This window comes from Rhipicephalus sanguineus, chromosome 2 (genome assembly GCF_013339695.2).
Source record: "Rhipicephalus sanguineus isolate Rsan-2018 chromosome 2, BIME_Rsan_1.4, whole genome shotgun sequence".
NCBI classification, from domain to species: domain Eukaryota; kingdom Metazoa; phylum Arthropoda; class Arachnida; order Ixodida; family Ixodidae; genus Rhipicephalus; species Rhipicephalus sanguineus.
Window position 1 is genome coordinate 151,894,876 of NC_051177.1, and position 62,668 is coordinate 151,957,543.

Below are 62,668 nucleotides of genomic sequence, written 5' to 3' on the forward strand. Positions count from 1 at the left end.
TTCTCTCCGTGCAGCATCGATGGTTTGTTCGCAGCCTCTTTGAGGGGGCTAATGTTGGAAGTGCTGCCAGCAAGCGCCTAATCTCCTGGCATTTTTTTCTAGTATCGCGCGCACGTTGATTGTATCCAAGAAGTATATAAGCCGCTTTAAGTGGCACCAGAAAAAAATTGTCCGCATATTTTCTCTTATGCCAACGTTGATGGCTCCAGCATACAGCCTCTCTGCATTAGATGGAACTCTTGTGCTTCGCAGCACATAGTGTACCGCGACAGGACCATTCTACTATGAAAATATTGTCGTAGCGGTGAAGTTCGCACGATATTTCGTACATTTCTTGGTATTCTCAATTTGCTTCAATTATTCTGTGCGATCACTTTTGAACAAATCAGGCAAAATAAAGAGCAAGAGCTCGTGAGCAGCGTGATGCTTCATTTTGCGGTCGATAATCCCGCGTACGCTAGGTCGGCGTGGAGCTTAGAATGGGCAGGATATGAATTATGAAGGGGTCTGTGAGGCTACTCAACATCAGTGTAACTTTAGCACATGTACGCACATACGATCAATCTTGTAAACACGCGTAAGGTTAATGCTGATGCGACAATTCAATTTAGTGGAAGCCCGGAAGGTGGAGTAAATTTCATGAAAGGAAAAACTACATTGGGACATCAGGGCGCTCTTCTGCTGTGTTGGCCCGCCTTGACGTCAGACCCCTGTCGGAATAGTCAGTGCTAGAATGCCGACCGGAACCGTCTTCACACTTAAAACAAATTAAGGCCTTACTGAACTTTTTGTGTGCCAGTGGCCTATTGAATAGGCTGTAGTACTGCCGCGCTACACCTTCCTTTTTTATATTTTTTATCGCGTGTCTGCTCTTCTAACCGCTTCCCTTTCCATCTTTCTTTCCCTTTCCACCTCCCCTTAGTGTAGGATAGCAAACCGTATGCCACAATTCTGGTTGACCTCCCTGCCTTTCTCTCGTTTTATGATCTCTCTCTCTCTCTCGTGGTCGTCTACATAACTTGTAATATACCAAAATTGGCATTAGAGGGGATCACAGTATGACCAACACGATTCACGGGTCATGGCATGACTAACGCAAAACACCACTCGTTTACGTCATGAAATTCTTTCCTTCAGTCACATGTGTCACATACCCGCATACCACAGTTCATGTTATGCGGGTATGTGCCACAGGTGATTCACACTCTCGATCAACACATTAACGGCGAACATACATATTGAAACGCAAGGCAAGTAAGGGAGCTGAAGGCAGAACACTCCTGGAATACGCACGACTGCCATCCAAAATGGCGCAGTGTACTCTTCACTTCATAGGAGTCTGGGCGATGGCCTCATGCTGACCGAGGATGACATCATATTGATTGAGAGGCACTTTGTGACACGCGAAGAAGCCGCCGCTAAGAGCCCTGACGGCATGCGGCTATATTACAGCAATGCGGACGTCAACCACTATAACGCACGTTGCCTCGACGCTGCGGACAACCTGTTTGTCATCCCGCTTGCGATAACTGTCTGTACGAACGAGCAGGCAAACAGGGATGCTCTGACCAAAGTGACCGACATGAACGCAAGCGACATGGTTAGCCTGCCGGGTTCAGTTTACCTGAGCATCGGCAAGCCGTCCATGATCACGGCCAACATCGACGCAAGCGACGGCCTTGTTAATGAAAACATGGGCACCTTGTGGTACATCAATCGTGATGACGGCAACCTCTTGCGACTGCGGCTTGAATTTCCAACGTCCGGGGCTGCCATTGTCGTCCCAGCCAGGACGAAGTACAGCGCTACCTCACACCCTCAATAGATTTGAAATGAGTGCCAGTGGGACTGCGAACCACCACTACCCCGACGTACGTCAGAAAAGGATCTCGTGTAAGAGGGCACAGTTTGCCCTTGCGCAAGCAAACTCCATAACTATATATAAGACATAAGGGGCCACATACGCCCTGGTAATCGACGGATCGATAAGCGCCATCCACTGAAGTTGGTCTACGTTGCACTGTCGAGGGCTACCAGCCTCGATGGCCTATACCTCACCAACGCAAAAGGTAACTTCAGGTGCCGACATGTCACCGGCTCTATGGACAAACAGTCTTATCTACGACATGACCCGGCTAGCAAACCGGCCTTTAGACATTGTCTTGGACAGGGCTACCACCTTCGTTCGATGCCCCAACCACAAAAATCACCTCACATTCGCCGCTCTCCACGTGTAGTCTGTGCACGCGCACGTGTACAACCTCGTAAAAGACGCACTGGTCACATAAACTGGGATGTTAGCACTTTCAGAAACCTGGAGTGATGAGCCCACTATGTCATCTACAGCAAGCGGCTTCACTGCAGGTGCGGCGGCGTGTGTACAGATAACAACACGGCGATGCACAACTTCAACGTAGGCCGCATCCCACTTCGCCGGCTGCCAGAAACCGAACACACACAGACCAGCAGCAGAATTGGAGAGGTCTGCATTGCGCACAACAGTCACAATAACAGACATTGCACTCGCCGCCATCTACGTGAGAACTGTCAAGTACCCCCGCCACACATGCACACGGGTTCGTGAAACGTGCGTGCGTTCTCCATTATTGCGGACAAGTATAAGCACAACATATCGCCTCCTGCGTCTGGTGTAGGTAATACCTATGTTGCTGTTGACACCGTTACTCGACTGTAAACAACTGGTTATATAACATATTTGCGACTCTTTAACATGTGTGTGCATATACTATTTGCGCCTACATATAACGTCATTTTGTAACGTGTCGCTTATTGTAAAAAATTGAAAAAATTGCGCCACAGTCACCTTCCCGCCGCATGCTTCGCATTGCATCGATTCCCACGGTACGTGGGATCTGCTGTACCTTTTTCCATTTCTCTCATTTTGGTACTATACCTGTTGTCGGTACGCAACTTATTACAAATCACACAGAGCATCTGAACTCACAAGATGCATCAACACCTTTTAAAGACGATAGTCCTTCTTGGGGAACTTAAACGCAGAAATTTTGGTCTGTCTGTTTGTCTGTCGGTCACCCGATTCAGCCACCCGGCCAAAATTGAACCACTTGCTTACCGCCCACCCAGCTTGAACTGGTACGGCTGTTCATACTTGTGAACATTGTCGATCAGAAAGTAAATATGACGCATATCTGAGGCGCAGAGCATCTGAACTCACAAGATGCATCAACACCTTTTAAAGACGATAGTCCTTCTTGGGGAACTTAAACGCAGAAATTTTGGTCTGTCTGTTTGTCTGTCGGTCACCCGATTCAGCCACCCGGCCAAAATTGAACCACTTGCTTACCGCCCACCCAGCTTGAACTGGTACGGCTGTTCATACTTGTGAACATTGTCGATCAGAAAGTAAATATGACGCATATCTGAGGCGCAACATCACTAGGTAAGAACTAGATGGTGTGTTCCTCTAATAGAAAATACATAGATACGTAATTCTAAAGACCCTAGTTTCTTAAGCTGCGCTGAGAATGCGGCTGCGCTGAAAATGCGACGCGCCGACGAAAGCCCTCTGCCACGGAGGAAGGAAACAACTTTCCTCCTCTATGCCCTCTGCGCAAGCTCGTTTCCCGACGTATTGCCAGATAGCGCCCATATCTCACGCAGCGTAGAATTACTGCATATGCTACCTTTATATAGCAGAGTTGCGCATCGGTCTTCCAAACGCCGCTAGCAACCGTGCGTTGCGGAGAAGCTGACGCTGGGGCCAAGTTTCGTATTTCTCGATGGCGCCGCTACAGCGAACTGGATTGACACTAGTCATTCACATTAAAGTTAATCACCGGTCTTCGACACGCCAAACATGTCGACCGGTGACCCGGTAGGCATGTCGCCCGCAAAAACGGAGTGAGTCTTCGCGACATAGTCATGGTTGCTAGCCAGACCTATGCGCAACTCTGCTACCCAAAGGTAGCATATACAGTAACTCTAACGCAGCGCTCTTCTATCGTCTTTCGACGACATTTGCAGCGAAGCACGCAGATACGCGGCCAATATTTGCCATGATGACCTGCTTCAGTTTTTTTTTTTTTAATTTGAAACAAGCGTACTTTATTTTCAAAATGCAGTATATACACGATTTAATGGTAAGTACTTGAAGCAAGACCTCATTGTGCTGTATTCAAACACGATGACCAGCCCATCATTTCGAGGAAGTTCTTCGTGTAACACCGTGACTTCCTCTGAAAACAATGAGAAAAACGTTACTTAAGTACATGTATATGTCACGGCGATTTTCGTAGTGAGTTAACAGGCAAGTTGATCAGTTGGCAAATTGATACAGCTTTATTTGTTATAAATACTCCTTGGCAATCGACGGAGGCACATGCTATGATATATCTAGTGACAGGGTTGACTGCATTGTACTATTAGGAACATATATAACATAAAAGGGTTCGAGCTCAGATGTGTTCGCATGGATCCGTGGTGACAGAAACACGACCACTGCCCTCGTCAGCGGTCGTGTTTCGTTGTTACGCTGTACTCGTGGGTTTACCAAAACCTGCCATCAGATTTAATAAGGTTTTGGGGTGCATCACAAAGAAGCGCCACCTTTAGGTCAGATAAAACCTCCCAATAACGTCAAGCCCTTCTCCAGAAAACCTTTACGCACTTCCAAGCTTCGTAATGGCTGTTGTCTGACAGATCGCGTAAAGATAAAGACACGCCCATGGTTCGGTCACAACGAACATGTCGATACACGTTAATGGGGTTTGTATTGACATGTGCTATATAGTTTGAGACGAAGGGCGAAACATTCTATTGATGCTCTTAGAAAAACATACAATTTACGGCACATTGGAACTGCGGAAGATGATATGACAAATACTGATATACCAAGGCTTAACAGCGCTACAAGACGTGGTTGAGCCTTGGTATATCAGTATTACTTTAAGGGCGTGCCTGAGTTGGCCTTCGATTACTTCTTATAGAGAAGAAAGAAAGTACTTAAACTGTTCTCACTGCCCGCGTGTCTGAATACCTGGTGGCGCTGCCTTTAGTGGGTATGTCGAGTTAAGCACGTTTTTTATATGTACTTTATTATCAGTCACAATGCGACGTTTCACTTGGTACCGGGCGTTAGCATTCTGTAGTTCTCCTCTCTTGTAGCAAACACTTCGTAAACGTTTAATTCTTGTAGCACAAACGGAACATTTTTTTAACACACAAATAAGCAAACGTATAAAATTTTGTACTTACATCTTTAATATGAGAATGCTTCGAAGGACGGGTCGTCCAGTGATATTAGTGTTTCTCTCGATCTGAAAATAAAAAAAAAACGTTTTGTTAACCATAGAACAATTCAGGTTAAAAATTTGTATTTGTGTCATTTCCCCATTATGCGATGTACTTCGGCTACTTTCAGAAGTAATAGGCAATCTGATTTCGACGTCTAGACCAAAATAACAATTTGTGCCGAAATTGGGAGAAAAAAAAACAATAAGAGTGCAGATGTGAAGATGGCCCTATTACGAATGCAAAGCTCCAGGAGGTCTGCAAATATTTCTTATAATACACGTAACTGTAAGTGTTTAGCGTGAAATTCACGCACGAAATGTGAAACAGATCAACAAAAACAAGCTGTAACTGCTATATCGTGGTGCTAAAAGCACAGCAGGCGGAGAAAATATGGTTGTCACATAGATTGCTGCAGGTAGACTTCATCGACATGCACACGAATGTGCGTTCCAGAGTATTCAGTTTCTTTTATGCCACTGTCACGACAATCTAGCACCAGTAAATAAGCCGAGGAATGTATTCTCTCTCTCTCTCTGCCACTGATAAAACGTTTTCCCAACTGGCAAATACTAAAAAGCACCCGGGAGAGATCAAGGATCTCGTCTGTTTTCCACCGTCTACCTGTGAATTGGTGATACTATAGTGAGAACCTGAATAGTAATTAGTTTTCACCTGAAACATGAAACTGAAACTCTAATATTATCAACAGCGCTTCCTCGTTAAGGTAGGCCCTTCTGCCGCAGCAAAATCTGAAATTCGACCATGCTTTCTGAAACCGGTTGGTGTCCATGGCTACCAAATAAATCGTTTTACCAAACAACTTTTTCAATGTTTGTATCTTTTTATGCGTAACGCCTTTGACCTCCAAGGTAGTGCGTGTGTGCGATTTCTCCTGTGCGTGATTAAACAATGAAAATTCACAGCGTACATGTAAAATTAAAGTGAGCTGCAAGTCGTCATAACTCTCATCGAACCTTTAGTATAAACGCGCCCGATCTCACGTCGGTGATGATGTACTGGGCAGAATTCACGGAAGATTCACGGAAGATCATTTACGTTATTGAGACTTGTTTCTAAACTTGCAGTGCCACCACTGCCAGATTCAAAGGTTTCTTCTGGTACCATCTTATAATTGTCTACAAACGAGCGGAAACGTTGCAAAAAATTGTTCAACTACGCACAAGAGCAATCTCCCAGCGGCACCACATCGCATGTCAAGATCCAGTGCCTATATATACGGGGTGGCCGGTGAACAATTGTGCAGTGCGAGCAGTCGGTTTTTTCAAGAAACTCGCGCAGCCGCTGGCTGCGTCGGCATTGTCTCTCGCGAGCGAGGACGCGTTCTCGTTCCTCACGAGCTAGTAGTTCAACGTTCATCGCAGAAAGAGCGTTTCCATAGTCAACGCGCACCGTTCGCTCTCTCTCGACCCACGGCGAGTGCTGAGGCGGTGACGCCTCTCTTGCTCTCAAGCAAATGGGCAGGACGCGACGATGGAAGCAAGCAAATGGGTAACGACAATGCACGCGGCGACAGCAGGCGACGATGCACCGCCGACAAACCCAGATCTTAAGGTGCTTCGCCCCTAAAGAGCTCAATTCTTTAGGGCACTTTTGATGTCATATATCATGGGGGCCTTATTGCTTTACAAAATTCATGAACTATGATTTCATTGCAGTCTTAGTTATAACAACGCAACCATAGTATTGTATGTTGCCCTCCATAGCAGAGTGAACTGCTAGTAACTTTTTGATTGAAACATTGCATTTTGTCACATATTAGAATAACCTTATTTTAACGTTAGGCGAACAAAATGTCTGCTCATTCCAATCAAGTAAACCGTAAGCCGCAGGAACTCCGTGTGGCTGAGTTGTTGTAACATACTTAAAGAAAAGCGACCGCCGAAACATGATGACGACAAGAAGACACATAAAACAGGCAGGCCCAAACTTCTACTAAATTTATTTTGAGAAACAGCAGTAAGTATATAACAAAAAGATATCACTATTGTGACGTCACGAAGCCACCAATGCATCAGAAAGGCCGTCTGTTCATATGTAAGTGCAGTGACTGACAGCTAATGCACGTGTATTCGACCCGCGCATTGTAGAAAAACCTCGCCAATCTCTCTAATATGTCCTCGGAAGGTCTAAGAAACTACGTCTGGTTAAGATTTCGATGGAAATTGCAACGCTTACGCGCTTACAGAGTCCTCCCAGAAGCCCACCCGCTTTGTTATTCACAGCCCAGTTTTGTTCTCGCAACCTTTCATTGTACCAACGTCAGTTTTGCTTATATATATACCCATGGTCGCAACACAGGGGGAATTCATGTATACGACATGGAAACCAGAGAGTCGAACGAGGCGCTTGCTCTAAAAAAAATCACAGCATATCCACGGAGTGAATGATGATGAGTGGGCGAAGCTGCGGAGGTTCATCGCTAAACCGTGAATCTTCCGTGAATTCTGCCCAGTACATCATCACCGACGTGAGATCGGGTGCGTTTATACTAAAGGTTCGATGAGAGTTATGACGACTTGCAGCTCACTTTAATTTTACATGTACGCTGTGAATTTTCATTGTTTAATCACGCACAGGAGAAATCGCACACACGCACTACCTTGGAGGTCAAAATCCAGTGCCTATATATACGGGGTGGTCAGTGAACGGTTGTGCAGCGCGAGCGGTCGGTTTTTTCAATCAAGACGCTGCCGCGACGCTGCCTCGCGAAGCTGTCTGCGTCGGCGCCGCTGCGCCGCGAGGCAAGATAGGGGGGGGGGGACCGTAAGAGAGGAGAAAGAGGGGGAAGCGTAGGAGAGGAGAGGGTGATACATATCACGTACTGTCGAAGCGCATTGTCTTTAGGGAGCCTTCATGTGTGCACGCCCCCTCCATTTTTAAGACTGGTTACACACTACTACGACGGGGACGAATGGGTGCCGCTATAAGGAGCTTCGCCCCTAAAACATGCGGTACAACACATATAATGTACCAGAAACGTCGAATCTTGTTATAACAAAGGTCGCGAGAACGTGGACTGGTAATAGCAACGCGGCTGGGCAGTTAGCATAACACTGTAATCGTTGAAATTACCGTCCAAACCTTTATCGAACCAAGGTACTTGTGCGTTCCAGGAACAGATTAGAAAGAGAGATCCTCAAAGTTTTAACGTAGCGCGGGCCGAAGGCACATGCCCTGGCTACCCGTCAGTTCCCATCGGAGATAAAGAGATTGCTTTTCTGGTGCGATAGAGGCCCCGTGACGTCACGGTAATTATATCCGTTTTTCTTTTCGTGCATAAATATTATATATCTTGCAATAATGTTTTGCTGAAAGTTTGGTCCTGTCTGTTGTGTGCGTCTACCTCTTTTCTGGTGTTTTCACAAAAGAGCTCTTTAAGCTTTCGGTAATTCCGACGTGAGATGCAAAAACTAGCTAAGGCTTTGCAGCACAGAAAGCGGGTATGTGTTAAGCAGCTCGTAGCATAGCATAGCCATGCACAGTATAACCTAGCAAGGGGTAGGAAAGAGAAGTGTTGGTGAGGAGGAGTGCTGTGAGGGTGAGGAGGAAGGAAAAGAGGATGGGTGAGGGTGAATCTGGCATAGCCTTGTCGAGTACAGTTTCGTATGTGCGAAGCAGCTCCTAGCATGCACAGCATGCATAGCAAGCGGATGGGAAAGGGGAGTCAGGGTGAGGACGAAGGAAACGGGGAGGGGATACGTTAAAAGATGGCATAGCCTTTTATAGCATACTTTACCAAGGGGACGGAAAAAGGAAGTGAGGGTGAAGAGGACTGATGTTATGATCAGGTGGAGAGAAAGGAAGAAGGAAACGAGGAAGTGAGAGGGTACAGCATATCGAAACAATCTACGATATAGCATAGCTGTGGTGGGGAAAGTGAAGTGACGGTGAGTAGGAGTGATGTGAAGGTTAGGAAGATGAAAACGGGGAGAGCGGGTAATTTAAAATGAAATAAAGAAAGATGGAAGAAACAAGAAGGAAAAAGATGTAGAAGCACATAAAAAGGTAAGAAACATGAAAGAAAGAAGAAGGAGAAGATGATGAAGGAAGAACTCAATCTGCCTTCTCCGGATGGTGGCACCAGCTTGCTAGCTCCGCTGTTTCCTTTGATTGAACAGGCGTGGAACTGACAATAATTATTTTTGCACTGCATTTCCATTCAGTAAATCTTCTTTGTTTCTGTTCTCGCTTAAACCCATGCCTAACAAGTGTGTACCGCGTACTCTGCATCGCATGTTCCTCGAAGGCGGTTTAAATTTGTAACACAGTATTCGCTTAAAGGAGAAGGAGTATATGGCATGACACATAATGCCAACCACTATTTAAGGACACAAATCCTAAAAGACAAGACAACCCATTCGTACAACATTTGCATTTCGGAAGCATAGCATGCTGACAGAAGCATTAGAATAATTCGCCACACTTTGTGAAATGAAAGAAATCAACAAAATAAAAAAGGAAATATGACGAAAAATATTTACTGTGGTGCACGTCGTCTTCTTAATACAACTACTGCGACCACTGCGGCTATTGCAACCACTGCCAGCGAGACTAGGACACCAGCGACAATGGAACCCGTGTTGGCTGTTGCTGCGAAAAAATAAGAAACAAAACTGTGGCTACAGTAATAAAACAATTAGTAGTGCTACAACGGAGTCTGTCCACGGCACAATCAAGAAAGACTGTTAAAGCATACAACGTTGTCATTGAGCGGTTGCCACAATAATTCTCCAAGTGTTTAATACTGCATCAAATATCCCCAGAATGCGCGAACTTCGGCTCCACTATTTCGTAGGCACAAACATATTTTAGTAAACAATTAGTAACGTGCTCTGTAAACTACAAGAGAAAAAAGAACAAAAGAAGGCGACATTTAAGGGCTCGTTTTTCTTTGCTATAGACACAACATTATTTAGAACTAACAGACACAAAGGCCAAGGAAAGTAGAGGGGATGTTATTTTAGTAACTATGGTGTAAATGGGAAGAAAGTAAAATGGATGAAAAGGTAACTTTCCGCTGGCAGGGACCGAACCTGCGACCTTGGAATAACGCGTACAATGCTCTACCACTGAGCTAGGGCGGCGGTCATCCGCCCGTTCACCTTATGAGGTATATATGTGCATTTTAGCCCAGGAGCATCAGTAAGCGCCGTAGTAGCCATGACGGTGAGAGTGGAGCGTTCTTCTTCTGCTTTATTAAGTAGGATCGTGTCAACGAGATCCATAGCATATGAGGAGGTAAGCGTGTGAGAGTTTGAATTCATTTTATGCCTGAAATTACCTGTGCTCGTCCGTAGGTGTTCTTTTGACGTACTTCGGATGAACGACTCGCATCGGTGCCCTTCGTAGCCATCGGGACAATCGCAGACTGGATAACGTTGCTTTGGCGCCAATCCACAGACACCACCATTGAGGCACAGGTTGTGTGGGCACACTGGGTGAAGAAGAAGCGCAATTTACAAAGGAGGAGAGCATATAACAAGCATATAACATGAAGTTTATGCTTGTGTCATGCTTGGAAAGAAAGGATGTAGTTATTGACGTTTTATATGTGCGGATAGTAATGCGAAAACAGTAAACTGCTACAACTATGAATATTTTCATTCGTTACTAAACAAAAAAATCAACCTCAGCAATTTCAGAAATAGCAAGCGCGGTAAGAGAGTGAATTTCCCCACGAACATGAAGGTAAAGCATAACATTAGTGGTGCATGTGACAATGGCAAATATTCCTTGTCTCAAAATGTCCTAAGCCCCAATAATTGCAGAGAATGCACGATGATGTTTAAAAGACCTGTGGACCTTGGAAGATGCTGTGGAAGTCGAGTTAGGCTATATGTATATCGTACTGATTAAGTTGTCACAATGTCATACAGCATGTAGATGGCTAAATTGGTTTCCGCCACCGCTTCTGATATGGTTTGTTCTATGTACACCTGTGTATTTCAACTTTTATAAACCTTAGATGTACCAGAATATCATTCCTTGGCGATTCCTGCCAATTCCTGACCATTACTGACAATATTACAGAGGCTATTGTTTTTAAGCCCAAAACTGGCTAGTGTGTAATTTGGGGCATACGACTACCATAATGACAATCGGTACGCATAGGCGTTAGGATAAATCCCCTAAGCAAGTCTATAATAACTACTATCGCAGGCAAGTTAATCAAAAACAGTAAGGTATGTGAGTGTGATTTCTTTTTTTCTCATCATTCAGGACTTTCGAATTAGAAATGCGCCTTTTTTAAAAGAATGTTGGAAAAGTCCACCGGTTTTTGGGCACAATGAAACTGCTCTGTTTACATACCGTCGCAAAGTACTTCGTCAGATCCTCCTGAGCAGTCTTCTTTTCCATCACAAAGCAACGTCCGTGGAAGACAATCAGAAGGAGACCGGGTCGTGCACAGGAACTCCTGTGGTCCACATTTCTTCTGCACGCCTAAAGAGGAAATATTGGAGCGTTGAAAATATATACTTCGAGTACAGTTAATAATAAAATTTGATGCACTCCAAAAGCATGACATAGAGCCACTTGCGTTCAGGTTACACTGGATTGAAGGCCACGCTGTGAACCCTCACAATATTGCTGCTGACCAACAGGCACACTGCCCTCCTAATACAGACCTCCCATCTATTCCCCTTCCACCTCAACCCCTAAATACACTCCGTGCCCGTAAAAATGTTCTCCGGCAGCATAGACGCGCTCTTATGCCACCGTGTGTCTGCTCTCTCCCCCTTCACCTTACTAGGGCGGAGGAAGTCGTGCTTAGGAGGCTTCGGGCAGGGGTGGCCCTTACACCAGCTGAACATGGAACTGGTCGGATTTACCAGTTGGTGCTACATGCCCGTACTGTTCTGTTGCAGTGATGTAAGCAGATGCATACCACCTTATATGGACATGACAAGGATTACAGTCGGAACGCTCCCGTCATCTCCTGCAAGTTGGTCTTCGCCACAGTGACACAAACAGTTATGACCGATGGATACATGACAACACATTCCACAAGACACTTCTTCACTTTATACACAACACCGGTCTAACGGCGCACATTTAACACAAATATACATAACAAATATTATGCCTTAAGGGCAAGTCTATGTCGCAATTAAAAAAAAAAGAATCTTAACTAAGGCTTTCATAGAATTATGAGAAATATTTCTCTTATCACGAGAAATGAACAAAAGTTATTCTATTGGTCTTTGGTATATAGTCATATAAAGTATTTATAGCAGCAAAAGCCAGAACTTCCATTTGTCGGGGGTATTTTTACCACATTCATAATTAATGTCTCCGTTTAGCGAAACGCATTTTCACCATTTCAAACAACATCTTTTTCTTGCATATATTTTTGGGTAGTGAAGAGGCTAACCAATAAAAAGGCACAAAAGCTCTCTCCCTGTATACAACAACCAGCGCCGCAGCGGCTGCCACCAAAAATTTACACTGTGCACTGACATAAAAAGTTGAAAGTGCGGTTTTCTTTGGGTACTGCGGAAAAAAACGATAATAATAATTGATGGGGTCTTACGTCCCCGAAACCACGATATGATTATGAGGGACGCCGTAGTGGGGGTTTCCGGACATTTTAGACAGCCTGAGGTTGTTTAACGTGAACCAAGATATAAGTACATTGACATCAAGCATTTCCACCTTCACTGAAAATGCAGCAGCCGCAGCCGGGATTTGGTCCTGCGACTTACGGGTCAGCAGTCGAGGGCATTAACCACTACACGACCACCGTGCGCGAAAGAAACAGATGAGCAAGAAACATCACACGAAAAGGTAACGCGATGCGCTGGTGCGAGTGTGATGATAAGCCTCTACATGACAAGATAAAGCCGCCTCGCACCTTCATTACTATTTCTTCACTTCCTTGCCACGGGTAGTACCGGTCTGACGCAACGGACCGGCTGCGTTCTCTGCGTGCCTGACGCGGTCAATTTCGATATCACCATTACGATTCAGTGAAGAATATCTCGAATTACCTGCAACTTTTGTGATGTGTAAAATAATGGGCATAAATTGTGACGCCCTTCAACTTTCCTATGTAAAAAATTACGGAAGCTTCGCACTAGTGGTGTCAAGCCTGAAGGAAGTGCGGAGCCGGGCGGCCTGCCTTCTTTCTCTCTATTTTTCTTTCGTTCTTCCTCTCTTTCTTTCTCCTTTTTTCATTCACTCTGTCTCTTCTATTTTGTCTGTTAATTTCTGGCTTTCGTTCTCTTATCTATTTCTTACTCATTCTCTCTCTTTTTATCTTTCTCTTTGTTCACTTTCTCTCGGTCTCTCTACTTCTCGCTTCCCCTTCCTTCTATCTCGTTCTCTCTTTCTTTCGCTTTCTGTCTTGCTCTCTCATTTTTCGAAGATTTTTTTTGTGTCTGTTTCTTTATATATTTATCTCTCTGTCTATTTTTTACTCCGAAGGAAGGGCAATTTTAAAGGCTCGTTTTTCCTTCCTCGACGCAACATTATTTAGAACTAACAGACAAGAAAGCCAAGGAAAGTATAGTGGATGTTATTTATAGCAATTAAGATGTAAATGTGAAGAAAGTAAAGTGGACGAAAAGATAGCTTGCCACTGGCCGTGACCGAACCTGCGACCTTCGAATAATGCGTACAATGTCTACCAACTGAGCTACAGCGGCGGTCATCCCCCCGTCCACTTTATGGGGTATATGTGTGCATTTTAAAAGTTTGGAGTGCTTGTCAGCGCCGCTTATAGCCATAACGGCGAGTATGGAACACTCTTTTTCTGCCAGCTGGCGTCACGATGCACGTGACTGCTCCAAGGGGCGCTAACACACCCAAGTTTAAAAATGCACATAAATACCCCCCATAACCAGACTGCCGCAGCAGCTCAGTTGGTAGAGAATCGGACGCGTTACTCGAAGGTCGCAGTTTCGGTCCCTGCCAGCGGCAAGCTATTTTTCGCCCACTTTACTTTCTTCAGACTTACATCTTAATCACTACAAATAACGTCCCCTATACTCAAATTTCACAGATACAAGGACGGTGGAGCTCGACCACCCATTTCTCTCACGAGATCACCGCATGGAGTGCCCGTTTTCTATGGATGAGCTAGAAGTTGCACTGGCATTGTGCAGGCGTTCTTCGGCGCCCGGACCTGACGGCATTACATATCGTGCTCTTTGTAACCTTGGAGACGAAGCTCGGGAGGCACTCCTGCACCTATACAACGACTCCTGGCAGACTGGTACAGTTCCCCAAGCATGGAAGTTAAGTCGCCTCATTCCGCTTCTCAAAGCTGGCAAGTCGCCGCTGGACATTTCCTCATACCGTCCTATCGCGCTTGCCAGTTGCGTGGGAAAAACAATGGAAAGAATGATTCTAACACGACTGGAATGGTACTTGGAGCACTATGAAATCTATCCAGATGCCATGGCCGGATTTAGGCGCGGCCGATTGGCAACAGACAACGTTGTTGATCTGGTGACATATGTTGAACATCATAAGGCCTGTAAGAGACTGTGTGCTGCTCTGTTTCTAGACGTCAAGGGGGCTTATGATAATGTCTCCCATGAAGCCATCCTGAGTGCATTAGAAACAGTAGGTCTTGGTGGCAAGATATATATGTGGGTGTGCAGCTACTTGCAGAGAAGGTTGTTTTACGCGACCACGCAGAATGGCCCGACAACTGAGTATTACAGTAGCCGAGGAGTCCCTGAAGGAGGAGTTCTAAGCCCTACGCTTTTCAATCTAACCCTCATTGGACTGGTGGAAAGCCTACCAAGCACCGTAAAGCTTTCTATCTACGCTGACGACATCTGAATTTGGACTTCAGGTGTGACACGGCTTCAGCTTCGCGCCCGCCTTCAGAAGGCAGCCACAATGACGTCCTGCTACCTTCGTAAACAAGGCCTGGAAGTGTCTTGCGGGAAATGTGCAGTGGTAGCATTCACGAGGAAGCCAATGTCTGCCTATGGTATATCAATTAACGGAGACCTTATATCATTCAGCAGAATATATCATTCTTGGGAGTCATAATTGACAGAAACCTGTCTTGGACTCCACACGTGAACTACTTGAAGAAGCGGCTGACTGCTATATGTCACATGTTCAGATTCCTTGCAGGAAAAAAATGGGGAGTGCCGATACCATCTATGCTACAACTGTACAGGGTTCTGTTTATTGGATTCCTACGGTACAGTTTGCCTGCAATATCGAACACCGGCAAGACTAACCTGCGCGCGATTCAGAGCATTCAAGCCCAAGCTCTTAAGATATGCCTTGAGTTACCCCGCAGCGCGTCAACGGCTGAAACCATTGCCATCGCGCAAGACTACTCAATCACGACACACATTATCACCGAGACAATGCGTACGTACCTCAGGCATTATGCCAGGACCCCTTCCCACCATCTGGCGAGCCTCGCTGCTGAAAGGCCCCACACGACATATAGTGCCACTGTCGGCAAACATCGCTCGTCATTTACTGCGGGGTACGCACCTGCGTCAAAACCAGTGCTCCCTCCGTGGTGCTTGAGCCGCCCACGAGTTCACCTAACGGTTCCGGGAGTGCGGAAGAAGTCAGACCTACCGACACATGCACTGAAACAATTGAGCCTGCTCCTACTCTACGAAAACTACGGTAACCACGTCCACATCTATACGGATGGCTCGACTACGTCGTCCAGTTCTGGTGGTGCGGTGGTTATACCATCACAAGGGATAACTCTGCGTCTTAAAACTTCACATGCGACGACGTCTACGGCGGCAGAACTCGCGGCTCTGCGCAGCGCACTAGAATTTATTGATACTGAAAGACCAAGTAAATGGGCTGTGTTTTCTGATTCAAAACCGGCGTTACAATGCCTGCGGTCAGTTCTCCGACGAGGATGCCACGAACAGTTGACGTATGAAACCGTGAAACTTCACCACCACGTAATTCAAAAAGGCCACGATATTGACTTCCAGTGGTTACCTGGCCACTATGGAATCAGTGGAAATGATTCCGCCGATCACGCTGCTCGCGCATCACATCAGGAAGCAAACATTGTACCAATTCCGCTTTCAAGGACAGACGCTGCAAGGCAGATTCGACAACTGGCCCGCAGTCTCACACTTACGGAGTGGAACGCACCGAGCATCAGACATACCAGACTACATCAACTGAACCCTTCACTGCAACTCCAACCTCCATCCGGCCTTCATCGACGCGAAGCTTCGCTTCTCTATCGCCTTTGGTTGGGAGTTGCTTTTACGAAGGCATATACAACGTTAATCGGAATGACGGACAGCGCGGCGTGTGATGTTTGCGGCACCGGAGAAGACATCGAACACCTGCTGTGCCACTGCCCTCGTTTTTCCTCGGAGAGACAAGTACTGTCCAACGCACTGCGGCGACTGGATGATCGGCCAATTTCCGTGCAGGTGCTACTACAGCACCGTCCACATCGCTCGACGGCCCACAAAGCAGTGAGAGCGCTCTTGTGTTTTTTGAGAACAACGGGCTTATGCGAACGCCTCTGACTTGTGGTGCAATCCCGCACGCTGTAGTGAATGCACTGCATCTCTTCTCTCTCTCTCTCTTTTTCTCTTTCCTCCTCTCTATTTCTCGTCTTTCTATTCCCCTTCCCCGACCCCCCAGTGTAGGGTAGCCAGCCGGAAGTGTTTCTGGTTAACCTCCCTGCCTTCTCCTTTTTCTGTTTCCTTCGTTTGTCAGTTAGTTCGAATTATTATTTCTTACTCCGTCTTTCCATCTTTTTCTGCATTTCTTCCCTCTCTTTTCCTCTATTTCTTTCTATCTCTTTCTTTCTCGCTCCGTCTCTGTGTACTTGTTCTCTCGCCCATCAGAGTTATTGCATCCCACTCCGGACAAATGGGCGCACATGTTCTGGGAGCGAAGGAGATGAATAAGAGGAAAAAGAGAGAGCGCGTGCTGATTCATGATGGTGATAGTTTTCTGTGAGCTCTGCACGGACTTGGTCGACCTTGAGCAGCTCCACTGTCAAAAAATCTGCACTACTTAGATACCCTCTCTTCCTTTGTAAACTTCATGAAGCTTAACAGCTCGCTCAGCAGGAGAGGCTAGAATACTCTTGCCTGGTTTGTAAGCTAACCGTGAAACATAAATTTATTTCATCCCTAAGGTTTCGTGTAGTAATACGTACTACACCACTCTACAACGGATATACCGATACACAGGAATAGTATCTCCTAGCATCCACGTACTGCATTTTTCATCCAACCCGTTGGGGCAGTCGGGGATGCCGTCGCATACCAGAACACCCGGGATGCACGTAGTACCGTCGCGGCAGTAGAACTCTCCATGATTGCAGTCCAAGAGAGCCTCCGGCGTAGAGGGCGCTTCGGTTTTAGTAGGCACTGACGTAAACGTGACTGTCTCACTTGTACTCGCTGGTTGTTCTGAAACGAGAGTCAAGGTTTCTTAATAAAGCGTTTTGCTGCGAACGCTGAAGATTGAAGAAACACATGTGGGGCGTTGTGCATCTCCAATGAGAAGTCATGCGTTGCGGCTCAACTGAGGAAGGTCGAATCAAAATGCGTGGCTAAATGATTGTGCTTCAACATAAGCGTTCGTGTGAGGTTTGTATAGTGGTGCTTTCAGCAGGAGTTTGGAAGCTTAAGCATTTTTTAAGCGAAAGTCTGAATCTGATGCCTTAATTACTACTTTTTGGTATCGGTTTGTCATATAATTTTCGAGCCATTTAGGAATGCATTGTGGTGGAGGAAGGCAGGATAGGTTGAAAGGAGTAGACAATGCGGTACTTTACCAAAAGCTATTTGAAAATTGAACATTATGCAGCCTATATGTGTGCCGGAGTCTGATGCAGAAAATGATCTTGGGAAATTATATCATTTGAGTCACGCTCGGCCTTGAAGCCACGCTTACTACAATTGCGGAAATTACTTTCGGCCTAGCAATAATAATTGCTGGAATATAATATGCGTTCTAATGTCTTGCAGCATGAACTATTTATTAAAAGGAGCCTATAACTGCGAACCAAACCCTAAAGTATATTTTATGAACCGGAACTACGTTAACTGTTTTTCACTGTGGTTGTAGCTGTTTCGATACAAGTGACTGTTGAAATATAGTAACAATAAATTTTGTTGGAATAGGTACTCAAGCTTTTAACGCATCCTATGGAATACCAGAAATGCCACCTGAGGCAGCAGCAGAAGCTGACGTTAATTCGGAAAGTAATTTCATTACTCAATCGTAACAGATAAAAGAGGGATATTTGACAAAGTACTATAACTGACTGGTTCTAAAAGAGTATCATAGGCAGGCATATAGAGAATAGATTCAAGATATTTCTTGAAGCAGCGTACTTTTTCTGCTTCATAATTTCCACATTACTATTTCCAACAGAAAAATAAGGAATGGCACATGCATCTTTACCATTTCGTTTAACGAACTTCCACAGCTCCCTTTGGGTTCCGCTAAAGTTTATCACTCGTGTAGAGTAAAATGAATCCCTGGCTTTCTTTATTTCCAAGTATAGTCCTGTCCTTAGTTGATCTGCTTTATTAGGCAATTCAGCTCCCTTACTTCTAAGTTATCTGATAATTACACCGGTTGTGCAGTTTAATCGACATTCAGTCCGTTTGGTGAGCAATTTGTTTCGCCAGTGTATGCCTCTAAAGATTTTAGATTGAATACGTTTTCCCACGAGTGCTTCCTGCGCGTTCCTTAAGGGGCCCTGCAACACCTTTCTTAGTTATACGGAATAGTCTCATTATTGACGTATGACTCTTCACGAGTCATATGCCGCAAAAAAATTTCGAATCCGTCAAGTCTAAGTGGTGTTACGAAACTATATAGATCACGTTCCGCAGCTTTCTCCCTCAACTCAACGCCGCGAGCGCGCGGAAAGCTAGGCAGCGAGTCGAGGGAGGGAGCGCTGAGGAGCGAGACTCCGCCCAAGAGCGCCGGCGGAGTTTTTTTTCTTCATTTTTTTCTCTCTGACGTCTGGGCGCAACAACGTGGTCTGTGCCGCCACTTCCGGTCGGCTTGCGTCGTTCTCGTCGAGTGGAGCCGATCGCACTGTGTATCGTGCGTGCTTGAAAACTGCGCGTCGGTTTGGTAATGTTGGGTTTGCACCTCGAACGCCGTAGTGTTTTCATCGCTCTGCCAACCATGGAAGCAAACCTGCGCGCTCGTTTGGAACAAATGACAGCTGAGATCGGTTTCGGCCCATACTCCGATACACCGCCTCGTAAGACGGCACTGGCAGACGACCCCGAAGCGCCGCCATTACCGGACGCCAGCATTGTTATCGGAGACACGCTGCGCCCCTGCCTCGGTCGGTCGTGAGAACGTGCCGACGATGCAGTTCTCAGCTGACGAGGCAACACTCGAACGGCTGCCACTCTCAGCGGCAACCGGCAATGGTCAAAAGCACAGAAATATTCACGTTTTCGGCACTGCGCATGGCGAAGAAAACGGAACCACGCAACTACGAGCAGACGAGCTGTCGGTGAGACCGGAAGTGCTAACAATAATGTTTGTTCGGTGTTTTTAACGCGATAACAGAATATAAACATATATATTATCTACTTATTGAACTCAAAATTAACAACGAAAGTAATAATGAGGGTGTTATCGTGATTATAACATCAGCCAATGGTGGAACTGCCGACAATCGCGTCATATATTGCGGACTAATACATCATTTGTCGAGAGAAGAGGGAGCGATTTTCAGCTGACTTTGAGAATTTATTGTAAATTCCATGCCGTGCGTATCGCTATAATATTTGGCTCGCTTGTTCTCGGGAGCCTCGAATACCGATCGGCAGCGCTTTTTGAGCATGCTCTAAAAGTGTTGCAGGGCCCCTTTAAGAAGCGCTATAAGGAATAAAAGCTTGCAACTTGTCAAAAATTCTCCAATGTAGTCGACAAGGTCTTGAATTATCGCGTTATTGATTAAGTGTGTGAAAGAAGTGACACTTATCGAGGCTCGTATCTCACCGTAATTTTCGAACCATGCTTGGCATGCTATTTTATTTTCTTTAAATTAGTTTAACGCACACAATGTCAATGTATAACGTTTACGAGAAAATCCGAAATTCGAACTTCTTTCAGGAGCTGGTGCGCATTTAAACGAAAAGCATGCGTGTGCTTCTTAGCAGAAGCAATAACACCCTTCACCAAGAATACGCATAATTCGATATAAACAAGAAACTTGATGTCAAAATACGATTTCTTTCCTGTACATGCTCATGTGCATCTGTCCTATGAAGCACCCACTTCATGTTGTAAAATATACATTTATAAATACATGATGACCTGAAGAGTCTGACTGTGAACAACGCAAGTAAGTTTCATAAAACGCCAGCTACCTGTTGTAGTAGTGTCGGGTTCCAGCGCTGTCGATTCGCTTGGTAGTGATGTCGAAGCAATTGTGGACGGGCTAGTTCCTGGAATGATTTAATGATTGATTAAGAAGCCAAATAATCTAATTATAGGGCGAGATACACTTTCACAAGATAATTCTTTAGTACAAGTTAGTGTCGATAAAAGCACTTACCCCGTCCCTTCTTTTCTCTCTGGTTGATCAGTATTATAATACAATGAGTCTATTTTCAAGATAATGCAATGCCGTGATATAGCCCCTTTAGACATATAATATCCTACGTCTTTTAAATTCAACAGTCACTGCCTATAGCTTTAATTCCTCAATAAGAAAGGAAGCACGAACGACTTCTAAAAGAGGTATGCTCTAGCGTGGCAAAACTGTTTCATACTTTTATCACTTCTGTGACGCATGCACTTTCTGCCATTGCAATAGAACAATGTTTCCAAGTGCTGCAAGTGACCAATACGTATTTACCTTACGAAGCATTTCCGCACCACAACTTTACAGTGGAGCAATAGGGGAAATACCAGTATGTGACATACTAGCCACTAATTCATACGTAATAACTTCAAACACAGAACAGAGTTCCCAGAAAGACATATTGAATCAGGAAAAGTGTTCGGGCGAGACATCCTAAAGTGCAAGCACCCGGCATTGCGGCCGATAATGAGTCCATGATTGAATGGGCCTAATTCAGTGGCGTAGCCCGCGTCCTCCCCTCCACCCCCTCCACCCCCCCCCCTCCCCCACCGAAACTGTTTTCGGTCATGGGACACACAGAACAAAATGACACTCGACCACGCTTAACTACCCATGTGGGATCACGGGCGTGTGTCCCCCCACCCCCCGAAAAACATTTCTATCTAACTGGCCTTCGTTCATGGCTCTTGCGCAATGTGCGAAACACATTAACGGAAATGGGGCGAACAACAATTAGTAGAAGCAATACACAAACGACACGAATTCTTTCTTTTTATAATTCGAAAGCAAAACAGATTAAATTTTATAAGTTCTAACTCGCCACATATATAACTATCTTTAAAGATATGCGTTCTCACTTTTGAAGAGCATTGTGCCCTCTTCGAATAGTCGTGGCAGGCGCAATTCTCCAAACGAGAAATGATGAAATAATGTGCTCAAATAAACATGGTTCTATATGCGGCAAATCATGACTTACCAAAAATGTTAACCGGTAATCTTGTTTTTTATCATAATATGGTAACCTGAACTATTAACAGCGCAAATAAATTTAATAAAACGACAGCTACCTGTTGTACTGGTGTCCGCTTGCAGCGTTGTAGATTCGCTTGGTAGTGGTGTCGAAGTAATTGTCGGCGGGTTGGTTTCTGGAATGATTTAACAATTGATATAGGGAGCCAAGTAATCTAACAGTAGGGCGAGACAGATTTTCACACGGCCAATCTTTAGTAAAAGTTGGCGTCGCTAAAAGCCCTTACCACGTCTCCTTTTGTCTCTCTCGTTGATTATTATAATAATACAGGGAGTTTATTTTCAGGACAATGCATTCCAGCGCAATAACCTCTTTTGACTAACGATATATGATGTCTTTTCAGTTCAACATTTACTACCTGAATATACATGTGTTCCCGTCGTCACCGTTAATGTGCGCCGTAGATTGAACAACAAGAATGAATAGCGACATCTGTCGGGAAACCACACACGAAGGTAATCTGAACAACATAATTAAACAGAAGTGTGCAAGCTCAAAGCAAATAAGTTGCAAGCGATGAAAATGCACAACGACGCATGACTTCTATCTACGGTTGAGTATACCCTAGCCATATCCTGAGGGTTATGTGTGCAGTTTGTGTAAAACTGGATTCACACGACGGTGCTAATTCCACCGACCAATATTAGGAGGCTCAGTGTAGCCAAATCACATAGCACATGAGGACGTAGAAGATAAGCTGCTGGAGGTATTCTTTGTTGGAGTTACAACTGGTTGCGGGTCAGCTACGTCAAGAATGTTCACAGTTGGTCCATCTTGTGCATCCAGCCTAATGTGTGGTGCTTCCTTAATCATTCAGGCAAGAACATCATTCATATATATATATATATATATATATATATATATATATATATATATATATATATATTTAAATTCTAAGATATATTTTGCTGTAATGGTGCTTACCGCACGTATCAATTTACGATGAATGAACTGAATTTATACGCGTGACAAGTGAAGAGCATTTAAGCAAGCACTTAAACAAATAAGATCGTTTTACGACCTTACATAATCAGTCATAGTCATGCAACAAGAAAATGAGATGAATAACATGTGGTGTAAAAGATTTATGAAAACAACGAAACACAAAAAAGCTGCAAGTTCGAGTAATGTTTAACAAGTGTAAATATTAATCAAAATAGTTACGTTGGCAATACGACAAGATGATTGTGGATTTCTTAAAATTATCCTTAGTATAATGATAGTTCAATGCGTGCACCTGGCACCACGTGAATAAACAAATTGGAAAGGAGTTCGTTCATTGGTGGTTGAGAATACCTTCTGTCTTACTTGGTTCCGGCAGTTTTGTGACATCCGGGACATGGCCGCACTTTCCCTGGCTCACTTCAATGTCGTCTATTGCAAGGTCACTGGAGAAGTACCCCGTATCGCCAGTGATCAATATCTGCGTGGTAGAACAGCATATTATTTCATTTAGGATTAATTCATTCGGATATTTACTCACAACTATGACTGCCGATGAGGCAAAAAATAATTCTCTTCTGTGAATACGTATTTTATTTCTTTTACAATTCCTGGTGCCGTGATGTAACAATATATGGTAACTGCGACGTAGTGATAATTCTGGATGGTTCGCACAGCAACGCTTTGCTGGCAGCATGAAGCAAATGAAGCAGGCCTATTTCTGTAGCGCTTAAATTATATTGAGCACCATCAAGAATTGTATTTTTTGATAAATTACATCTGTTCTCTTTATGTATGGATAGATGTAAAACTTTTGCGCTGTCAATCTGCATATTCTGCTCAGATTATAAAAAAACATATAAAAAAGACATGCAAATTTTAAAAAAGACACGCTGAAAACGTTTTAAATGGCGCTATAAAACCCAGCCAGGCTCTATAAATGAATGCATATGCATTGGGTAACAAAACATTTCTGCTTATACTTTGCAATTCCAGAGCAAAAAAGTGGTAATGAACTAGAAATATTGCTTAGATAAAGTTAATTACCCACAAAACACGATATTCTCTCCGGAACGAGAATAAAATATTACCGAGGTCAGGACCACATGTACGACAAAAATTTAGAAGCATGAACACCCCGCGCTGCCTCTGCCATTATCTGCATGTTAAGCTTGCTTATATATGCAATCTATTCAAAAATTCAATTAATTGTATGATATGGAATTGAAGCCAAAGTGTCTGGAAAAGATGAAGTTGATTCAGTTATGACAATGTCACTTCATTGCATTTAATTCTTTAAATACTCCATGTGGGGCAATGAAAAAGGAAGAGCGTTATCTCAATTAAAAAGAAAAACATGGTTTTAGTTGAGGCGCAAGATACCCAGATACTTATTTCGTAAATGTTCTTCTGGGTCTCAACAACCACAAAAATAACAGTCACTAGTGGCAAGAGCAGATTGACACTCTTGTTTCTCCTCCAAGCATGTCATGTCGAGCACATATTTCCGGTTTTCCGAATATTCGGAAAAGGTTTTCTAGTAAACAGAAATCGCTGGTTCCGGTACAAGTGAAGAGTTAGACACATATGGTGTCGAAGCATAAGTTGACCTAAAATAAGAGACAATTGAGTGTCGCGATTATTAATTAGAATTAATTAATTTAGTTCACTGGAAGAGTGTAAACAGCTCGGATCGTTGCGGCACCTGGCGCAGCCTATCACAACCACGCGCTTCTTCCTGCGTGCCCTCTGGGATCCGCTTCGGCAGCATGCGAAACAAAGTTAACAACATGGGTATGAAAACGCTGACGTGCGAGTGCCACTAGCACACACCTAGGTCAATGATTGGAGTCTAACACTTTTTAATATATATATATATATATATATATATATATATATATATATATATATATATATATATATATATATATATATATATTTAAACGTACATACACGAAGCCGCTCTTCATTCGTAGGAGTAGGGGGAATGGAAGTAGGAATATGGACAAATGACAAGAAGAAGCGCATTCAGTTTGCAGCTTCATATGTGTGGGCAGCGATTAAGATGTCAAAAGCAATTGGGGAAGAAAGGTAGGTAAAATGAGCATGAACACTGCGGCTGCCCGTCAAGCCTGCATGTAATCACTGAGGCCAGTCGATATCAACGACTATAGCAATGCCCGCGTCCCTTTACAAGCCTTCGGTTCGTGAGGCCATGCTCCATGACCATTTTCTTTTTGCGTGTGTAAATGATCTATGCTCTAGTTTTTTCAGCCCAAACTGGAGAACAATGCGGTCGGAGTTAAAAAAATCGTCAGCAGTTAGAAATTGTGGGATAGAAATGAAACCAAAGAGATGAATACACAAAAGAGTTCACGTAAGCACGGGATGGAATGCCTTTAATACTGTAATGCGCCCTCACTCTTTGAACTTCACCGGAAAAGTCCAGCCATATTTTAGGGTAGCTATTAAAACTACCGATCCAGTTGCTACGAATATATATGATGCATAGCGACCTTTACTCTGAACATTTTGAGTAAATAGTACTTTAAACTGCGTAACATCTTCTCTTCAGCCCTAAGTGGTTACACGCATAACATATGTTCAAATATGGGTGACAGTTTGGTTGCGCAAACCTAAATTCGTGCACCATAAACTGAATAAAACTTCTATTGGTGTTGTCTTCCTACAATTTTGTTACAATTTTCCTACCGTTGAAACATGCAGTATGAAAATGAGGAGTCCATGGTATATTACCCTGCCCTGAACTGCTAGCTGTATTACGTATCCAATTTCTTGTAAGGTAACCAGAGAGCACAGAATTTTTCATGCACCATCTCTGCCTTTGCCATAACTGGACTCTCCGCCGGATACAAGGCCTCTGTAATGTTTATTTTCTTGCTCGGGATGTTTCTCGTAACTCGGAGCCGTTCTTTTATTCCCAGCTTCGCGCTGCTTTCAAATAGTGGCTGAAATTGTAGAAGTGATTTTCTTCTTCTTTTTTTTTTGTCTTTCAGTTTACCTTGAGCTTTGTTACATGTGAACTGTAGCTTTAATTGTCTTTTTATATTTGTGTTGCGTTAACGTATTTTACCGGCTGTCCTAAATTGTGTTGTCACATTTTTAAAAGGGTGCAAACTTAAGCTTGTTGGCTTGGCTTCATAGCAGGGAACAGCGCAGATACACGAGACAAGAGAGACTGACAGGACTTGGCGCTGGCTAAAAACATGAGCGTTTATTTCGTATGTGCGCAAATATATATGCTTCTTGGGAAACTGAAATAAACAAAATAGAGGGAAGGGGGAAGGTCAACGCATGCGTCCCAACTAGTCCATCACGGTGCTATGATCACGTGCGGAGATACTTAATTTCCTTGTCAGTTACTGCGATCGATGGTGTACTTACACATGATGGCCCAATGAAATAAATTGCGAGTGCTTCATATATTTCCCGGGCGCGGCTATCACGATATCTGCGCAAGATGCGCGTCTGATCAAAATTAGGACTGCAGCCACAGTCGGTACAGTGCATAGCCAAATTGCTTCCAGTACGCGCCTTGAGGTTGTTCTTGTGTTCTCGCAGACGGTCGCTAATGCAGCGGCCCGTCTGCTGGAGGTAAAGCCCTCCGCAGGACGTAGGTACCTCGTAGATCACTTCGGTCTTGCAAGGCAGAAACTGTGTTGCATGATGCTTCTTGCAAGTGGAAGGACTTTGGCGAGGGGCATTCACCTTCCTGCACAATAAACCCAGCTTCATCGGTGCCGAAAACACCACTCTAACGTTTGCACGTGCAGCTGCCTTCTTGATTTTGTGCGAAACACCGTGCAGGTATGGGATGACCGCCACTCTTGCCCTGTCCTCTTCAGCACGAGGTCGAACTGTCTCACGGTGCTCCTTCAGGGGGGCTTCTGCCAGCCTCGACAGGAATTTGTCAGAGAAGCCAGCCTTCTTCAACCTGCAGACTTGATTAGTGAAACTGGAAGCGATTACATGTGGACAAGACCTGACTAGCGCATTTTTCATAGCAGAGATGGCGATGGCCCGTTTGACCAACTTAGAATGGTGCGATAAAAATCGAAGGAGGTCTCTTTTTTGAACGGCGTGAATACTCCCAGCAGGTGTGCTCTGCACTAAAAACTATCTTGAGGTCTAGGAAGCGTATTTTACGTCTCCTTAAGGAGGACAGTCTTACGGTCCTCCTGAAGGAGCACCGTAAGACGGTTCGATCTCGTGCTGAAAAGGACAGGGCAAGGGTTGCGGTCATCCCATACCTGCACGGTGTTTCACATAAAATCAAGAAGGTAGCTGCACATGAAAACGTAAGCACCGGTAAAGCTGGGTTCATTGTGCAGGAAGGTGAATGCCCCTCGCCAAAGTCCTTCCACTTGCAAGAAGCATCGTGAAACACAGTTTGTGCCTTGCAAGACCGAAGTGTGCACTACGAGGTACATACGTCCTGCGGAGGGCTTTACGTTGGGCAGACGGGCCGCTGCATCAACGACCGTCTGCGAAAAACACAAGAACAACCTCAAGGCGCGTACTGGAAGCAATTTGGCTATTCACTGTGCCGACTGTGGCTGCAGTCCTAATTTTGATCAGACGCGCATCTTGCGCAAATATCGTGATAGCCGCGCCCGGAAAATATATGAATCACTCGCAATTCATTGCATTGGGTCATGAAAACAGTGGCTATGTATAAGTACACCATCGATCACACTAACCGACAAGGAAATTAGGCATCTCCGCACGTGATCATAGCACCGTCATGGACTAGTTGGGACGCGTGCGTTGACCTTCTCCCCTGCCGTTCTCTCTTTTGTTGATTTCTGTTTCCCAAGAAGCGTATATATTTGTGCACATACGAAATAAACGCTCATGTTGTTAGCCAGCGCCAAGTCCTGTCAGTCTCTCTTGTCTCGTGTATCTGTGCTGTTCCCTTTTTACATTTTCGCTCTCATTTGTTCGCATTTTCTGTAGTAGGCTGACATCATTTTATCTTTTATTATTTGCAATTTCTTTCCGTGTGCCAGCACAAAGACCTTACGGTTGTTCCTTGGTATGGCAAATAAACGATCAATTGATTGATTGATTGATTGATTGATTGATTGATTGATTAATTAATAAGTGGCCGGAATGGATTACGCCAAATTCATTTCACAAGCACGAACATGCATGAAGCACTAGCCATGCGTACGGCTTCGTTGTAGAATACTAAAGAACAAATTCAATCGTGCTTTATCGGGTAACAATATGATTGTAGCTATTGCATATTTGTGGCTCGTGTAGAACTATATCGCAATATACACATGCAGACCGAGCACCTGATTTAGAGATTCACTCAATCTTACCAGGTAATCTAAATTATTTTATCGATTAGACCACTATCGACTACTCACCGTAAACGCACTAGGAAGGTTGCGGCCTTCCACCGACAGCTGTGTCCACTCACTGGGACCTTTGGCGGACACAATCGTGGGCGACCCTATCTGCTTCCCCAATGGGTCTGCGAACTCGACGCTCAGTGTAGTATCAGCTGCAAGATTGCGAACATATTAATATTACGAAACGAGTGGCTATGTGTGATGCACTTTGCAGGCAATATATACATAGTGATTTGCAGATATCATTATTTTAAAAAGCATGAAAAGCGACATTGTTCGAAAAGGAGAACTACACAAAAAATAGGACAATAACAACGCGGTCGGCGTCAGCGCCTGTACATGTAGCAGTTATTTCTTTTAACACAAAAGTGTTTTATGCCGGGGTCCACCAAGACTTCAGTAACGTATTTCCGTCACGGAAATGACAGTAGAAAAAATATACACGATCAGATGGCAGAGAAAAGAAGTTCCGTCAACGGGCATCGAACCCACAACCGCTCGGTCCGCGACAACAGATGCCGGGCATGCTATCCACTGCGCCACGGTCACAGACTCTAGAGGCTTTACAAAGGCGCCTTATATATCTACCAGTCTCCCGGTCGGCGGGGCGGTGTTGCCCTCTGGGAGCGGTAAAGTAAAGTAATTCGTCATTACTGTGGCCTCCGCGATTAGCACCTGCAACGCGTTAAACGTCCCTCCCGTTATCAATAGAAGTTCAATTTTGTCAATGCCTTAACCCACCGCGGTGTGGCGACCTTAGCCAAGCGTCGTAAAAGCGTCGGCCTCGCTCCTAGCTCTGCGACGAGCGCCTGCCTCACCTGGCTGTAACAGCACGTTCCCCGCTCACGCGCTCGCCCCTGGAAAAATCGCGGCCGGGCTACCGGGGCAGCACGACGCGCTTTGCGTTTCCTTCTAGTCCGGCCGTGGTGTTCAATCACATTTTAACATGCCGCGGGATGGCGACCAAGTTCTGCGTCCAATATGCGACGCTCTTCTGGCTACCACACCTCGTTCTAAGATGACGCTTTCACTGTTAACTACTACAGCTGCCACACGGGTTTGTTTAATCATTTAGCAAGGACGTTATTCGTCAGGATGAAGATGTACCACCAATCATAAAAGTGAGCAGATCCACGTTAAACGGTGCCATTGCTGCCAGACATCAATATACATTGTGCAAACTCTCTTATATCAATGTGCAGTAAACATTCAGTTACTTCTGTAAGGGCACGCTTACTTTCGTGTTATTCCGATTCCTATGACGGAGGAATCAACCATGTATTTTTTTTCAAATCGTGAGCATCTCCTATAGCGCTCAGGGAAATGAAAGCAATGCTAGCAATTGTTTTTGACAGAATATGTGCATTTTCGTTAATCATATCTACTAGTCTTCAATTGAAGGTATAATATCCGAAGGCACACAGCGTAAATTAGAAATAAGAAAGTTGTTGGGTGTCACGAATATATGGTAGCCGAATTTTCCCGAAATTCAAAACTCAAGAGATTCGCGTTATCCTCAGTAAAATAGCAAGGTCTCAGTCACGGCAACATCCAAACCTAGCGCGCCGGCAACTTGCTAAAAGCGGTCGCTCGTTACATCATGTAGTCAGAAACGCCCCACGCATACGAACTGAAAAACTTCAATGAACACACGTTCTTGCACAATACATCTAGACAATATCATGTGATGTGCACAAGCGGACTGCTCCCCTTTACCTGTGGCGTCGCGTGTTACTCAGTTTCTCTGATGTATACATAAAGAAGGTGCCAGGAAAGAAGAGAATCATAGGCACTTTTTTCTTTTTGATACTTCATGAAAGAGAAGGAAATTTGTATGGAAGTTCCGTGAAGTAATTCCGCTGAAGTGCGTAAGTAGTGTTTATTGCATCCAACGCAGCTCTTATGCAGAGTTCTCAGGAGTTTCTTCAAGGTTTCACCGTGTTCTTACTTTGCTGGCCCGATGAAAAACAAAAAGCCTTATGATCGTCATAACTGTTTTCATTTGCACCAGTCATTGCATATACTTTTCCTTTTATGCGAGGTATACCTCGCATTAGCTTGAATTCACACAGTGCCTCAGTCTGAATTAAGAATACGCAACTTACCCTTTTGCTTTATGTAATAGTAGAGCTTGGCGCAGGCAGCGGGACCCATGGTTAATGTCTGGCTTTCGAGAATAGCAGTTCCGGTTTCAGAAAGGTCGGCATGGTCAAGAAGCAAGTAATACCCTGAAGAAGAACAAATCATACAAGGGAGTTTACTTTTGCTTGTGCACTATTTTGTACAGATGTGAAAGGTAATCGCTATGAATGCATTCTAGGAAAGGAAGAACGATGAATTGGGGTAAAGATTATTGAAAGTATAGAACTCACCATTTATCAGTGTAAATTGTGAATCTGTTTACTTTAGTGCTCATGCTTTCAAGCGCACTTGAAATCCACGAAGCGGTAACACATGTTCAACCAATTTCATCTAGCCACAAATGATATTGCTTAGAGACCACCGTGAACTCTCCTTCACACACTTATTACAGGCAAAGAATCAGGCGTGCATTGATATCTTATCGCATTAATGTTAATTTCGCTGTTTCATTCTCACTGGTTGTTGTTTGAAGGCAAAGAAAGATCCCTTGCATAGATATTAAGGGAGAGCGCATTGAGTAATAAAACAAAACGCAGGGTGTTTGCCCTGAAATAAATAGCTTATTTTAATTGTTTAAAATTTTCATCGATGTTGCACACTGAACATTATATTAGGTCTATCAGAGTCGGACGGCAATTTAGCAGAACATGTGCTCTGTCAGAAGCCCACATCCTACCCAGTAGGGGATCCAGACGGGGGGAGGGGAGGTAAAGGCGATGACCCCCCCCCCCTAAAGCCTGTGTCAGCCCCCTCTCTCTTCAGTGCTTGTGGTACATCTGCTTTGTCAGGTTGCTTCAGCTACTACTGCCCAAAAGGGGAAAGGAGAATCTTGTCCCCGCCCTCTACTTTACTCCTCATCTCTCGCCTCCCTCCCCCCGGTCGGATGAAAGAACCGCCCCCCTCCCCCAAAATATAAGCACCTGGATCCGCCCTTGATCCTACCTGCTCGTCAGCTGTGGAAGCTTCTGGTTTTATGACAGCTTCTTGTGTCGCTTGTGTGTCTGTCTTAGGAATTCTGATTCGTGTGCCCTGACCAGCTGTTGTCGCAGTGGTATTCACCAGTTTGCCTAAACATTGCTCGCGACAATGCGCTAAACTTTAGCATCCGGTGAAGTGGAGTTAACTGCGCTGCCTTTAGAAAATTTAGCGTTAGGCTCAATCGCACAATTTGGTTGTTAATTAAAGTTGTCACGTACCATTTTGGGAACTTTTTTCTACAAGATAATTTCAAAACACTCCACTATTGTAGGAGTTAGAGACCTCCTCTCTTAGTATCCCACCAGGTATCATAGGTCACTATCACAGAATAGTACCACCACTGCCTCGGCTGACATTTCCTAGTGCTGACCCTTTTCTATGTGCTAAAGCAGCAGGACCGCCCCACGTTGACGCCTCCCATACCGGCTATCACCACAAATCGATGATAACGGTACGATAGTACACCTGGCAGGAGTTGGCGTAGGCGTAGGAGGCGAACCAGATCGAGCGGATTAAACGCACTGATGTGGGCCAGGGCAACCCTTAGAAGTCTAACTACGGCGAAAGAATCGAAATAGGAGAAGAGGACTATAAGGTTAACTCGAGCAGCGTTCAATTTCGACCACCCTGTGCAACATCGTATTAGAATGTGTGATCACCGAGGTGCCACGTATTGCACGACCGAACGAACTAGAAAACAGTGGGAGGCTATACTAACGTGCCTGTATCCTGAGTGCCAGTTCCGCCTGCTGAAGACGATGAGGCGGACGGTGGCGTGGTGTTTCGCGGACTTTACGGGCGCCCCCAACTAATGATGACAAGCGATTCCTCCGTTGTTTTACTCAAGCCTATTACTGTTACTTTCTCTATCCACGTTCGCGGAACATTTCAATCGGTGGGATTCCGCGTACCGCATCCTTTCAGAGTCAACGACTTTGCAAGCTGTGCGTTTTGCGTTAGAGCATATCTGAGGGTGATGTTAACTTGTGTTTAAAGCGCAATACCATCAGCCTGACTACACTCACTGCTAAGAAGATGCCACTTCGATATTTCGCCATTTAAGGCGATGTCATCAACCTGACCCCGCCCACTGCAGAGCAGAGACCTCCGCAATGTTTCGCAAATTCGGCCGGCCCTGTGCTTGCTGCGGCAACGTTATACCCGCAAACTTTATAATTTAATCTGCCCACCTAACTTTTTGCCTCCACCTAGAGCGCTTGCCTTCTCTTAATATCTAGTCTCTTTCTGTAATGACCCGCGGTTATCTTGCCTGCGTGCTACATGCCCTGCCCACGCCCATTTTGTCTTTAAATTTTAGACTAAGCTGTCCTTAATATTCCGTTGTTCCCTGAACCAGCTTGCTCTCTTGCTTAGGTTCACACCTATCGTACTTCTTTTCATGCCTCGCTCCATCGTACTTAATTTAATCTGAACCCTTTTCGTAACCGTGAAGGTTTCTGTCTCGTAGGCAAGTAGCGGTAAGATGTAGCTGCTACATACCTTTCTCTTTAAGGGGTGCTGGTAAACAGCCATTCATAATCCGAGAATGGCTGCCAAATGTGCCTCCACCCCATTCTTATTCTTCTGGATACTTCAGTGTCATGGTCGGAATTTGAGGTCACCATCTGCTCTAAGCAGACGTATTCTGTTACCACTTACGTAACTACTGTACCTTTGAACAAGGAGAAGGAAATTCTAAGGGCTCGTTTCTTTGTTTGATACAATTATAATCAAAACCAGCAGAAAATGAAGTCAAGGAAATTATAGGAGACGTTAATTTTGCTGTTTTAAGTGTATTGCAGTACTTATGACATAGATTTGAAGAACGTAAAGTGGACGAAACAACTTGCCGCCGTCAGCGACCGATCCTGGAACCGTCGAATAGCGCACCCGAAAAAGTGACCAATTGAGCTACTGGCGCGTGGTCCCTTTATCCACTTTAGCATGTACTTACATGAATGCAAATCAAAGAGGGGGATAGTCAGCGTCGCTCGTAGCCATGACGGCGAGTGTGGAAAACTCTTTTTAAAGCAGAGCAATTAAGGTCGAGGTTGGCCGTGTGTTGTAGATAGAAAACTATCACCACCATGAACCGGCCCGCACTCTCTGTGTCCTTTTTGTCATCGCCTTCCTCTTCTTCCTCTTCTGCTTTGCTACTAGAAGACGTGCGCCGATTAGTCTGGCGAGGAGTGCAATAACTTGATGGGCGAGACAACTAGTACAGAGAGCGAGAAAGAAAGAAAGAAAGAAAGAAAGAAAGAGAGAAAGAAAGAAAGAAAGAAAGAAAGAAAGAAAGAAAGAAAGAAAGAGAATTAGAGAATTTTTTGGCAAAAAATATTTTTACCGAGGCGTGATTCGAACTTGCCTACCCACGATCCCAATAAGAGCGTCCTAGCCACTCGGCTATACAGGCACGCTGACAGAGCGAAGCGTTGCCTTGCATGGTATAGTACAGCAATATGGCTGAAAAGGGTGGTAAAGGTGAGGAGGAGAGATGTGAAAGTTAGGAGGAGGGAAAGGAGAGCAGCAGAACGAGTACAGAGAGGGAGAGCGAGAGAGATAGATAGACACAAATAGAAACAAATATATAGATAGAAAGAAAGGGAAGAAACAGAGAAAAAAGATAGAAGGCCAGAAGACGACTACACACAGAGAGAAAGAGATAAAGAAACAAAGACATTGAAATAAGTTGGAAAAAATAGATATAGAAAGAAAGGAAAGCAAGAGAGAAAAAGACAGAACGACAGAGAACGAAATAGACATAGAAAAAGTAAAAAGCAAGAGATAAGCAGAGAAAAAGATAGAAAAACGAGCCACCGACTACAGAGAAATACAGATAGAGAAAGAAATAACAAATGGAGGAAACATAAAAAAGATAGAAGACAAGAGACAGACTCCAGAGAGAATGACATAGAAAAAAAAAGAGGAAAAAAGAGAAGAAAGGGAAAAAGAAAGCTAAAGAGAAAAAATTACACCATCTCCCGCTCAAGGGGATCATGAGGCGATGCGGAGCCAGAGCACTTCCATGATCGCGTTCCGTTGGCGTTCGTTGGGCATGCTACCGACATCGCGTCGTGGAACGCGCGCGTGTCGTGTCTTCCCTCTAGCTTGGCCGTTAATTCTCACAGTGCAAGCGGGGAGCGCGGTCGACAGGCGCGCGAGAGGGGTGCAGTGTAGGAGAACAGCAAGCGGGGTAGGGTACGCGCATGCGCTGGCGCTCATCGCGGCGTTGCACAGGAGAGAATTTCGGCATGTCGAGCCCGTATTTCAGAGGAGTCAACCGAAGCAAGCGCTGGACTGAACGCGCAGCGCTCTAAAACTTGAAGGAGAGGAGACTAGAGGAGGAGAGAAGCGCATGGGCCGCGAGAGCAGAAACGAGAACGCAGGAGAAGCGCAAACAGTTGCTGAGAGAAGTGGAGAGAGTAACGCGCAGCTGTTGGAGAGAGGTAAGGAGGTGAGTTGCGAATGCGTAGTGTGAGTGCGGACGCCAAGGCCAACGCCGCGAGACATACCCCAGAGCAAGAGATGCTTCGCATCTAAAAGACAGATAAAGAAATAGCCAGAGAGAAAGAGATATGAATCAACACACAAAAAAAGAAAAGAAAAGAAGAGAGAAACCGTAGCCATGTATAGGCCCCGCCACGGTGGCCAAGTGGTTATGGCGCTTGACTTCTGACCCGAAGGTCACGGGATCGAATCCTGTCCGCGGTGGCTGCATTTACAATGGTAGGAAATTGTTTGAGGCCCGTGTACTTAGATTTAGGTGCACATTAAAGAACCCCAGACGGTCGAAATTTCCGGAGCCCTCCACTGCCGCGTCCGTCATAATCAAATCGTGGTTTTGGGACGTTAAACCTCAGACATTATTATTATTAGCCATTTGTAGTAAAGTATAGCAGGTTTAACTTGCCGTGTGGCGTAGAAAACCTGTCATCTTCGTGAACCGGCACGCACTCTGTTCGTTATCTTCTCGATCTTCGTCCTCTTCTTCCTCTTCTGCTTCTAGTCCACCAGCTCTGCTGTGACCCAGCCTTCTGCGACATTGTGGAAGCTTCCCTAATTTTCTTGCCAGTTGGCGTCACAAAGCATGCGATTTTTAAAGACGATAGTCTTTCTTGGGGAACTTAAACGCAGAAATTTTGGTCTGTCTTTCTGTCTGTCTTTCTGTTTGTCGGCACGTCCCTCGATTCAGCCACTCGGCCAAAGTTGAACCACTTGCCCAAGGGCCAGCCATCGTGAACGGCTGACTAGGTTCATACTTGTATACATTATTAAAGACGATAGTCTTTCTTGGGGAACTTAAACGCAGAAATTTTGGTCTGTCTGTCTGTCTGCACGTCCCTCGATTCAGCCACTCGGACAAAGGTGAACCACTTGCCCAAGGGCCAGCCGTCTTGAACTGGTACGGCTGTTCATACTTGTGAACGTTGTCGATCAAAAAGTAAATATCATGCATATCTGAGGTGCAACATCACTAGGTAAGTATTAGGTGGCGTGTTCCTTTAATAGAAAATGCATACATACGTAATTTTAAGGACCCTAGTTTCTTAAGCTGCGCTGAAAATGCATAAGAATGGAAGCTTGAGCGAGTTGGTATGCGTTCATCTTTGTTGAAACAGCGCTCACTAGACGACGACGAAGTAAAAGAAGGCACAGGACAGGCGGCGCCTGTCCTGTGCCTTCTTTTACTTCGCCGTCTTCTAGTGAGCGCTGTTTCAACAAAGCTGAAAATGCGACTGCGCCGAAACTTGGCTTCCTCCGTGCCCTCTGCACGAGCTCATTGTTGTGTTTCGGTTTCGGTTCAGTATTGCACTGTACGAGTGCCATGGGGCGCCGCTCTGGCATTCCTGCTTTACCCAGGCGACGTGTATATAAAAGAGTGTGTGGAGAGTACTCGTTGAGTGCGGACGTTTCTTCTGCTTCGGCGCTTCGCGCCAAACCGCGTGTTCGGGCTCGCTGGCGTCCCCGCCGGTCACGTTGGTCGCCGCCGGTCTTCGCCTGCTGCTGCGCCGGGACTACCAGCCCGCAACATAGCATTCACGTTTCCCTACGTATTGCCAGATGGCGTTCATATCTCACGCAGCGCCTCTTCTATCGTCTTTAGACGACATTTGCAGCGAAGCACGCAGATACGCGGCCAATTTTTTTTCTTGCAAACTTCGGCACGCTATCTGAAGGTTGCAAGTTCGTTCGTTGCCAGCGGCAAGTTGTTTTTTCGTCCGCTATACTTTCCTAGCGTTTATATCATAATTACTACGATACAGTTAAAACAGTACAATTAACGTCCCCTATACTTTCATTGGCTTCATTATCTCTGGGTTTTTAATAACTTTGTATCAAACAAGCAAACGCGCCCTTAAAATTCCCTCTTTCGTTCATTCACAGCGAGGGTCTCGTTCCGGCAGACTTGATACTTTCAGGTAGTAAACGAGGGCTTATTGGTCAGCTGTGCGCTCGGCAAAAAAATGATCACGTGCTACATGACGCCAGCTGGCAAAAGAGTGTTCCACACTCCGCACTCGCCGTCATGGCTACTAGTGGCGCTGACTAATATTCCCAGGCTGCATGCACATATATACCCGGTGAAGTGGACAAGGGAACGACCGCCACCGTAGCTCAATTGGTAGAGCGTAGGGCGCGTTATCCGAAGGTTGCAGGTTCGGTCCGTGCCGGCGGCAAGTTGACTCTTCATCCACTTTACTTTCTTAATATTTTCATCTTAACTGGTACAATACAGTTGAAACAGTACAGTTAACCTCCCCCATAGTTTCGTGGCTTCATTATATGTTGAATTTCATTAAGATTCTATCGTACCTTTACCACTTTATACCGATCGCAAAAACGTTTTTCCCTCCCCAGACTGCTGAACATTACTTTTCTACGTATTAATTTCGAGGATATCGCGTTTTAAGGGCCGCCTGCTAGAAAAGATGGGCGCGTTGCCTCTTGTTTTTAATTGGAGCCACATCGTGTACCTGTTTCATATCTTCCAGACACGAACATCACCGCGTTATCTGGGCGAAATATTTCTTCGATTACAACAACAAGACTGGTGATGGGCACTTTAAGAAATACTCTGAAAGGAAGTAAACTGGTCGCCGTCCCAATTCTGAAGCAACAAAGCTTTATCGATGGCCATGTCGAGTTTTATGGCGCAAAAGGAAAAGCGCCTCTAAAAGATTTTTTGAGGCTTCCGGGCTAGGCCCGTGGGTGTAACAGTGGATGCTCTGTAGGCTAAGAGTGCTGAAAACTGACACTAAAGTCCTGACCTTCATCAGTTCCGAGCGTGTGGTCCGTGTTGAGGCCGTCGCGGGACATGGGAGTTGGTCCTTGGTTCCTGTACCATGACGCGTATTTGCGACCTTCGATGTTCTGCCAGTTGCACATGTCCTCTTCAAAAGAGCAGCTGCCAGGTGGAGGACAGCCCTTCTCGCCTAAGCTGATGTCGTCCACGGCGACAGCTGTTCCAGGGTCACCAGAAGTGGTTCCTTCGAAGGCGAGCTGCACAGCAGATAAGGCACAAATAATAACGGTAGTACATACTAAAGAATATAGACAAGCCTGTGCCTTGGAAATCGGTATAAGTGAGATATACCCTATATGAACTTGGAATATGGAAACACATCTCAGCATGATTCGTCAGCTTCTCTACGCTTCTTTACGCGACGAAGGCTAGAGGTACTTTTCACATTGCTCGCGTTCGTGCCAGTTAATATACAGCACTACGCATGACTGAAAACTGCAGATGCCCATGAAGAGACACCAATTTAACGTACGTAATTTCTGTCATTTTTTATGTGAAGGAAATAAGATTACTTTTAAGGGCTCGTTTTTCTTTGTTAGATACAATATTAAGGATAACTAACAGACAATGAAGCCAAGGAAAGTATAGGCCATCTTATTCGTAGTAATTAGGATGCAAATTTGAAGAACGTAAGTGGACTAAAAGATAACGCCGCCGGCAGGGACCGAACCTGCGTTAGTCTTGTAGTTCTCCTTAATTTTTTGTCGGAAGATATGTTTTAATTATTTGTTCTATATGATCTATATACTCTATGTTCCTTTATGTGCACGCTTACAGTATAACGCTTCCATAAAAAAATCCCTTATATACCTAAACACCACGTAAGAAGCAGGCAGTTGCATAGAGACAACTGCCACCACACACTTTACTCAACTCCAGTAATATTTCGTCTCTGTTAGCCAGTATTCGACGGATAATTATAAGTCGTCTTGTCAGGGCAAACGTGGGACATTGTCACGTTATCTCGGGAGCGCTTGCAATGCGGAGTGGAGTTGGGGGAGAGAGAGAGTCGGGAGACACCGTGGTGGCACTGCAAATCCACTATTATGTCACACACCACGAAAAACCAAAAAAGAAACACGCACTCAAAATTTACAACAAAAGGTAACAATGCAGAAACCCAAAGTTATTGCGCACTCACTAACATTACACAACATTCGAGCTATGCTTAGCTCCTCCTGACATGAAAGTCTGGCCACTGAGGCCTCTGGGTCAGTCGCGCTACGAATCGAACGTTCGTGGAGTCCGCTGACTGTTCGTTGCCCAAGTCGACGCTCTGTCCCGTCGTCGAAGCTGCTGTCGATGTCTCAGGGCCGTCGTCGATGATCAGACGCCTCGCTGATCATCTTCTTTGCCGACGCCTCGTTCTCCGTCGAGAACACCGGTCCCTCCCAGCTAGGCCTAACTGTCGGCCTCTCCTGAGTGCCACGGGGTCCAACTACCGACATGGCTCCGTGATTGTCGGTGGGTTGCCATCTCGTCGAGCTGGGATAGAGCCGCAGAGGACATGAAAACTGCGTAATGAGGCTGCCGCAAGCCCAGGACGCCTCGCTCGGTAGACACCGAGGTCAACGGCCACCCTCCCGGGACATACGACACGCTGCCTCCAGAACTCGGCTCTGCTGTTCCCGTCGCGGGCGCGACGCTGGCTTGCACCACTTCCTCTTGGCCAACTCCACCGAACAATGACTCTCTCTTCGTCTGGGGTTCCGCACCTCAGTTCGGGTCGCGTGGCACGCGCCTTTCTCCGGCCAATGGCGTGCGTGGACGTGGTGGGGGTGCACACCATCGGGTACTTTTCCATTCCCGGCACACCATCGACGCATTCCGCCATACGGCACGCGCCCCGTGCCCCTTTACTCATGACAGACATGTAGTACGGGAATGCTTGAATTTAGACAATGGAGCACACAGAAACGACGAGTAGGCAGTCTCGAATTGCTGGAAGCGCTGGAAGGCGGCTCTGCACAGCTCCTCATGAGAAGACAAATTCTGGGCCGCCCAGTAAGACAAGGAAGTCACGCGAGCCCAGGTACTTAAGGCTGATGCCTAGGCCGGAGCTCAGGCCCGCGCGGAATTAACCTTCGCCGGGCTCTCAATAAAGTTATTTCATTCATTGCCATACTTCGCGCGTTATTAGACAGCCTAAGTACACTTCATTCGCTGAAATATGGTTCGCTATCTATCATTTCTTATATATTGTATGCTATTCTAGAGAAAGTATCACTCTATCTGTTTACACTTGAAACTCGATTTAACGAAGTGATGATCGCGCTTGAATGTTTTAGTTATATCGGGAAGTTAGTAAGACCGAAAAAGAAATTTTGCCGGTCTTCGAAACAAAATTCTTACGTAGCGGCTCCGAAAAGCTAATGCGGCATTCTTTATGCCGCCTCACCTGCGCGCCTGAAATGTTTGCAAATAGTCTCAACCGCAGCCCACATATGGAGCCTACCGTGTAGCCTGGGCACGCAGGGCTCCATGTGAGGGCGACGCAGGACAGGTGGACGGTCACGTGTGACCGCCTGCCGATGTGCAAAAACGCGGAGAATGAATGTAGTAATTGTGCAGCAGGCCGAGCGAGAATGCTGCGTAGAGACCATCAGTGCTATCTGTCGCATAAGATGAAATAATGAAAGCAATCGCGGCCGCTCTTAGTACCATCCAGTGCGTAAGGGTGCCATCGACGGGCGGGTTCGTTGTTCAATGCGTGGGTGCGGCGTTCAGCCTCACCAAACGTAGGGCCGTGACTAGGACGCCCGCGGTGTTTTAACGCGCTAGTGTTAGGTTGCACGCTCGAAAAAAAAACCGTCTGTCTCAAAATTCGAAGAAAATCATCGCTTTTTTGCTCAATTGTGTCAGGAGAAACTTCTTTAAATCGGGTTTGGTAACAAGTTAGTGTCATTAATTAGGATTGACGGCAACATTGAACCCTACGGATACATGGCAGGGAATGGAAATTTCTTCATTAGATCGGAAACTTCGCATAAGTGGGTTTCGTTAGATCGAGTTCAAACTATATTTCGCTTCGCTGCCTTGGCGTTGCCAACAAAGTATGAAACAAAGCATTTACCCCTGCGAAATCGACAAAGAACCTGCATATGATCTGTTTCAAAAATACGATTTCGTACAATTGAGCCCATAATGACAAATTTATCATTATATTAACAGCGAGACTCCGCGGCGCCGAACGGATTCCTTGTGAATGCGGAATCTCATGAGTCGAAGAATCAGGCATCCGGCGTTTACAATCCAAACGATACCGAAATTACTACGCAAGCCTGCCTCAGTGTCGTCACACTGGGACGTCTTCATGCTGATGTAGAGCTTCAAAATTTGTAAAGTCATATCATAACTTCATTTGATCAAGCGATCCCATGACATCGTCACTTAGCCAAAGGTGGGCCGATCTCGGAAGTATGATGGAAGAGCGCGTGAGGTGCACAAAGCATCAGGGTGAGCGGGAGCAGGGAAGACGAGGAACAACCCAGGTGGAAATGTGTAAGTAGGAATCCAACTGGTTTCAACTGGTATAAAGTGGGATCGAATGGTCCCAGTTGGGAAATAACTGGTCCCAGTTGATTCCAATTGCAACTGGTTCCAGTTAGCGTCTGGTCCCAGTTACAACTCGACTGGTCCCAGTTGATTCCAGTTGCAACTGGTTCCAGTTAGCAGCTGGTCCCAGTTACAACTCAACTGGTCCGAATTGATTCCAGTTGCAACTGGTTCCACTTAGCAGCTGGTCCCAGTTACAACTCTACTGGCCCCACTTGATTCCACTTGCAAATGGTTGCAGTTAGCAGCTGGTTACAATCAAATGAGAACGTCCTAAAATTTTAATGAGCGTCAGATGAAAGCATACGCTTTCGCCTCAGCTCCCCATTGCGCTGGTTAAATGGACATTTTGCTGCACATGATCTCATGAATTACGCCAGTGAGAGAACAAACCTGCCACTCACCGTGGCGTCTCCTTGGAGGCTGGTGATGTCGACGGCGGCGGAGTACCACTGATCTGAAGGAGCGTGTGCCTTGGTTGCGTACCAGAGTGACTCCTCTCGCTGGTCTTCGATTACGCTAGTTACATTAAGTGATTCAGCTGTTCGTCCGGCGATGAAGAACCAGAATCGGAGGCACTTGTGTTGTGAGGACTTGTGGAAGCCAGGTGGACTCACCAAGCGGCCACCGGAAGACGTGGCCAGAGCGAAACTCCCTGAGAGTGTGCACATTATTAACAAAGATGTTAACAGCCTACTTTGCACTCACTTGTATGTACCACAGCGCACACGGAAGAAAACGAAACGAGAAGGAAACGAATCCCCATGTCTGAACTCAAGATGAGTTCAAGATGTACATATTAGTAATAAACATGCCAATAACAAATGAAGGTCTTCTTTCAGAAGCAACAGCAACAATAAGCATTCTCGAATCATCGACCTAAAATAGTAAAGCGATACCCTCATTTTTACGATTAAAATCTCTTAGCATAAAATCAGTGTGCTTATCGAGAGAATTTCATATTGATTGTTCTGAACGATTCTGTTGCTTAATATTATTAAAACTTTTGCGCAAAAAGTACACAGCGGACAAGCAAACCACGAGGACAAGCGCTTGTCCTTCTCGTTTCCTTCTCCGCTGTGTACTTTTTGCGCTAAAGCTTTAACATTATGGAATACCAACTAGCCCGCTCCCACACATTGCTTCTGTTATTTAGCAACGTTATTAATGAGGAAACCATTCTGATAGTTTAGAACATCTGACAGGCTGAGTTGGGCGAGTAGGATAGTGTTGTCATCTACACCATTTTATGTAAGTAATGCCGAAAACGTATATATTTATCGCAAAGGAGTTCGGGAGACCTTTATTACGTATTATTGATGTTCGGTTAAGCGTAATACACTGAAAAAGAAGGTATTTTAAATGCGAAGCATTTCTTAGCGAACTTCTGCGACTTTGAGCGTATCTATCTATCTATCTAGCCGCCTACGAGTTTGTGCTCTCCTGGCCGTTTCGTTAATAGTATGTACACCAAAATTGGTATGGCATAACATGACGAACATAAGTGACAGTTTCTAACGTGCAAATCATGACACACATGTCCTGTACAGCATGACTTACGTGCCACACTCATGGTGCGCTGGCGGCCGTTTCGCTAGCTGGATATACACTGAAATCGGTATTGCGTGACGTGACTGTGTGACGAACACAAATAACAGGTGGTAACATGAAAATCATGACACTGTGGGATGCCGTGTCGATGGAAGGACGCATCCCAACATAAAACGTAACAACTGTTTATTAACGGAGTAGCAGCAGCGGGGCGAGCATACCGACGCTGCGCTCAGTCGGGTAGCGAAGGAATGATCTCTTCCGAGCTTGGCAGCTTGGTTTTATAGCCACCGTCGGTGACGTAAGCTTCCGGTGACGCTGTCCCTTATCTGAGGCGTGGCGTAGCATGCAGCCGTGTCACGCCGGCCTAGGTAGTGACGAGGCGGAGGCTGCGCCGGTTTGTGCGCACTGTGTCGCCACAACACGCATGTCATGCACAGCATGACTTACGTGCCATGCTCATGGTGCGCTGGCGGCCGTTTCGCTAGATTGATATACACCAAAATTTGTATCTCGCGACGTGACTGTGTGACGAACATAAATAACAGGAGTTATAATGTAAATCATGACACACATGTCATGTACAGCATGATTACGTGCCACGCTCATGGTGCGCTGGTGGCCGTTTCGCTAGCTTTATATACACCAAAAATGGTACCTCGTGACGTGACCGTGTGACGAACATAAATAACAGGAGTTAATATGAAAATCATGACACGCATGTCATGTGCAGCATGACTTACGTGCCACGATCTTGGTGTCTGGCGGCCGTTTCGCTAGCTTGATATACATCAAAATTGTTATTGCGCAACGTGACTGTGTGACGAACATAAATAACAGTTGGTAACACGCAAATCATGAAATGCGCGTCATCTAGGGCATAATTTAGGCGCCACGCTCATGGTGCACTCGCGGCCATTTTGTTAATTAGATATATACTTAAATTGGTTTGGCATGACAGGAGTACGTGACTAACATAAATAGCAGGTCACGCATCGTATATATGTAGCAGAATAGATGTTTCATTAGCGTGGAATATACCAGATTTTACACGCATGCATGTATGACAATCTCGCGATGTATAGCGAACTAGATGTTACGACATGAATGACTTCATTAGCCTCAGTGACAAACAAGACGATGTATGCAGCTCTATGCTGGCTGCTTCGCATTACATCGATTCCCACACCGCGTGGGATCTGCCGATTTTTATGCCTACGAAGCACCGAAAAAATGTCTCACCCAATGGCGCCTTGTTGCTGTGATCTGAAGCAGGCAACATCGCGCTGGTCCCCTTCGTGACTTCCCAGTCGTGCATCTGCCAGCCACACCTTCCAGACTCGAACGTGCATACTGGCGAGAAGTGATGAAAGCAGTCACATGTGCTAATGAGCCAGAAGCATGGGTATGCACAAGGATAGGAGCATTAAATTTACAACTCCATAGTAGGTTACAATCTATGAATAAATGTAAGCTCCGGCCATAGCTGTCGCTGTCGCACACAGAAAAAATTTCCATAGATGCCCCAAACTATTGCATATCCACATTCCGATGACGTCCAGCACCTTTCACGTGTGTCAGGCAAGTGACTTTTCCGTTTAGACATATGTTCGTGTCGCTGGTAGCTCAAAAACTTGAACTTGCTGGCCAATCTCAGCAAAGATACCAAGATCACTGCTTTTCCAAGCGTAGTATTTTAAGTAGCGACAACGAAGTTTTAATTCCTAATATGCGTAGTGTTTGCATTAGTAGAGAAACGTACTCCCGGTTAGAACGGAAGCCACCTAGCACGACTACCTTGCGCAGATTAATGCCAGAAGCGCCGCAGTTCTGGGTGCGGAGCTTGTATTCATTCTTAGGTTTAAGACGTGTATAGATATGCGACATCACCGCTGCACCGTTTTAAAGATGCAAAGTGCACGGAAAGCAAGTAGCATGCACCAGCTAATGTCACACAGACACCATAAACATTATAAAAATCATTGATCATGCGATCTAGCCCATGTGCAAGCTAAAGCAGCAGCCCTATAATGAATGAAGAGCTGTAAAAGCAAACTATGTATAAGAATACATGGGACACTGCTCAAGGGTATCATTGCTAAAATGCCATAAGTGTATATCTTAACTATAATCAATCAATCAATCAATCAATCAATCAATCAATCAATCAATCAATCAATCAATCAATCAATCAATTAATCAATCAATCAATCAATCATTCAATCAATCAATGATTTATTTAACGTGCCCAGGAACAACCGTAAGGTCTTTGTGCTGGCGCACGCAAAAAAAAAAAAAACAATAAAAATAAACAATACAATACAGACAGTTTTCAGAAATAAAAAGAGCAAAAACACGTAGACAAAGAGAAATGAACACAAAAGGGGAGGAGTAAAATGAGACAACACGAAAAATATTGACGGGGCATAGAAAATTAGATTGCATATATACAACTATGTGGAAAGACTGAGAAGGGAAGACTTTGTACATTGTGCCACACTATGTCAAAACAGTGCAAAGCTCGGATAAAAACAATGATTGTGGGCTATGAAAAACGTCAAGATCAAGAAAATTAACATTATAGAGACTTTGTATTCTGTGAACGGCAGAGTGTTGGAAGAAGCAGGCGGGTACATGAAACGGTCTGTTCTCTCTGGTTAACTTAGGCGGAATTCGAAAATTTACACAATTGAGAAGTACAGGGCAGGATATGATACCGTGGACTAGCTTGTAAAGAAATAAGAGATCAGAGCGATTTCGTCGGCAATAATAATAATAATAATAATAATAATAATAATAATAATAATAATAATAATAATAATAATATCTGTGTTTAACACCAATAACACCATCTGCTGTTCTCCAACGTCCACTAAACGCTAGCTTCTAACATTTCACCTCCATCGCAATGCGACCGCCGCGGCCGCGATCGAAACATCGGCTTTCGGGTCAGTAGCCGGGCACTATACCACCGAGATGGACTGCCATAAGTGTAGGTCAAAATGCACAAAATATAGCTGTATGCATGAAGCTGAAAACACTGAGTGACCACTACATTGTTCTAGCATTCTCTGCAATGCTTTCAGGAGTAGTTTACTGATGTGAGACTCTAAGACGATCATCAGGTCTATAGCCTAAACATTCTCGCACGTTTTTTTTTTTTTGGCCGCGAAGAAAACAAATATCTGCTCTTGTCTACTGGCCGTTCAGCTGTCTTCCATATTTACTGAGACAGTTTAACGGTGACTGCAATTCAGCCGAATTCGCATGCCTTCACGAATTCTACAGCGATCTTGTCTGGCACACTTGATATATTGACAGGTATTTGCCGTTTAGCTAATCGTACTTCGTCTTCTGAAACTGTTGCTCTGGTTCGTACTCGGAGTCTACTACAGGCTCGTTCTCAGCTTCATTTCTTTAAGACAGATTTTCAGTATTCCTATCGTTTCTACGCCTTTCCATTCGTGAAATGCTTTCCTATGCGTTAGTGAGCTCCTATTTATTAAAAATAGATCATACTTACCGTCGCTGCTTTCACAATAGCCGTCCTTGAGCACGAAGTGGTCAATTGCGATAATTCCGGGAATATGTCCTGGCAAGACAGCTTCAAAAATGAACTGCAAGAAAAAAAGAAACAATGTGGGCCGTAAGATATTTTCTCGCGATTCTGCTCAATGAAGAATGAATACGTCCACTGGGATGCCTATAGAGGTTTGTTTTGCAGTCTAGTAGTCTCGTGTCTCTTGACAGTTTCCAGAGAATTGATATTGCCGTTCTAGCTCCAGTAGACCCTACTCCTTAGATTCCGCGTTCAGCTCCACAAACATATTGATATATTTTTATTTACTCTTCCACCCCAAGTGTGTATCAAATGAATATATAACAATGTTATACTACCATCTATCGTCTATCAACGAAATTATATATGTTCACATAAACTCCAATTTACAAAACTTAGACTTAACAAATCGCAAGAATTAAAAGTGAAGAACTGGGATAATTAGGACAATAAAATATTGGATAGCCTATTTTGCATGCCTGAGTAATGGATATTGCCCTTTTCCATCACCTTACTTGGCTGCAGTCAATGCTTTTTTGTGAAAACAGAGTAAACCAATAAAAAAATGGATAACTAAAAGACTGCTTTTTCGTTTGAAGCATTCAACACGAACATGGTAGGTTCTGATTCTTCGAAGTGTGTACGCTACGGCTTTTCCGCAACAGTTTCTCCGGTGAGTGCTCACTCTACCGGCCTCTGAAGAGAATTTTTGAAAACAGATGTTTTGGTTTTTACAGCATATACAAAAATTGCTGTTACAGTATGAAACTCAGTTTCAGCTATATCAGTCTATGTAGTAAAACTGTGTTCGCTTCAAAGGGGCTTATGTTGCTATGTGCTTTTGGTTACCGTTTGGTGTTATCTTGAAGAGAATGCAAAGCCCATTGTGTGTGTGTGTGTGTGTGTGTGTGTGTGTTTGTGTGTGTTTGTGTGTGTGTGTGTGTGTGTGTGTGTGTGTGCGTGTGCGTGCGTGCGTGCGTGCGTGCGCGCGCGTGCGTGCGTGCGTGCGCGCGCGTGCGTGCGTGCGTGCGTGCGTGTGTGTGTAACACAGTGGAGGAATGTAACCAAAAATGTCAAATGTCTCTTTTTACAGAACAGCGTAAGATATGTTGAACCTAAAGCTTTTGGTACAGAAAAGCGCGATGGTATACCACAGCTGATACATACTCTGTGCTGGTCCTCGGATTGTACTTGCACCTGGCCCTTCTGCCAAGCCTTGCCTTGCGGTCCAGACCGCGTCCATAAAATGCTTGTCGAAACGTTGTCCACGCGCTGTAAAAGGTTCAGCTGTCCGCTGTTTGGATGCCACATGTTGTACCTGCAATACAGGGAGGGGGGGGGGGGGCAGATAAAAATGTTTTCCTGTTCAAAAGATAAAATAAAAACGATACAAACATTGCAGATACTCAGAAATGACCAGCGATGACTAGCCTAAAATACTGCTTTCGAATGCTCAATTTGAAGGGGTTGTCTAGAAGTACACTTTGCTGGGCTAGTCGGTTCATGTTCATGTATAAGCCACAAAAGTATATGTTGAAGAGATGAAGGGGTTGCCTTGAAAGTAAAAAATAAAACGTGATTTTTTTTACTTTTGAGAGTCATGACTCTACTGTTGTAGATTTCATTTTTGCGAGATAAGACACCAGATTTGTTTCTGATAACCTCAGTAGGTTTGTGTCGTATAAAACCTATAATAAGCAATGTGTAAGGAGACCTGCATAGGCTCCAAAGTGTCCATGCATAACAAAAATCAGACAGTAGTGAAGAACTATTGCTTTTGATCATCGAGATGTGGACTCCCAGTGTCATTTGCTTATAGAATGCAATTTCCTGCATATGTATGGTTTTAGCCGAATGCATTAACCTAGCCACACGGCTAGCGTCTTGTGGTTACATGTTTCGCGTGTTATATGTTATGAAAAAAATTGTGGGCAGTTTGCACTAGGTCGCGCAAAGTTTGGCACAGCGAAGCACGGACCGTCGCCACTAGTACTGCCCGATGACCGACACGTCTAGCTTCGAAATGAGCGGCTTCCTCCTCGGAAGTACGCAGCCAGAGCGGAGGCTGAGCGTGATGTCTCCGTCGGTGGACGTCGCTTAGCTACTTCACATGTGCGGCTAGGCCAGGTAGTGCGGCATCTGGTCGCTAGACGACGTGATGCTTGCTTCCTCTTACTTTCCATTCTTTTTTATCTCTTTCGTTGATGTTCTCTCTGTCTCTCTTCATTTTGCTTTCTCTATTTCTTTCTCTCTATTTCTCTCTTTCGTATTCTTTCTGCGCTACGTTTTACTCTCTCCCCTCCTCCTTTCCCTCCTCCTCACCATCACATCTTTCCTCCTCACGCTCACTTCCCTTTCCCACCCCTTCCTACACTTTATTATACAAGACTATGCTATGCTCTGCTAGCGTGCCTCGATTAAAGCTCGCTTTTCCATGGAATACCTATACACATTCTTGCGCAAGGTACTATATAAGGATTTACTAACTATGCTCTTCACGCCTCCGTTGTACCGTTCATTGTACTCCGATCTTTCAGGCCACGATGTGTTGAAACGTGTGCGCAAAATGTATATTCTTCCTAATTCAAAAACATTTTTCTATAAACTCCACTCTGAAACACTTCCGGTAAGCACATGGTTGAAAAGAAAAGGTATTTTTGTCTCTTCTGTTAACTGCCGTCTATGTGATGTGCCGGAAACAATAGAACATTGCTTTATTAGCGGCAAAGACGCTATTCTGTTCTGGGATGTCCTTCAGAGAGCACTGAAGAAAAGTTTTGTCGTCAATTCTCACACCATACGTTATCTTATACCAACATCGCTTGATGAAGTGCCATATGATATGTTTTTCCTCATGGGTATGCATAGCTTATGGAAGACACGTATGCAGGACCGTAACGCAGAACCCACCATTTCTTCAAGCATGCACTTCATTCGCCTTCATTCGCCATGACTATTCAGCTAAAGGACATTTATGACGACCTGGACTTTAGACCGGACTGGTACCCCCTCTTGGTGAGGTGCTCGGCCTCACCACCTTTCCAGTATAACACGATGTGAAGAACTCTCACCGTTTTACTGCACGTTGTGTTAGCCATCGAGTGTGCACTTAGTAACGCTTGAGCGCATATTGTCGCTATGGGATTGTACTTTTGCTTGCTTTATTTGTGCTATTATTGTGCACTGTAATACTAAGTGTCATAAATACCATGAAAGAAAAAAAAAGTGCCTCGATAGACGAGTGGTTAGGACGCTCGCCTTCGGATCGACAGTACGCGGGTTCGAATCCCGCCTCGTGGAAAATCTTTTTCCGGCAAAAATTTTTTTCTTTATTTATGTATTTCTTTCTGGCTCTCAGTTTGTTTCTCTCTCTCTCTCTCTTTCTTTCCCTCTCTCTGTACTCGTTTTAGGTATCCGCACAGTGGCACATACCCGTTAAGATGGTGATAGCTTTCTGCTATCGACTCACAAGCAACGATTTGCTGAACAGCTTCGCTATTAAAAGAGATGTTCTTATCGGCGGCATCAGTGATTACCATGTCAGGGAGCATTTTTCTGAGGGAACCAAGGAAAGAGCCCGGCTGTGGCTCAAATACTTAATATAGCTGTTTACAACAAGTGTGACATCGCTTTGTAAATGGCACGTCAGAGAGGTTAGATATAGCTTAACGATCTTACCAGAACGTGAAACAGCGGCCCTCGTCAGAAGTTGAGTTCATCCGGACGGACAGAAGACGAGCAACCTTTCTTGTAGATTCCGTGTTATGTGCGTACATATAGGCACCTGTATCAAGATATTCCTACTTACATGGTTTTCCTTTGCCACGCTCGTTTCGAATCACGATTTTACTACACTGTTTTACGGCATCACTGCTTCACATTCTAAGCAGACAATCATCACCATGACAACGGAGCATATAGCAGGAAAAAGAGAGTGCTGTTGCCGGTTTCATAGCCAATTGTTTCACTCGCTTTCACCGAGATCCCATGTGTATTACAAACAGCTGTACGTAGAGTGACAATTACGCCGCAGCGTTTACCTAGGCTCCGTCATTGGCAGAGTTGCTTCACTTGCAACACCAAGAGCTTTGCCACGACGATATTTATGCCTCAACGGGTACTTTGATGTTCTCAAACAAAGGCTGACCAAAGGGTGGAAAATATGCAGGACTATTAGGCTGAACACTTAGAAGCACAAGGAACAACAGACTTTATAAAGCGCACAGCGCTATTTTTTCAGAGAGTTCCTTGGTAAAGCGTGAATGACACTGTTGAGCACAAGTGAGCCTCATGGAATCCCCGCAAACTAATTGTATGAACGTGCGGCATTTCAAATAGCAACTTCTTTGAAATGACTGAAGTTATACTACAGGCAACCAACCATTGTCCGATGCGCTATCTTGGGGTTGCCACTTGATGTTCAGCTTTCCCGAGTTACCGGAATAGAGCACCCAATCGATGTTGTTTGGCGAGGCCTCGGGAAACCATCCACAGTCAAGCGGTTTGGAGAAGTCACACGTGATGGAGCGGGTATCCTCCACTGCGGTAAAAAGTATATACAAAGTACAATATTACTGAATTACGCACATTGCATTCAAATACTCTAATATTTATATTACCTTTCAAATAGGCAGGTATTCAAGTACGCATAGTATGACGTTGCATTCGCCCATATATTATGCTTGCACACATTCATCGCATTAGTATCTTCTCTTAAAGGAAACATGTCCCTGCTTCCTCTTCAAATCCATACGCCGTGTAAAGCAAAGCTACATCATATATTGATGTTACAGCAGCAATATATGATGGCTAGCCTTTTGTGCTAGCCTTTTGGTTATTTAATGTGATTTTTGCTTGTTTCAGGACAATCAATACATTGAAGCAACGTTTGTTTCGTTATACGTTCCAGTGAATCAAGCACATCTGCCAAAATATTGAATATGCTAAAATTCTCTCTGCGCAACGCGAGACATTTCATGAGGTAGGGCGTTGTAGCTCTAAAGTTTTTGTGCAGAAGGTGGTCTGAGAGGAAACTACAGGAAAAAGCGAAAACAACATTATTCAACATAGCAGGAGGATATACGTTACGGCCCGCACTTACTCACCTGTTTCATTTTGAGTGACGGGATAGCAGTGGGAATACGTTGTGCTGTCGATGCTGACACCAACAATGCTCGCCTCATAATAGAACTGAAAATGAAAGAGAAACGCCTTGATGATAAAATGAATAATTTTGTTAAAAAAAACCGAACTATGTTTTCAGTACCGGCAATGAGGTTCGGTTATACGCTCTTTAATATGTAAAGCACCCCGTGTACCAATTCATAACTGGACATATATATATATATATATATATATATATATATATATATATATATATATATATATATATATATATATATATATATATATATATACGCAATCGTAACACAAAACTTACGGAGGAAAGATATGTGGTTTTCAATGTAGAAATTCAAATATGACCAAGTATTGTGACAACTTAACACACACCCCGATTTCACAGCTAAAGCGTGTAAACCAATGCAAACATGGTATTTCGCCCCGATTCTCGTTCCATTTTTTGCCCCATCTTCAGTCGTTTGTCTTAGGAAATCGACATTGCAGGTCGGCGCAACTGCATTAGACGGCAGAAGCAGAATTTTGAAGGAGTTATTTAGTCATGCGCAGCGCGTGTCAGAGTGAACAATCACGCTAAAGGATGTAGTCGTAAGCTTTTTCTTTTTGTGCATTCTTCGCACTGCGAAACAACAAGCATTGGTCCAATGCTGAAAGAAATCAGCAACTCGAAAAATGTAATATTCGTTGCTCGGAAACCATATCTCGTGGTTGCTTTCATTTGTAATCGTAAATTCGATATTATTGCAGCCAGCACTTTAATCATGGCTGTCTTATGAGGGCACTATATCACAGTGTTATGTTTATTAATAATTGCCGCGGTTTTAAATTCCAAAACTACGCTAAGATTACGAGGCACGCCGTAGCAGAGGGCTCCGGAAACTTTGAACACCTGCGACTCTTTAACGCGCACATAAATTGAAGTGCACGAGCCTGCAGCATTTCGCCTCCGTGGAAATGCGACTTTGCGGCCGCGATTGAACCCACGTCATTCGTGGCAGAGCACTCTGTTTGCTTGTAAAGAAAAGGATTCAAATATTTGCGTATTTGAAACATTTCGCTAACGTGCCAGCTATTATTCACACGGAAATTGCATCGCTTTAGTGTATTTCACGCTGTAGTAAGAAAGCGCGAACAATATTTGTTCAAAGCCAACGGAACAACATTGGAGACTACTCACCCTGGCACCGGCATTCCACCTTCCTGTTTTCACAACTCTGCGCAGCCATCTTCCTCCCATGTGCTTTCCTGTGACCACCGCGAGCCGGTGGCGAAGAATTAGACCTTGCGTTGAAGTCGACGGTGGGTATACACCGAATGCGAGCTGGGCATCTTCACCTGTGACAGGAAAAAAAGACCATGATGAAATTAAATAATGCATTTTAGTGACCGCAATAAGAATATTCCGTTTTATGTTGGTTGAATTTAATTTTACCTATTTCATCAATATTCAAGCACGCCTCACCGGTGAAGAAAGATTCAAGACAAATTATTCGCGACTAAGCTGACGGAGGCCCACTTGTACATGCGGCCATGACTTGCGTTCATAACTGAGATTACAAAAATACTTACAAAAACACTTAGATTGCAATTACTTAAACCGTAACTTGCCGCTAGGCCAGGATACCGAGTGCTGGTAATGTCAACCACATTCACCATAGACCGTCTTTCGCAACACTTAAGTTCTGCTACTTATTAAAAATGTCGTTTTACACTATAATAAATCGAAACAAACTCAAAGCATTGCTTTAATGCGCAGCAGAAAGGGAGCCCCCCAATTAAGTGAAATGATTGAGTGCCACTGTATGCATAATAAAACGAGTTTGTAAATAAAACAAAATGAGGCAAGCGACGCAATCGTAGCCATATTATAGACTGCAAGGAATAAACTGCCAAGTTTCCGTTGTTTCTTTATGTCCAGCCTTTAAGGCGTGGTGAATATCGTCAATAACATCCTTGTTATGTTTTTAACACTAAAATTAGGAAATGTGGAGCTGCCTTTATTCAAGCGAAGGACATTAAGAAAAATAAAGATAAATCTGACAGCGAGAGAAAGCATTCATTTGTCTTGCCGGTTAGTTGTAGTCTGCACGCGATTCATCTGACTTGTGGAAAATCGCATTTAGACGAAATGAACGCGTTCCACAGTGGTCCCCGGCAGGTTTACCACGTAAGTATTATATGCTGTCAGGAGTACTATTAGAAAACGAAGTTTCAGGAAGATATAGTGCCGGTGAGTTGTAGTCTGCTCGCGATTCATCTGGCTTGTGGAAAATCGCATTTAGACGAAATGAACGTGTTCCACAGTGGTCCCCCGGCAGGTTTACCACACAAGTACTATATGCCGTCAGGAATACTATTAGAAAACGAATGTTCAGGGAGATATAGTGCTTGTAAACGCTAACTCAGTGTCACATGAGTGGGCACAAGCCGTCAAGAGCACAGGGAGTTGCAATCTACCAGAAAAAGTATAAAACATTCAGGCTTAATGCATACTTGATTAGCGCGAGAGGCGTAGCGAGCAAGCCGAGCTGCTTAAAAAAAATTCGGCAGATCCCACGCGTTGTGGGAATCGGTTTCATGCGAAGCAGTCAGCCAGTGCTTCTATTCTGTACTTTATGGCTTGAGCCAAGAGTTACCTCGTGGATCGACGTGTTTTTGTAATTGTAGCAGCTTTGTGCACATCGCGGGCTTACCAGGCACGCCGGCAACACTGGCGTTTAAAGGGTAACCTATGGTGCGATGTAACGTCAGCCCTCACGTTAGAGTACATACGTCACTGTTATCAAAACTAAGTGTATTTTATGGTGTAATCATGTGATTATCACATGTAATTTTCGTAATGTATTCCACAGGGGTAGAGCAATGCTTCTATATAGCTTGCTGAATCATAGCAATACAAATGTGATGTTTATTATACTGCTATAAAAGCGGAGCCAAGACTGGAAGGAACTACAGACATTAATCTGATATGACGCCTGTAGCGTAGGAGTACATATGTAGTGTTTATTGCTTTCTCGTAAAATTAGATAGCGAGCACCAAAAACACAATTGGTGTCGCACCGACATTACGCCTGCAGAGGCTTTTTCCAAACCAGTTTATAGACCTGGCGTGGCTCTGTGTTAGAATATCTGATTGTCACCCAGAATGCTTGCGTTTGATTCCCGCTGGGATCCTCATTCTTATTTTTTCCATTCGTCGGGGCAACGCTGCCGATGTCGGTTCTCAATCACCCATGTCCGTTCTCGCCTTCCTAGGTAGATATAAACTGTCAATCACCTGTGGCGCATACACGCACACCGCGGCCCGTGGTAAACACGTGTGTGCCACACTTGTCTGGAAGACAGTTTTTGACGACGTACGCGACAGGATTTTCACGTTATTCATGTCATAACCCGACATTCATTTTCGTCAAATCCTCTTAGCCTCCCATGCCAATTTTGGTCTACACCAAGTTAAGGAGGCGATCATGAGAGCACCCAGACGTAGGCGGTTAGATAGATAGATAGATAGATAGATAGATAGATAGATAGATAGATAGATAGATAGATAGATAGATAGATAGATAGATAGATAGATAGATAGATAGATAGATAGATAGATAGATAGATAGATAGATAGATAGATAGATAGATAGATAGATAGATAGATAGATAGATAGATAGATAGATAGATAGATAGATAGATAGAAACGCTCGAAGAGCCAAAGGTTCGCTAAGAAATGGTTTGAATGTAAAAAGAATCATCAATTGTGCATTTTCCTAAATATAGGCTTCTGAGAGCCACGATGCGTATTCCCTTGGAAGAATTGTATTCGTAGCATTCAACATGCTTTGATGACGGGCTACAAATTATGCTGTTGTTCTTATGTACCGCCAAGTTAAAGAGCTACATGCACGAAAGCCGTCTTTGGTGAAGGTAAAAAACCCCGAGCCACTGCGCCGACCAAAGTGAAAATTAAAACACAGAAAAAGACGTTTCGGCTCCCACACGGGAGCCTTGTTCACAAGTGAAATGAAAAAAAAAATTACAGCATATCCACGGGTGAATGATGAAGAGCTTGGGCAAAGCTCCTGAAGCAATCATGGTTACACCGTGAAATGTTCAGTCGTTTCGCCTAGCAGTAATCAAAGCGATACGCCGCTTTGATTACTGCACGCCATCTAGCGTGCAGGGTGCTGCTGCTTTTTTTCTCTTTTCCTTTCTTTTTCTTTCTTTTTCTTCTTTTCCTCTTTTTTTTCTTTTTGCACACATATACACCTATAGAGAGCGCCACTTGCGGTGCGGCGAGCGTGCAACTGTGAGAGCCTTAGCGGACAACTGTGCTAACTGTGCTTTGACAGCTATGGCGGCGCAAGCACCCGTGGCTGGCGCGTCAGTGCTTCGAGCTAGATTTCAAGATATTGTATTGGGATCGTTCTTCCGCGATGCCGCCATTAAAAAAGGGGAAAACCTGCACGCGAGCGGTCACGTTTTTTGGCATGAGTGAACGCTTTGCTATGGCGTCGCCAGTACTGACGACTAAATGTGTGCGTCAGGCGTGCGTCACACAAGAGGCTTACTCCATAGCTATCGAGGCAAGCTGTCAATCTTTCATGCTTAGAATTATTGGTGCATGCCCACTACCCGTGTACTTGCAAAATGCTCAGTACATTTAGAATTATCCACGGCCACTCGCCGTGGAAACTTCGGCGAGTGGCCGGGCGGCGTGGTTATTTGTTGGCGGCTTCGTGTCATGTCGATTCGCAGCCACCGAGTATTTTGCTTGATATTGTCGCGCGTAGCAAAGACCTTATTAGAGCATCATCATCGCTTATCATCATGGTTTCTACCTCGCCGCTCGCACGGCTCATGCCAAGAGCTTGAGGTGCAGGCGAGAAATAAACGTGTTACGATCGGCCCCGCTTCGTCTTTCGCTTCAAGTGATGTGGTGTCGACGACGGCACGTTCACTTCGGCCACCATCAGTCTCCCTCATGCGCTACAACCTCTTTCGTTATTTATGCTTCTTTCCGAAACAAACATTGCACTTCCGTCGCAACAGCGTTCGCAGAAAACTGCAACGACGGTCAGATTTAGGATGAAAATAAACAGCCTCGATTTTAGTGCCGTGTGCACATTTGTCGACATGCTGCACTCTTTGTTCGTTTTATCAACGCCTAATGATTACAGGGTCAGCTGTTTACTACAAGTATCAACCACCTAAAGTGCTTGCGCACTTGGCTGTCTCGTCTGCGCGAGCTCACCACGATCTTATAATTTGCGCAAACTCTAGTGTAACCCAGCTACGCTCTAGCGCAGAGGTTCGCAAAAATTTTTGGTACCAAGGCGTTGGACTGGGCTAGTTGGTACATTGTCAAAATCGATAAAAGTAAACCAGCGGTAAACACAGGACACAGTGAGTGTCCCGTCGTTTCCTCTCACTGTGTCCTGTGTTTACCACTGTTTTTTATCCATTTTAACATTTTCGGGACCACAACCTCTCGAAGCTTCCGAGCGCCATAGGGCTACCCCAGCCGTAGTCTTTCTGCTTCAATCCTAGGATCTTTCCGAAGAGCCGTGACCACCTCACATTTTTGTCCCTCAATATCTCGGGAGAAGACGATCGACTCCCAGTTAGCGCATCTCTACTTGAACAACTGCGCTTCCGCCAGCACTAAAATCATGACTGCAGGAACAGCGCGAACGTAAAGCACGGGACGTAGAAGAAATACATACGACGACATGAGCGCTATCAACTTATTTTCTTGCAAGCACGGACCGCTTACGATACTCTTCATGAAATATCGTTGGCACGTACGACGGGGATGACACATCCTTGGACGGCACACCGCCAACGAAATGTGCACTGCATATCTTCGAGTGCCGAGAGTGCTCCCAGTTTGTTCCGTCATGGCTGAAATGTACTGATGCTAGCGGCACAAGAAAAACAAAACCGCAGAACGCGAGACGGCAGAGGGAGAGGGAGCCAAGCCAACTTTTTTCGTCGAGCAGCCGTGATACACTTCTGCCGCTGCCGAATAAAGCAAGGACGAGTTGAGAAACGGTGAAACGTCGTTCCTGCAGGGCACAACGTGTACCTGTTGGTACAACCGACGACGCAGCAGTTCATGACTGCGTCACAAAACACCCACAGCTGCGTGCTAGCGTGCGCGAGAAAGCGTTCGCTTCTGGTTGGGCTCTCGCCGACTGCCTTCTCTGACGGCCGCGCGGTGCGGTGCCAGTCGCAGTAAACGGAATCTATTGCACACGTCTCTATGGGACAGAGCCATCTAGTATAACTTCACCCAACTGCAGTTTGCATGCATCTCTATAGGACAGCGGCATCTATTGAATGATACGAGAGACGCAACGGTGGGGACACGCCGCATGGAGCGACGACCGACCAGGTGATGCTATAAGGATCTTCGCCCCTAAAAATGGCTCCCGTGTGGGAGCCGAAACGTCTTTTTCTGAGTGTTTTAATTTTCACTTTGGTCGGCGCAGTGCCTCGGCGTTTTTAGGGGCGAAGCTCCTCAAGGCGGCACCCGTTCGTCCCTCGTAGTCGTAGTCGTAGTAGTCGTAGTGCGTAACCAGTCTTACGCTTTGACCTCCAAGGTGGTGCCGGTGGGAGATTTTTCCTGTGCGTTGTTGAACAATAAAAAATTCGCAGCGTGCGCGTTAACAAAAAGCCGAATTCTTCTGTCTCTCATTCCCCATTAGCAGCCATTGTCATGTTCCAGTAGGAAACGTTAGTAGAAGTAGAAGTGTAAGTGTTAGCTAAAAGCCGACTTCTTCTGTCTCTCATTCCCATTAGCAGCCATTGTTTACCTCCAAGGTAGTGCCTGGTGAGATTTCTCCTGTGCGTGATTAAACAATAAAAATTTTGTTCAAAACGCCGTTGATTGATGAAATAAACCAACGAAAGACGCCAGATGTTTTGTAAAAGCAAAACGAAAGAACGCCAGATGTTTCTAAAGCAAAACGAAAAGACGCCAGCTGCTTAACGAAAGACGCCAGATGTTTTCTAAAGCAATGGTTTTCCAAACAATGAAAATTCACAGCGTACATGTAAAATTAAAGTGAGCTGCAAGTCGTCATAACTCATCGAACCTTTAGTATAAACGCGCCCGATCTCACGTCGGTGATGATGTACTGGGCAGAATTCACGGAAGATTCACGGTTTACCGATGAACCTCCGCAGCTTCGCCCACTCATCATCATTCACTCCGTGGATATGCTGTGATTTTTTACCTTCACCATGTATCATGCCGACCAGACGGGCTTCCGTCAAACATTAAACTTCGAAAGCCTTCTTTCTGCCTTTGGTGTGGCGTTCTGATAGGGCACAAGGATGTGTCCTGAAGTAGAAGCGAAGCACTGCAAACGATTTGAGCTACATGTCCCGCATTAGATTTTCTGAGCACGGACGTTTCAAAAGCGCATATTCCCTCAAGCGAAGAGTACTCTATACTCACGTTGGTCAGAAAGGTAGACGTAAAAAATGACCGCACAGGAAGGAGCGATGTTTCCCAGCCGCGGCGTGATCAGTGGGTTTGCTCGTCCCTGGGGTGCATCTGAAATTTCGCGAATGCTACATCATAAAAGTTGCATAAAAGTTGATATCATTAGCCATAATTGTGAACAAAAATCATTGAAAATATAAACATATATGCACGAAGGTTGACGCTATATGAAGGCAGCCAGCTCCATATTCATTTTGATTCTTTAGGTGTTTACGACGTGTGGAAGAAGAGGGGAATCTAGAGTCTCAATTTGTCACAGCACTTAATGCGAGCAGGCACTGAGAGAACAAAATATTTGCTAAGGTTTAACTACTGTAAACCTAGTTATGAAGATGTTAAAATTAAGTTTAGCTTGGTTTTGCAAAGCGCATGCACACTATGTTTCATTAAAGTTATGCTTTATTGCAAATATGGTGGCGCGTCTCCTTTTGTTTCTTGAATGCTGACAAAGACGGTCTTACGGTCCGTGAAGTAGTTATCAATGGTGGACCCTTTGGCTTCTCTTTGACTTCGAATCTGGCTTCCCGGCGGATCGCGCTCCGGCGTCTCAAGGTCATTACGACGAGATGAATCACCATGGGAGACCTTGGGATCGAATGACCTTGGGAACGTAGTAAAGCGTCCCAGCGCTCAGTAGGGACTAAAAATTCGCGGCCTTTTATGCCCTCTGATTCTCGCGGGTCAAGAGGTGAGCACAGTACACATGTCTGTCAATTTTATTCCTGAATTTGTAGTTACTTCTAGAAATGCAGGAACGCTATTTCACATTTGTACTCATCTAACGACTTCACTAGCCGAACACTAATAAGGAAGAGTTCAGGTGAGGTAATATTGGCGAATTATATGATACCACTGAGTATTTAATTATACATAAAACACCAAATTAGTAGTTTCTTTACGCGCCGTCTCTTGATAACATACACGCTTTTACGATGTATCCGTAAAAAGAAACACAGGCTCGTAATAGAGCTTCGCAAGCCTCCATCAGTTTGAAATGCTGTATATGACACTCCTCTTAATGGACAATATTCCGCGTAGCAGCACGAAACGCCAGTTGCCTTTGCCAAATGCAGCACAACATTCACAACCATGCACGAACTCTCGCTGTATAAGTTTTAATAAGGTCCTCATAGGCACCACGCGCAATTATGAGCATGGTAAGAATACTCCTTACCGCTGTTGAGTAATGAGTACGCGGCGAATGTGCTGTCGGCGCGGTAATCGTAGCCAAGTCTCGGGAAGAATTGCTTTCCCTTGCTGTCTGCGCCAGTCGTCCAGTTCCATCCAAAGCGCGCGCTCGTGTCTAAGTTTTGCATGCCACACAGGTCCTTGGAAAACTCGCATGCCCCTGCAGTTATGCGTTGAAAAGTGAACATAACAAATGAACTCCCGTGGACAAACAATTCGGCAGATTTCAAAAACCACAAAATTCCGCGCTAAGCGTGATCTGCTATTATGGACAGGGTATTGCATATTTTTATACCCCATTCATGGTTGGTATTTTTACTATTGCAGCCACGAATATTCTTGTTGAGTGATCGGAATGCATCAAAAACCTTAAGAATCCACGGTGGTGAACGGCTGGTGCGTCTGTTATGGAAGTTTTGGTTGTTGCTCGTCCGCCACGGTGGATCAGTGGTTGCGGTGCTCGGCTGCTGACCCGAAAGTCGCGGGTTCGGTGCCGGCCGCAGCGGTCGCATTTCGGTGGAAGCGAAATGGTTGAGGCCCGTGTTCTGAGCGATGTAAATGTGCGTGAAAGAACACCAGGTAGTCAAAATTTCTGGAGCCCTCCACTGCAGAGTCTCTCATAATCATATCGTGGTTTTTTCGGACGTAAAACCTCAGATATTATTATATACGTTACTGCTCACTTCCATTGCGCGAGCGTCGACTAAATGGAAAGGCGGGGACAGAGCACGAGATTTAGTCTCTCTTCTCGAACACTTTGTGTGTACAAGAACGCCCACAACAAACGCATAAAAGCACGTGAAAACCGAGGAAACTGTTGAATGACTATTGTCTATTAGGTGGGGTTTTTGCACGTGGCCTTTTGCACCCTGTGCATCAAGCACACGCTCATACGGCAAAGATCTATAGACTGGCTTACTTAGTTGATGTGTACCTTGCATGACGGATAAATGTTTGCTAAATTTGAAAGAAATCGCTGATGCCACCAAAAACAAAATATGCGTGGCACATTACACTAATTCGTTACTTCCGCAGAAGTTTTTCGAACTGTAAACGTTGACATCAAGTAAAAAGTCCGTGCGGCTATATTTCATCATTCCGTCTTTTTTGCTTGCCTATTCTGTCCTTTGTTTATTTCTAATAAGTTTTTCCTGATTTTAAGAAAAGCAGATTACTTTCAAGGGCTCGTTTTTTCTTTGTTAGACACAATATTAATGAGAACAGACAGCAATGCCAAGGAAAGTATAGGGGGTGTTATTTTTTATAATTGGAATATAAATGTGAAGAAAGTAAAGTGGACGCTTTGCTTTCTTCACATTTATATTCCAGTTATACCAAATCACACCCCCTATACTTTCCTTGGCATTGCTATCCGTTAGTCCTCATCGATTTCATCATTTTAGCGGTTTATGCTTTGCTTATAAGGACGCAAATAAAAGGTGAATAGCAAGAATTGTTAGAAGGACTCCGAATGCTAATGAGCCATAAACTAAAGCTCCCTACAGAACTGGCTGAATTTCTCGGCAAAAATAGAGTCAGGAGAGTTGACAACCTTGCTACATCCAACGCGAATATCAGTAAGAAAATCACTAAGACTACTGTTTTAGTTTACAGGTAAATGCACTCAACCTTATAATATAAATGACTATTGGGGTCTTGTGCCCGATGACCACGATATGATTATGAAGGACGCCGTAGTGGAGGGAACTTGCGGCTGGCACTTTCAACCATCTAAGGTTCTTCAACGTGCGCCTAAATCTAGGTATACGGGCATCTAAAATTTCGTCTCCTTCGAAATGCGGCTGCACTTGACCTGGTCCAATGAACTGATATCACAAGTGGTGAACAAATAATTGACAGATGGGGAAAACAAATATCAAAAGAATTAACGTCATTGATTTCTTCAGTAAGGTGCGGCGTTTTCTGTCTGTTAGCTGTGCAAATTTGAATTACGAGACGAGGAAAATAGTTACGTAAGATGAAATAAGCAGTGCTGTGTTTTCTAACACAACGCACTTATGTGAAAACTCACACGGGCTCCTCATGCATTCACCTAAGACGACTCAAAGGCGAAAGCCATCTTCTTTTTCTTCTCAGTCGATGTGCTGCTCCTGCCCCGCCACCCCCCGAGCGCTTTCTGCACCTAACGTGGTTTTGCACAGCCTCCGTGATCGGTGAAGCTTTGACCAAGCTACGATGCCACGTGATGAGGTCATCATGTGACGTTATGTGACTTGCAGTCATGAAATCATAATGACGTCACAGATTTTGGCCATCTGTAACGTCATGATGGCGTCATATATGCGATGTTACGCGATGACGGGATGATGCCATCGCGTGATGATTTTTTACATCACTCTTGTTTTCCCCGACAACACGAGACGCCGACAGGTACGGTAAGGTTTCGTGTCTGATGAGGCATTTAACGCTTTTTTTTATTAATTAACAGCAATAACGTGCACATTTATGAGGTTAATACAAATTAGAAGCTTCATCCCACAGCTAGTAATGTTCAATTGCGCAAACGAATTTCCAACAAATTTGGTACATAATCGCCT

General features: G+C 44.7%; 1 protein-coding gene across 1 annotated transcript; it reads right to left on the reverse strand.

The window, feature by feature from the left end:
• Positions 1–5,235: 5,235 nt before the first annotated feature.
• On the reverse strand, positions 5,236–50,060 carry LOC119381979 (MAM and LDL-receptor class A domain-containing protein 1). Its single transcript, XM_049412962.1, has 15 exons — positions 49,960–50,060; positions 47,449–47,599; positions 46,246–46,339; positions 43,965–44,075; positions 41,576–41,826; positions 37,582–37,813; positions 30,298–30,420; positions 28,208–28,344; positions 23,178–23,292; positions 21,907–21,984; positions 17,487–17,681; positions 11,605–11,736; positions 10,577–10,729; positions 9,777–9,885; positions 5,236–5,297 (listed from the first exon to the last, which is right to left on the reverse strand). Exons 1-15 carry the CDS (start codon positions 50,055–50,057, stop codon positions 5,240–5,242), a joined length of 2,037 nt encoding a protein of 678 aa, XP_049268919.1. The 5' UTR covers positions 50,058–50,060; the 3' UTR covers positions 5,236–5,239.
• Positions 50,061–62,668: the final 12,608 nt, after the last annotated feature.

Coding starts and splice junctions, on each gene's coding strand:
- LOC119381979 (XM_049412962.1), bottom strand. CDS start 50,057: ATGTACGCACATAACACGGAATCTACAAGAAAGGTTGCTCGTCTTCTG. Junction 37,814..41,575: donor GCCTCCAAGGAGACGCCACG/GTGAGTGGCAGG, acceptor TCTGCTGTGCAG/CTCGCCTTCGAAGGAACCAC. Junction 30,421..37,581: donor CACGCTCGGAACTGATGAAG/GTCAGGACTTTA, acceptor GTTCTTCTTCAG/GGTATTACTTGCTTCTTGAC.